At 43.6% G+C, this 72,089-nt stretch overlaps 3 protein-coding genes and 1 long non-coding RNA gene across 5 annotated transcripts in view; 3 read left to right on the top strand and 1 right to left on the bottom strand.

Annotated features, from left to right (window-relative positions):
* LOC135551758 (cilia- and flagella-associated protein 20) overlaps positions 1–2,734 on the bottom strand; it is a 5,407-nt gene extending 2,673 nt beyond the window's left edge. The window contains exons 1-4 of one of the 2 annotated variants that reach the window (XM_064982970.1): positions 2,222–2,734; positions 1,644–1,723; positions 1,452–1,563; positions 957–1,145 (exon numbers count right to left, since the gene is read on the bottom strand). In XM_064982970.1, coding sequence (XP_064839042.1) covers positions 957–1,145; positions 1,452–1,563; positions 1,644–1,723; positions 2,222–2,305 — 465 coding nt within the window. In that variant the 5' untranslated portion in view covers positions 2,306–2,734. The remainder of the gene's footprint in view (positions 1–956; positions 1,146–1,451; positions 1,564–1,643; positions 1,724–2,221) is intronic. The other variant, XM_064982969.1, reaches the window with a different exon arrangement.
* On the top strand, positions 1,663–15,501 carry LOC135551759 (uncharacterized). The gene is made up of 4 exons (XR_010457367.1): positions 1,663–1,751; positions 14,137–14,249; positions 14,384–14,701; positions 15,189–15,501. It is a non-coding gene; the product is annotated as an uncharacterized LOC135551759 (long non-coding RNA).
* A 20,747-nt stretch (positions 15,502–36,248) lies between these two features.
* LOC135553267 (sodium- and chloride-dependent betaine transporter-like) lies at positions 36,249–51,734 on the top strand. Its single transcript, XM_064985440.1, has 13 exons — positions 36,249–36,378; positions 36,507–36,641; positions 36,833–37,043; positions 37,195–37,327; positions 37,728–37,862; positions 38,432–38,535; positions 38,758–38,882; positions 48,201–48,313; positions 49,227–49,367; positions 49,534–49,630; positions 49,922–50,022; positions 51,300–51,470; positions 51,582–51,734. The coding sequence occupies exons 1-13, from the start codon at positions 36,249–36,251 to the stop codon at positions 51,732–51,734; spliced, it is 1,749 nt and encodes a 582-aa protein (XP_064841512.1).
* Positions 51,735–62,690: 10,956 nt separating this feature from the next.
* On the top strand, positions 62,691–63,824 carry LOC135551348 (G-protein coupled receptor 20). The gene is made up of 2 exons (XM_064982569.1): positions 62,691–63,641; positions 63,678–63,824. The coding sequence occupies exons 1-2, from the start codon at positions 62,691–62,693 to the stop codon at positions 63,822–63,824; spliced, it is 1,098 nt and encodes a 365-aa protein (XP_064838641.1).
* Positions 63,825–72,089: the final 8,265 nt, after the last annotated feature.

Genomic DNA, 72,089 nt, shown 5'->3' with positions numbered 1-72,089 from the left:
TATGATATCGTTTAGTACCTTGAACGTGGCTGAGGTGCACCCGTGACCAGCTCGGAAACCAGATTGCACAGCGGAGAAGGTACGGTGGGATTCGAAATGGTCAGTGATCTGTTTATTAACTTGGCTTTCGAAGACTTTAGAAAGGCAGGGCAGGATGGATACAGGTCTATAACAGTTTGGGTCTAGAGTGTCACCCCCTTTGAAGAGGGATGTGACCGCGGCAGCTTTCCAATCTTTATGGATCTCGGATGATACGAAAGAGAGGTTGAACAGACTGGTAATAGGAGTTGCAACAATGGTGGCGTATAATTTTAGAAAGAGGGTCCAGCTGATTTGTACGGGTCCAGGTTTTGCAGCTCTTTCAGAACATCTGCTATCTGGATTTGGGTGATAGAGAAGCTGGGGAGGCTTGGGCAAGTAGCTGCAGGGGTGCAGAGCTGTTGGCAGGGGTTGGGGTAGCCAGGAGGAAAGCATGGCCAACCGTAGAGGAATGCTTCTTGAAATTCTCGATTATCGTGGATTTATCAGTGGTGACAGTGTTACCTAGCCTCAGTGCAGTGGGCAGCTGGGAGGAGGTGCTCTTATTCTCCATGGACTTTACAGTGTCCCAAAACTGGAGTTAGAGCTACAAGATGCAAATTTCTGTTTGAAAAAGCTAGCCTTTACTTTACTGACTGGCTGTGTGTATATACTGCGTGTAAAATACAGGCAAGGTAATGCAATGTTCCATTTAATCTTATTCCAAACATATCCTAACTGATAGTTTCACGTAAGAGATAGCCTGGTCCCAGGTCTGCCAGTATTGTCTTGCCAACCCCTATGGTCACCGAACTTGGCATGCCAATGACCACAGTAGTTGGCAAGGCAGCACAAACAGACCTGTGACCAGGCTAGGTAAGAGATCTGTATAGTGTATCTTGGACCATGACCCTGGTCCATGAGCCTTTCTGACTGACCTGCACACGGAGTGTCTCAATGTAGTTGGTGCCGTAGGCCCGCCGTGTGAAGTCAGACAGGTTGAACTGGATCTGGTTCCAGCCATCGTCCAGCCTCATGGGCATGGTACAGATGAAGGGTTTTACCCGCGTGGTGCTCTGGTAGTTACTGGCCCGGAACCGCCTCCTCACATTCTTGTCATCCAACACCTGCGATTGGAAAGGGAGAGCTAAGCTCAGTCAAACTGATCACTTGTACCCTTTTCACACCACTGAGCCAAACCGAAGCGAGCTGTACTGGACTGGCCTGGTTACGCATCCACCATTGTAGCTGGAACCACACTGTAAAGAAGAATATGAATAGAATTTAAACGAGCCAGTGCAGTACGGATCAGCCATTATGGTGTCAATCAGGCATTGTTGTATAAAGAATTGCTTTACATGTTGTACATATTGTACAGCTTTCTTTGTATACATATGCAATGGATCTGATTGTTGACTTTGATGATAACCTACCTGGACTTCAAAGGTGAAATACTTCTTCAAGTTCTTGATGATCATAACCAAGAAAGGTAGTTTGATGCCAAGTGTCTTCTTTGGGTCTGCTGGACATGTGATGTAAGTTGTGCTGTTGAATTTGAAGAGAAACGGTTAGATGTGGTTGTCCGAGTAAGAGAAAACAGGCTAGTGAACATAGAACAAGCTTACCTGACATTTGTTCCCTCCACTTCAAGCACCAGCGACTGGATGTCATTGTCTGTAATCCGTTTTATGTGGCCGTTCCTGACCTATTGCACAAGCAACATTTTGAAATGGGTAAGCTAGCGTGTACTATTACTTAAGAAATGTGTTTTATTTAATGTGAACTCAGGAAGATTAGGCAAACTCTGATTAACTAATGGGTATCTAACCTAGCTAATAAACTGACGTTAGCTAGCTAACTAAAGGCCTGATTATGACAGTGGCATGATAACACAGTAGCCTTCAAATCGCAGTTAAAACAAAGCTTACAGCATGACATGCCCTAATGCTAGCTAGACACTGGACAGTTTATGAGGACAACAAATCAGCTAGCTACTAACTTTTAGTAACGTTAGTTAAATTCTAGATTTATACTGCATTTATACTGCATTTATACTGCGCAAACTGGTTATCTAGCTAGTTATATGGCTAAAGTTAGCTACTTGCTCTCTGGAGCTCACCACCATACCAAGCCCTGCAATAAAGCTAGCCTTGTCAAATTAGCAAGCAAATTCATGCGTAAGCTTGTGTAAATCGTTGCTTACCTTTTTATCCCATATCTGAAGAGGTTTGCTCCCAATGCTATACAATATAGATAGGAATCCACTTTGGAATGTGTTTTTAAACATTTTCTGTGCGTTTATAACGCAGTCTCATGCGCATGTGTTGTTACTTGTTGCTAACGTTACTTTAGTTCAGCTAATTGATTTAGCTTACGCTTCAACTCCCAAGTTCCGTGTGGCACACAATAATGGTGCTTCCTTCTGTCTCGCAAAACGCCCCAAAAGATACGCGTCTTCTATGAAAAGTACCTTCAGAAATGTTACTAAAGTAATTGCCGTCCGGCACCACCGTCTGTACCGGCAATATAAACCATGCACTTGTTCGCCTTTTACCCTTTTGTGTTGTTGAGTTGCTATAAAATGTCAGGCGGCCCCCTTATCACAGCGGACTTCATTGTTGACTCGTATCAGCTACCATGGAAACACAACGCTTTAGCGGGGCCAGAGACACTTTTGAGGAGATGGGAAACTCCATAGAGCCAGCTCGTAGTGAGGTGGGGTATACACCCCTTTCTGTGTTTGCAAAGATTGCCACATGAGGGCGATGCTCGCAAATTGGTGGCAGAATATGGGGGATTTCTTAGAAAGTCAGCAAAAAAGCCTCTATTTACATGTTGTTTATGCGTGCATTTCACACTACTTTTGGATTATTCTTGTACTTTCAGGCTTGTATGAATGTCCTGCTTAATATAATGTTTGTGTCATGGCAAATCAACTGCATTATACTTCAAAAACCTTTCAATCGGTACAATAGTTATTTGGCTAGCTTTTGTTACAGCCTATGTCAATGGGCTTTAGCATTCTATGCCAACAATTCCTGCATCCAAAATAGTTATTTTGCAAAGATAACAACTACATATAATCTTAGTGACTGTTCAAGCAATAATCAAAACATCATTGTAAAGGGTATGAGAACCCAAAAATATATATTTTGTTTAGAATTCATAAAAACGTAAATCTTGGCTATGTTGAATGGGCGCAGATAGCGATGGCTTTATTTCTGCAGCCAAGAGTCGTGCGCATCTGTACCTTAAGTCAATGTGTCGTGTCCTGGAAAGGGGTCTATAAATTCCTCCATCAATTGCACAATATAATTTTTATCTCCTCCTTTCTGTAATATCTCTGGCATGGCTGTCTGTCATAAGGGGTCTGCAACATTGTAACACAATGGGACTCTCTAAAAACATAACTGCAACAGTGTAGCACCGTTTAACTCCCACAATATTTTTTGCAACATCTGAATTACCTCTTCCGTTTCATCAAAGAGCTTATTGTGTTTTTGATTAGACATAAAATAAAACGAATTATTTATTTCAATCCCAGATAAAGGTTAAAATTGTTATAATAACACAAAACAAGATGAGGAGATTGAGCCCTATCAGGGCTCCATAATCATCATGTATAGCCAACAGAGCTCGTGATTTGGAGGGAAAAGTGTTTTGTTTTTTTTGGCAAACGACCGAATGCAAGGTAACAAAGCACAGGGGCAGGGTTGGAAAAGTTGAACTAGTGGTGCGGATTGTGGCGGTGGATATGCATCTTATTCTACCTTCTACAAAGACTGGTAAACTTGAAGCACAAATTATACAATCAGAATGCTACTTTCGGAATTACAGAGTTTATAGCCACGCGCAAATAATAAATAAATGATTTACAGTACCAGTCAAAAGTTTGGACACACCTACTCATTCAAGTGCTTTTCTTTATTTTACTATTTTCTACATTCATCATGAGAATGATGAAGAAACACAACACAGTGATGAAAATGACGAAGAAACACATCACAGAATAGAATGAGGAAGAAACACAACACAATGATGAAACAAAGAAAACAACACAATGATTTTGAGAATGATGAAGAAACACAACACCATGATGAGAATGACGGACGAAACACAACACAATGATGAGAATGAGGAAGAAACACAACACAATGATGAGAATGAGGAAGAAACACAACACAATGATGAGAATGATTAAGAAACACACAGCTGATGAGAATGATGAAGAAACACCACATGATGAGAAATCAAAACAACACAATGATGAGAATGATGAGAATGACGGATGAGAAACACAACACAATGATGAGAATGAGGAAGAAACACAACACAATGATGAGAATGAGGAAGAAACACAACACAATGATGAGAATGATGGAAGAAAAACAAAATGATGAGATTGAGGAAACAAACATTTGACATATATCCGATGCTAAACCTTTGGATACATTTTTTACACATTTTATTATTGTCGTGGAACAGGGACAGTACTAGGAACCTCCAAAATGTGTGATATAATCACTGAAACCTCCCTTATTACATGGATAACACACTGTCATACACTATAAAAGGCATTGTCATGTGTACAGCTGTTGTGTTCCAGGCAGTTCAAATCTATGAAATCTTGAGCATTGAAGTAGATTGAGACAAACTCAGTTGAATATCTGAAAATGCTCTAGGCCTATTGACAGTGGGAATTGTTCCTACATTGGGTAAAATGTGAAAGCTTGTTTAGGAAATTAGTCTTCCCTGCTCACGGCTTCCACATACAATACTGCTTTATATGACTCCATTTACTATTTTGAATTTATAATTGTCACATTCTGACCATAGTTTTTTTTGTGTTTTCTTTGTTTTAGTATTGGTCAGGAGGTGAGCTGAGTGGGCATTCTATGTTGTGTGTCTAGTTTTCCCATTTCTATGTCTGGCCTGACATGGTTCTCAATCAGAGGCAGGTGTTAGTCATTGTCTCTGATTGGGAACCATATTTAGGTAGCCTGTTTTGTGTTCGGTTTTGTGGGTGGGATGTCTTCTGTCTTTGTGTTGATGCACCAGATAGGACTGTTTCGGGTTTTCACAGTTGTTGTGTTGTAGTGTTTATTGTCTTTATTAAACACATTGAAAACTAACCACGCTGCGCTTTGGTTCGATCCTTCGTCCACAGAAGAAAGCCTTTACAATAATGTTTACTTTGTCCTGCCATGTAACTTTAAAAAAAGCATTATATTCACTTTTTCAAACAAGCCAGAATTGGGTTTTCTGTGTTTTACAGCCATTTACCCTTGGGTTCTCAATTAACTTTTTAATTGGTAGCGCTTTAGGCTATAGGAACCCCAGAAAAAAGTATCCTACCTTTGAAGCACATCTCCTTGGGAGATTATGAATTGGTTTGGCTCAACTCTTTGGGTCCTCTCCTCCATCCTCACTTCACCTCCTGTACAAAAAGGTGAAAGGTGATCAAGTTGAAGAGGAAGGGAGGAGAGCAAATGTGGAAACATATGCTTGTATGAAATGAGACACTCTTTCTTCACTATCACGTCATCAGGCAAATTAAGTTGACAGGGATGGAATCGCCAGATAAGTGTGTAAAATAGTAAAAAGGTCAATCAACATCTACAGGTGTTTTACTGTGTCCTCTTCATACAGAATAAGGCTTTCAATTGTTGGCCATTCATTGTGTTTAGCCTGAGGCCAGACTTAAGGGTTACTCAAGTGCTATACGAGGCTTCCAATGGCAGTAGCCATGACTCTTACCAGCCATAAGATATGATCAAAAGGGCTTTTTACAGACCTTTGCTGCTCAGATGGTTGATCAAGCAAGAAATAATTAGCTGTAGCTTTCCATATGAAACAATAGTGAATTCTGAATCATTATTGAGCTATAGTGTATGTATCATAGTCTCCATTGTAAGATCCCGGTCATGTTTCTATTTAGTATGAGCCCAAGTGTTGTCTTTTCTGATACATTTTCTCCCAGGATCAGTTAATTACATATTTTCATTGGATGTGTTATAGTTTATAATTGTGGGCTATTGTTTCTGTTATACCCTAATGTTACCACTTCAGCTCAAATCTACAATCCATGCAAACCCTTACTGACTTATGACATATGGTAGAACCTACTGGTGTGTAATTGCTCCTCTCCATGCATAAAATCCCCCAGGAGTTTGGATTTAAGCCTGTAGCTATTTATTTGTTTTCAGTGTATCCACATAAATTATTAATCTTTGGTAGTGGCAGGGTAGCCTAGTGGTTAGAGAGTTGGACTAGTAACCGGAAGGTTGCAAGTTCAAATCCCCGAGCTGACAAGTTAAAAATCTGTCGTTCTGCCCCTGAACAGGCAGTTAACCCACTGTTCCCAGGCCGTCATTGAAAATAAGAATTTGTTCTTAACTGACTTGCCTATTAAAATATATATATTCTGCTATTGGAATGCAGTAAATACTATCATTCTCATTTTGCATGTAGGCCTAGTGCTCAGCGCAGTAACGCTGGGCCAAAACATATACCACATTTCCTTTAGGACTGCAGGATAGCTTTTATGCACCTTACTTTCGTTCATTTTCCCTTTTAGAAATACGTATCTTGGCATATAATATCTTTGGCAATGTGGCCCCAAAAAGTTGATTGTCCAATATTTGGAAATTTGACACATCATTTATTTACCCATCTAGACATTTTGGTTACGTACAAAATGGCACCCTATTCCCTATATAGTGCACTAATTAGGAAATAAGTTACTATACATTATTGAGAATGCCTGTGATATGTGGTTGTATGTGATATGTGATATGTGGTTGTCCCACCTTGCTATCTTAAGATGAATGCATGAATGAATGCACTAACTAAGTCGCTCTGGATAAGAGCATCTGCTAAATGGCTAAAATGTCAATGTCAAGATGTTGAGTTTTAGATAAATAAATAACGAATCAAGTGGACAAATGTTATAGTCAGACGTATATCGGACATGGACTTTATTGGCTACATCACAAAACCCATTCCTGACCAAACCGTATCCCCCGTTCGGCCCTTTTCTCTTCGGTATAATAGCCCAAGTACCAGATGAATCTCCACATTGCTGCCCCCCGAGCCACCACATCCTTCGGTACCATCCACACACTGCTTAAATTCTCCAGCAAAGAGGCCTGGCTCGTACCAAGCAATGTAGGGTATCTGCCACATGATACCGCAGTGGGACGCACTCTTCTTCTCCCTCTCATCCATCACTTCTCACTTCATCTCATCTGTCAATCAAATGTATTGCTGTGTGGTCTTGAATGACTGCTATAACAGACTGTGCTGTATATGCAATGCACGGGCTATGTAACCATCAATCAATCAATCAAAATTATTTAGTTTGATGGAGGAGGGATAATGGTCTGGGGCTGTTTTTTTTTAATGGTTTGGCTAGGGCTCTTAGGTCTATTGAAGGGAAATCTTAACACTACAGCATACAATGACATTCTAGATGATTCTGTGCTTCCAACATTGTGCCAACAGTTTGGGGAAGCCCCTTTCCTGTTTCAGCATGACATTGCCCCTGTGCACAAAGCGAGGATCATACAGAAATGGCTGGTCGAGATCAGTGTGGAAGAACTTCACTGGCCTGCAGAGCCCTGACCTCAACCCCATCCCTGCAGCAATGTTCCAACATCTAGTGGAAAGCCTTCCCAGAAGAGTGGAGGCTGTTATAGCAGCAAAAGGAGGGTCCAATTCCACATTAATGCCCATGACTTTGGAATTAGATGTTTGACGAGCAGGTGTCCACATACTTTTTTGGTCATGTAGTGTGGTCATGTAGTATAGTAAAAGGTAGAGGAAAGATGGAGGAGAGAGTGTGCTGAAATAGCAGTGGGCCGGATTCCAACCCATGCTGCAGTGATATTTTCCGGAGGCAGCAGCTTCGAACGCCAGACCAGCCTAGGCCATTTGAACAAGTCAAGCGAATTCAAAAGTACATCGTCACAGAGTCTCAATACACTATACAAGAGGGAATAAACATCAACAACATCGCTCAGCATCTCATTATGAAAAGCAACAGCAACATCAACAGCTAATTTGTACACTGGCTAATTAAAAAATACCAGTTCTCCCTCCCTTCACGTTCTGACCTTAGTTATTTTTGTTATGTCTTTGTTTTAGTATGGTCAGGGCGTGAGTTGGGTGGGTTGTCTATGTTAGTTTTTCTATGAATTTGCTATTTCTGTGTTTGGCCTGGTATGGTTCTCAATCAGAGGCAGCTGTCAATCGTTGTCCCTGATTGAGAACCATATTTAGGTAGCCTGTTTTCTATTGTGTTTGGTGGGTGATTATTTTCTGTTTTCTGTTGTGTGTCTGCACCAGCCAGAACTGTTTTCTGTTGTGTGTCTGCACCAGCCAGAACTGTTGTCGGTCGTTTCTCTTTGGTATTTTTGTTATTTCCGTGTTCATTCTAATAAATATGAACATATACAACGCTGCACCTTGGTCCTCTTCTCCTTCATACGACGACCGTTACAAGTGGACGTCTCACTAGCTGATGTCACAGGAGGTGGCCGGGGTTCGTGGTAATGGCTGGAGCGGAATTACTGGAATGGTATCGAATACTTTCCATGTGTTTGATGCCATCACATATGTTCTGTTCCAGCCATTATTATGAGTTGTCCTCCGCTCAGCAGCCTCCACTGGTTGATGCACAGAAAAATCCAATCTCCTTCTCTTGCTGGGGGGGGGGTGTATTTAATGTATTTATAAAGCCCTTCTTACATCGGCTGATGTCACAAAGTGCTGTACAGAAACCCAGAGCCTAAAACCCCAGACAGCAAGCAATGCAGGTGTTGAAGCACAGTGGCTAGGAACGACTCCCTAGAAAGGCCAGAACTTAGGAAGAAACCTAGAGAGGAACCAGGCTATGAGGGGTGGCCAGTCCTCTTCTGGTTGTGCCGGGTGGAGATTATAACAGAACACGGCCAAGATGTTCAAATGTTCATAGATGACCAGCAATAACAAATGGCATCCTATTCCCTATAAAGTGCACTACTTTTGACCAGAGCCCTATGGTGCCATTTGGGACAGACACACTGACTTTCACAGTATATTATCTTTACCCTGAAGAGATTCTCTGGCTCTTGGCTGCGCTAGGTTGCAGATCACAGTCATTGTTTCCATCTCTTTGTGTCTGTGTCCAGGATGGCTGCATTCCACTGCTCCTAGCTGTCGAAGCCAGGCATGTTGGAATCGTTAAGGAGCTCCTTAGAACTCTAGCCGAGCCTCAGCTTAGGGCTCAGAAAACAGGAAGAGCCAACAAAGGTGTCTGGGGTTGCATGGGCCCAGCAAAGTGTTTGATTTATGAATAACAGCTATACTGTAGCATTATTAATAATATGTTATTGATACATAAAGTATGAGTTAGGGTTTTAAAATAACTTAATAGCTCTGGATAGGAAATCTGTGTAGTAACTAGTCAATTAATGGACAGTTACGTAAATCAAAAATGGTTGACAATTAATTTGATATTAAAGATGCACTCCAGGAACTTAAGCACAACATTAGTAACATATAGTATGAATTGGATTCATAATATATCATACAAATTGTACATTTCCCAAAAAATAAAAACATAGTAGGACGTAACATATCATACAAAATGGATAATGTAGTAGACAATTTCATGACATACTACACAAAAAAACAGAGACCACTTACGGCTCTTCAGCTCCACTTTCAAAACGACTGACTGAAATGATACAGTTTTTTTTTTTTTTACATTTATTTTACTAGGCAAGTCAGTTAAGAACAAATTCTTATTTACAATGACGGCCTAGGAACAGTGGGTTAACTGCCTGTTCAGGGGCAGAACACAGATTTTGTACCTTGTCAGCTAACACCAGGGATTTGAACTTCACAACCTTTCGGTTACAAGTCCAATGCTCTAACCAGTTTAGGCTACACTGCCACCCCAAATGATACAGTCAACACCAGTCTAGTATGTATAACATGTCACATAACACCAGTCTAGTATGTATAACATGTCACATAACACCAGTCTAGTATGTAGTGTATAATATTATGTCACATAACACCAGTCTAGTATGTATAACATGTCACATAACACCAGTCTGGTATGTATAACATGTCACATAACACCAGTCTAGTATGTAGTGTATAATATTATGTCACGTAACACCAGTCTAGTATGTATAACATGTCACATAACACCAGTGTAGTATGTATAACATGTCACATAACACCAGTCTAGTATGTATAACATGTCACATAACACCAGTCTAGTATGTATAACATGTCACATAACACCAGTCTAGTATGTATAACATGTCACATAACACCAGTCTGGTAAGTATAACATGTCACATAACACCAGTCTAGTATGTATAACATGTCACATAACACCAGTCTAGTATGTATAACATGTCACATAACACCAGTCTGGTATGTATAACATGTCACATAACACCAGTTTAGTATGTATAACATGTCACATAACACCAGTCTAGTATGTATAACATGTCACATAACACCAGTCTAGTATGTATAACATGTCACATAACACCAGTCTAGTATGTATAACATGTCACATAACACCAGTCTAGTATGTAGTGTATAATATTATGTCACGTAACACCAGTCTAGTATGTATAACATGTCACATAACACCAGTCTAGTATGTACTGTATAACATTATGTCACATAACACCAGTTTAGTATGTATAACATGTCACATAACACCAGTCTAGTATGTATAACATGTCACATAACACCAGTCTAGTGTGTATAACATGTCACATAACACCAGTCTAGTATGTATACAATGTCACATAACATGTTATTCCTTCCCTCCCTTCATGCTGTAGTGGCACTATGAAACTGCTCTCTGTGACAGATTGAACCATGACTCAGTAATAAAAACCGAAGTGCAATTACGTTTCCAATTGTTGCTAGCCACATAATAAGTCATGTTGAGAATTGGATAATAGGTGATCTGATCCCTTACAGAAAAACTGCCCCATTTTAAAGGAACATCTGTCTATCTCCCCAAACCATTTGTATTTTTAAGGTTTTTAATATCTTTTGTGTGTTTTTCAGTTTTTTATCAAATCTTGTTGGGGTGATTTCCTGGGCCATATGTCTAAGGGTTGTGTTGTGGGCTCCACCTCCAGGGGTTTACAGGCCTTTCTATTATCGTGGTTATGACGCGACGCACAATGATTGTAATATAATTATGTTCACTATTCAAATGTATTTTTTTTTACGCATTACATATGGCAGCAACATGCTGGCCTCGAAGGGAGGGCAAGAGTAGAGCTGGCTGTCCATTTCTCTTTGATTTGGAGGAGTATATATTGTTGTGGTGTCCACACTGCAAAATCTGATCTAAAAATACTGTATAAATAGCCTGGTCCAACATGTCTTTGTGCTTTTATTGGCAACTCATATATTCTTTGGCATGACAATGACCATAGAAGTTGGCAATACAGCACAACGAAATCTGGGACTAGGCTTCTAAATAGACACTATACAACAAAGTGGGGCTGTGCTTCCTGGGAGTGGAGATGTCGCTCTCCATGTCTGCTGCCGAAGGAAGGACCCGGAGATGGCCAGAGGCCTTATTGAGAACGGGACCACCGTAGACATCCAGAAAGGCAGAGTATTATTTCCCTTTGCAAACAGGAAGACTATCACAGGCGTGAGTAATCAAACCTGATCTGATTCTGCCTTGACCATAGCATTCTGTTCTGCACTGCATTACTTATAGGTGTCCACATACTTATAGGTGTCCACATATTCAAGGTCGGAACCATCCAGGGTGGTGATGCTCGTCGGGCATGCGGGTGCAGGCAGCGATCGGTTGAAAAGCATGCATTTGGTTTTACTAGCGTTTAAGAGCAGTTGGAGGCCACGGAAGGAGTGTTGTATGGCATTGAAGCTCGTTTGGAGGTTAGATAGCACAGTGTCCAAGGACGGGCCGGAAGTATATAGAATGGTGTCGTCTGCGTAGAGATGGATCAGGGAATCGCCCGCAGCAAGAGCAACATCATTGATATATACAGAGAAAAGAGTCGGCCCGAGAATTGAACCCTGTGGCACCCCCATAGAGACTGCCAGAGGACCGGACAGCTTGCCCTCCGATTTGACACACTGAACTCTGTCTGCAAAGTAATTGGTGAACCAGGCAAGGCAGTCATCCGAAAAACCGAGGCTACTGAGTCTGCCGATAAGAATATGGTGATTGACAGAGTCGAAAGCCTTGGCAAGGTCGATGAAGACGGCTGCACAGTACTGTCTTTTATCGATGGCGGTTATGATGTCGTTTAGTACCTTGAGTGTGGCTGAGGTGCACCGGTGACCGGCTCGGAAACCAGATTGCACAGCGGAGAAGGTACGGTGGGATTCGAGATGGTCAGTGACCTGTTTGTTGACTTGGATTTCGAAGACCTTAGATAGGCAGGGCAGGATGGATATAGGTCTGTAACACTTTGGGTCCAGGGTGTCTCCCCCTTTGAAGAGGGGGATGACTGCGGCAGCTTTCCAATCCTTGGGGATCTCAGACGATATGAAAGAGAGGTTGAACAGGCTGGTAATAGGGGTTGCGACAATGGCGGCGAATAGTTTCAGAAATAGAGGGTCCAGATTGTCAAGCCCAGCTGATTTGTACGGGTCCAGGTTTTGCAGCTCTTTCAGAACATCTGCTATCTGGATTTGGGTAAAGGAGAACCTGGAAGGGCTTGGGCGAGAAGCTGCGGTGGGGGCGGAGCTGTTGGCTGAGGTTGGAGTAGCCAGGCGGAAGGCATGGTTATGCGTGAGTACATTAAATAGTTATGCGTGAGTACTATTTCAGCCAATGTTACAATGCATGCACTGGAAGGTAGTTCATTAGGGTCACGTTGCAGAAGAAAATGGGGCAGAAATCTCAGAGACCAATTGGTAAACTCTGATTTACCACCCCAAGATATTCCTGAACAACGTCTATTTGCGCCCCTACGGGATGGAAATTACAAATGTAATGGCTGTGCTCAATGCAATGGCACTTATAAATGTAGATCCTTCAAACACCCCCAAACAGGGAAATCGATCCCAATAAAAGGTGTTATTACGTGCTCCACTAAGGCAGTTATTTATCTTATAACTTGTCCTTGTGGTAAAAATGATGTCGGTAAAACAAAGCGCGAATTAAAAGTACGTATCCCAGAGCATCATAGCACCATTAGGTGTAAAAACTTTACTTATCCAGTTGCGGCCCACTTCTTGGAGGCAGGCCACTCGATTTCGTCTCTGCGTTATATTGGCATTGAACATGTCACCCTCCCTAGGAGAGGGGGTGACCTTGATAATTTATTGTGAAAACGAGAGGCTGCCTGGATCTTTAATTTAAAGACCCTTGCTCCCTTCGGTCTCAACGTAGACTTTGATCTGAAGCCATTCTTGTGATTGTTGTGCCTTTGCCATTGTAATTGTTTGTAAACTTGTGTAGTCAAATTAATCTATGATCATATGCTATCCATTTGTTGTTTGTATGCTGTTCTTTGTATGACATTTTAATATTTGATTATTAACCAATTATATTAGGCCACTCTTGGCCATGATTACAGACACCTGTGTCTTTTGACACTATATAAACGAGTCATCCCGCAGTGTTTGTGATTATACCCTGATGAAGACAGCTTGGCTGTCGAAACGTTGGTAATTAAATGTTTGCATCTGAGCTCCTAGAGTGTGCGGCTCTCTTTTATTTTCAATCACCATTTTTACCAAAAGTCTAAGGGTTGGTAACAGGCTGATTGGTCGGCTTTTTGAGCCAGTAAAGGGTGTTTTACTATTCTTGGTAGAGGAATGACTTTAGCTTGCCTCCGGGCCTGAGGGCACACACTTTCTAGTAGGCTTAGATTGAAGACATGGCAAATATCACCACTTTAAAATCCACTGTATTGTACTGAAAAAAATAATGAGTTTACTCCTTAGATGTGTGCATATGATCCTTACTTTTAATTGAATGTATCCCCACCTATAATTGTTGTGTATATGGAGTCAAGGTGTTGTGTCATATGGAGGCAAGGTGAGACATGATGGTATAGTGGTATATTTGACATGATGGTAAGTAACATGCCTTTTGTAACACAGCAGTTAATGTAGGCCCAGGAGACCCCGATAAACATCACTGCCAGGGGGAAGGAGGAGGAAAGGTGGCTGAGATGCTGCCGAAGAGCGGGGCTGATGTCAACGCAGAGCACGAGGTTGGAGCTCTCCCTTCACTGAGTGGGCATATCAGAATCTGAAAGCAAGGCTGTTTGAGTGTGTTCCACATTAACTTTCAGCTTCTCCGTCTGTGTTTCTGCCTCTCTCTCTTTTCTCTCTCTCTTTCTGTCAGATTGGGGAGACAGCGATGCATGTTGCGGCTCACCATGGAGGACTGCAGATGATAAGAGCCCTGATAGAGGAGGGAAGTGACCTCACCAGGAGATATTAGGTAAAGTAGAACACTGCTTTACTGTGTCATACCAGTGTAACATTGACATATAATACACCACGTTTTGTGTGTGTGTGTGTGTGTGATAGGCTGGAGAGAACCCTCACCGTGTCGCTGTGCGACACTGTCACGCCCATGTGGTGGAGGAGATCCTCACCTATGTGTCCGAATGAGAGAAGCTGTGAGGAGGCCCAGTGCTGTGTGAGCCAGGGCAACAAGGTGAGAACATAAAGATGGACAGAAATCTAATCTTTGTGTCTGTGCCATTAGGTTGTCTGTGACAGCACAGGCAGCACCATTGAGGCTATCTCCATTTTAAAGTAGTAGTCAAGTGTTTTTTTATTTTGTATGTGAAAAAACATGAAGCTAATATTGGTGATTTACCACCACCTGCAGTGCTGGAGTCCTGAACCAAATCTTGTGGTATTCATGTATTGTGGCCACTAGATGGCGGCTATATACCCTAAAGCTATTTGCAACCATATGCAACCCAATTTGAAGAAGAACGCAATGCTCTGATGTATTGGCTGATCACTCCCAACCCATAGGAATCCCCACTTAGTTGACTACTTTAAAATGGGGGAAGCCCACAATGGCAATGTCCATGCTAAAACGTGTTATATCCATCTAGAGATCTCTATCTATCTCTATGGATGACAATGACAGACACATGATGATAATAATAATAATTTACGCCATTTCGCAGAGTCTTTTATCCAAGCGACTCACAGTCATCCGTGCCTACATTTTCATATTGGTGGTCCCGGCGGGAATCAAACCTACAATTCTGCCGTTGCAAGCGTCGTGCTGACAGCCACACGGGACCAGAGGATGGGATAGCGTTTCTATTATATAAATAGTACACTGATCGTTGTTCTATTATAGAAATGTTTTACCTACAAGGATTCCCTACCAACTTTTTTGTCATAGATCTTATGCCCCCATAGGATCCTTTTGTGACACTCTACCTATCCGTTCCCTATTATAGAAATGTCAGCATAAACTCATAAATAAAAAATAGTGTATTTCACATTCTATTTCCAGTTTGCATTTTACCTTTCTGTTTTCACATGCATGTCACTTTATTTCTTGGTTTTGGAGTGTCACGTCATCAAGACTGATCGAGTATGACGCAGAAATCACTGCAGTGACCAGAGTGGTACAGTACAAGGAACAGTCTGATATCTTGCGGGGGACAATGCTCATGATTTGTGTCTTTGTATTTGTGCGTCAACAATAAGTTTTTGTATTTTTTTAAAGGGATAGTTCCCTCAAATTCTTAAAGGGATACCTCGTTCAAAAAAGGATATTCTACTATGAACTTTGTTTGTTAGTCCAATGTTATTAAGATGCGTGTCAGCAGCCTAATTTTCAAGATAGAGCAGTTTAAGTACAGAGAGAAACTGTTCTGGGGTATGTTATTGGGCTGTCCAAGTACATGTATGTTATTGGGCTGTCCAAGTACATGTATGTTATTGGGCTGTCCAAGTACATGTATGTTATTGGCCTGTCCAAGTACATGTATGTTATTGGCCTGTCCAAGTACATGTATGTTATTGGCCTGTCCAAGTACATGTATGTTATTGGCCTGTCCAAGTACATGTATGTTATTGGGCTGTCCAAGTACATGTATGTTATTGGGCTGGGGTCACTTAGAAATGTCCTTGTTTTTGAAAGAAAAGCTATTTTTTTTGTCCATTAAAATAACATCAAATTGATCAGAAATATAGTGTAGACATTGTTAATGTTGTAAATGACTGAAATCAGTGGACAGCTGGACATGTGCAGCAGCCTGCTCCACCTCAGAACATACATCATAGTGAATCTGTTTCCCTGGCTGACTCTCTGGCTGTGCCTATTTCAACTGTCTGTGCTAAATAAACAAATGAAGGGAATATGATGGAGAACTCCGGATCTTTCCTGAAGGGAATGTGATGGAGAACTCCGGATCTTTCCTGAGGGGAATGTGATGGAGAACTCTGGATCTTTCCTGAGGGGAATGTGATGGAGAACTCCGGATCTTTCCTGAGGGGAATGTGATGGAGAACTCCGGATCTTTCCTGAAGGGAATGTGATGGAGAACTCCGGGTCTTTCCTGAAGGGAATGTGATGGAGAACTCCGGGTCTTTCCTGAAGGGAATGTGATGGAGAACTCCGGGTCTTTCCTGAAGGGAATGTGATGGAGAACTCCGGATCTTTCCTGAAGGGAATGTGATGGAGAACTCCGGGTCTTTCCTGAAGGGAATGTGATGGAGAACTCCGGGTCTTTCCTGAAGGGAATGTGATTTAGAACTCCGGATCTTTCCTGAAGGGAATGTGATGGAGAACTCCGGATCTTTCCTGAAGGGAATGTGATGGAGAACTCCGGATCTTTCCTGAAGGGAATGTGATGGAGAACTCCGGATCTTTCCTGAAGGGAATGTGATGGAGAACTCCGGATCTTTCCTGAAGGGAATGTGATGGAGAACTCCGGGTCTTTCCTGAAGGGAATGTGATGGAGAACTCCGGATCTTTCCTCTATAGTTGTAACTTCAACAATCTAATTTGCATACCAAGTCCTCTGTAAGCTCTTTGTGGTTTTACCTGTGCCTTTCCTATCAGCATGGCCAGATGGCATCAAACGATCATTAATGTATTCATTCATTCATTCATTCATTCATTTATCCATCCAGCCATTCATTAATTCATTGCCATTCATCCATCCATCCATCCACAAAGAGAAGGTGAGACTAGCCTGGAGATGGGAACGTTATGAGAAGAGGGGATGTTAATGAGGCGGCAGGTAGCCTGACGGGTAGGAGCTTTGGGCTAGTAACCGAAAGGTCCCCAAGCTGACCATGTAAAAATATGTCTGTCTGCCCCTGAGCAAGGCAGTTAACCCACTGACGAGGAATCCCCCTTTCCCTTTTGGGGACATACAGTAAAAGGACTAGCCTGGGGACATAATGTGGAGAGTTTTGGGAATGTCATGGGAGAGTTTTGGGAATGTCATGGGAGAGTTTTGGGAATGTCATTGGGAGAGTTTGGGAATGTCATGGGAGAGTTTGGGAATGTCATGGGAGAGTTTGGGAATGTCATGGGAGAGTTTGGGGATGTCATGGGAGAGTTTGGGGATGTCATGGGAGAGTTTGGGGATGTCATGGGGAGAGTTTGGGGATGTCATGGGGAGAGTTTGGGGATGTCATGGGGAGAGTTTGGGGATGTCATGGGGAGAGTTTGGGGATGTTATGGGGAGAGTTTGGGGATGTTATGGGGAGAGTTTGGGGATGTTATGGGGAGAGTTTGGGGATGTCATGGGGAGAGTTTGGGGATGTCATGGGGAGAGTTTGGGGATGTCATGGGGAGAGTTTGGGAATGTCATGGGGAGAGTTTGGGAATGTCATGGGGAGAGTTTGGGAATGTCATGGGGACAATAGAGAGAATACAGTATTCGGCACGGGTCAAAAAGTGATTGAGGTATTTTATGGTTCACGTGTTTATGCCCATATATGTACATCCTGTCCGGAAGTTCTCACGCTATCGAGTGAGTGTTTATGTAACCCGATAGCACATCTGTTTATGTTAAAGCCTGTGTTTACATTAAAGCTGTCAAGATGATTGATGTGTAGTGACATCGTTGAACTGTGGAATGGGTTTGAACATTTGAAAGAGTATGGCCAGTGTTGTAGTGAACTTATGGCCTGGCTGTTGTATATGAAACAGGGTATTCGTCAGTATAAGTAAAGAGGTGTGAACACTATGAGCGACAAGAAACCTTGAGAGATAAACCCCAGAAAACTAAAGAAGAAAGAAATAAAACATGGCTCCTATACCAATTGTGGGTATATTGTGTCCTTCCTGTCAAGAACACAATGACAACCATCGAAGCCATTCTTTGTGACGCCCCTGATTGTTTTAATGGAGTGCTGGATATGAGTAATGGCCATATGGGTTACGTTTTCCGACCAGACGATTCAACTGTGAATATTTTCACAAACAGCTGCCTCAGCACCCTTTAGCAACCAAAAACAGGGAGTTTTTCTCTTGCGTTGCGAACGAGAGAATGGCTTAAGATACGCCTTGCTCTATGTCAGATTGAACAGGCCCTGAGTGGGGCAACCCTCCTGGGGTACGCATTGGAAGAGGAAGTCTGCGGGTGAGATGATTTGAAAGCCATAAGAATCTCTTCAGTGGCATATAGTCCAGAATCCAATGTGACAATTTTAGGTTGTGCCGAATTCAATAGTTCAAATCCGTTAGTTCGTATGTATTTTCAAAAGCTGCACGGAGGTCAACTATTTAGTGCCTGTCTTTAGATTCTTTAGCTTCAGGTGGGGAGATTATCATAAAGTCCTTGACATGATGAAACAACTGAAAAATCTTTTCCAATATCGTGAACATTTCCATCGATGGGCTATTCTATCCTTAAGACCGAACCTGGGCCTAAAGGCAAGAAGGTTGATCTATCCAGGAAAAGAAAACATACGGAACCTGGATGGAGCGGGATATCGTGCGGGGAAGAGACAATGTCTGAATCGGTCACATCTTGAAGATGGTGATTTAGAGACCGATGGGAGTGTTGTTTGACCATAGAGCCTCCCCCTCGCACTTTTTCTCTAAAAAAGGAATAGTTCAGTAAAATAGTTCAATAAAAACGTGTTACAGGTATGCATTTTGGTACTAAAGATTTTAAAAAATTAATTTACATTGAAATAAATATCCAGTCAATGGATATTGTGATTGACTGTCACATTCAATCACAACATCCCAACAAAGAAGATGCCTATCCACCCCAGACCTTAAAGTTAATTCCATACAATATCTCAGGCAGGACACAGAGGCTGCTCTGAACAGACATAGACTCCTGCAATCCTTTACACATGGAGAATTCTGAAGGTGCGTTGCGATTGCAATCTAAAGAATGCTTTTTTATACCTAACTATGCATGTTAATGTGTATATATTTGGAAAGTTTTTTAATAAGGTATTATATACAAACATATATATATATATATATATATTGAATGAGAGGAGGGGTTATTGTTAAAAAATGTTTTTACATTTTTTATGTATTTATATGTTAAACGAGAATGGACTAGGGACCTATATAATAACCCCAAAATGTTATGTATAAAATCATATATATTATATTAGATTTTGTGTGTGTTATGTAGTTTGTGGGGAATTGTTAGATATTACATGTTAGATATTCCTGCACTGGAACTCTCTCTCTCTCTTTCTCTCTGTCTCTCTCACTCTCTCTCTCTCAATGTATAACATTTCACACAAATATTTAACAACGTTTCAATGTTTTGTATTGCAACGGGTATGAAAGACAATGACATCCAATGTTTAGAGAATTATTAATATAATGTGTTACATAGTGTGCATCTGTGATAACTTTATGTAATAGAGCCTCTCTCTTTCTCTCTCTTTCTCTCTCTCTCTCTGGCTATGAAAAAAGACATGACATTGACTCCTGAGTGTTGAACTTACCGCTTTTATAGCCACCCTGGTTATTGTATGACCCTGATTGTCATCTACGATCGTTGGAACGTCTTGATTAACAATAAGAGGCACATGTACTCTTAAATGTCCACTCATGGTTCCTCTCTAGTTTTAATCCTAGGTGTATGACTTCCAGGGAGTGTTTCCTAGATGCTGTGCTTCAGCATATGCATTGATGGGTCTTAGATACTTAGACTGGGTATCTGTAAAACACGTTGTAACAACTGCTGATGCAAAAAGGGCTTTTAAGAAATGCATTTGGTTGATTTACAGATTTGTATTATTATAAAAAAATATAACAATATTATTATTATTGGTATTATCATCTTTATTATTATGTTAGAGGTGAGACTTCCCCAGAAATGTCAACGTCTTGTGAAGTGCTCAAATCTGTACAGCAGCTCCAACTTACAAGAATGGGTTTACAAGGCAGTGATGAAAACAGTTTATATGAGCGCTAATTCAAACATACAATGATATATTTGATACAATTACCCATTCAAACCTGTTGTTACAAAATCACTTCTCATTGTGTTCATTTCAAGCTTTCACAAACCTAAAACAACTATCTAGTTAATGTTTCTCGGACTAACACACTGTTGATGTCACGCCCTGGTCATAGTTTACTTTGTATGTTTCTATGTTTTGGTTGGTCAGGGTGTGATCTGAGTGGGCATTCTATGTTGGATGTCTTGTTTGTCTATTTCTGTGTTTGGCCTGATATGGTTCTTAATCAGGGGCAGGTGTTAGTCATTGTCTCTGATTGGGAACCATATTTAGGTAGCCTGGGTTTCACTGTGTGTTTGTGGGTGATTGTTCCTGTCTCTGTGTTTTGCACCAGATAGGGCTGTTTAGGTTTTCGCACGTTTGTTATTTTGTTAGTTTATTTGTGTATAGTCTCTCTATTTAAATAAAATGAATCACAACCACGCTGCATTTTGGTCCGCTCCTCCTTCTACAGACGAAAGCCGTGACAGTTGAGTTTCCTGTTTAGTAAAGAACAGTCATTAAGACAAAACACAAAGAGTTGTAATATAATCTGTATAAATGTCATTCTATACTGAAAACAGGTACATTCTGAAACATTTTGTTGATGTGATATCTCTTAATTTAGGATAATACCGTTTATTTTTACTTTACTTAAATTGTATTATTAATGTTGTCTCATACCATGCTAATCCACTACCAAGCAATGCAAACAGATGTGGAATTAACCCCATGTGTGTCTTTTTGGAACAAGAATTGATCAAGAATGCTAATAGGCTTGATCAGATCCTCTTTCATATGTAGGCATCATATAATGCACAGCCACATGCAAATCCATAAACTCCATCAATAAAGCATTGAAAACCTTAACATGACTACTCAATGTCATTATTTTTGTCACCGTCCATCAATGGTTGAATTGTGTTATTGTTCTTTGTACCGAGCTTCCAATGGCTGGAGCCAATCAACGTGATAAATTTAAAAGACCCAAATAAAACATATGTGAAAAGATGTGGTCAAACTATTAAACTTTGCTGTTTTGTTTGTGTTACAACAAGCACGTCATCCTAACATTTGCCATAACTTATTAAGCTTTACATCCTGAATGTATATGGGCTCCCAAATATGCACCTGGGAACACATGGGAGGTGTGGGACCACATTGAGCCAAGAACATAATGTCTATATTGTAATTAAAATCATTGACCCATAAGAGAGCATATGACCAAAACGAAGCATGACCCATATAGAATTAAATCAACATTATTCTTAATGAGAAATATAATCTAATAAACACATGTTTGCATAATGAAAGACATGGAAACTGTCTCCAACAATGTATTTAGCTATGTATACAACTTTGATATTGGCAGTAAGGTCATTGAGACTAACAATATACATTGTGGGAGGTGTAGGGATAAATATAGTGAAGGATCATGAATGTTAAAGATGTGTTCACAGTAGGGATTCTGAAAGAGGGGGATTAGAACCCCAAAGTAACAGGATTCTGAAAGAGGGGGATTAGAACCCCAAAGTAACAGGATTCTGAAAGAGGGGGATTAGAACCCCAAAGTAACAGGATTCTGAAAAAGGGGGATTAGAACCTCAAAGGAACAGGATTCTGAAAGAGGGGGATTAGAACCCCAAAGTAACAGGATTCTGAAAGAGGGGGATTAGAACCTCAAAGTAACACGATTCTGAAAGAGGGTGATTAAGAACCCCAAAGTAACAGGATTCTGAAAGAGGGGGATTAGAACCCCAAAGTAACAGGATTCTGAAAGAGGGGGATTAGAACCCCAAAGTAACAGGATTCTGAAAGAGGGGGATTAGAACCCCAAAGTAACAGGATTCTGAAAGAGGGGGATTAGAACCCCAAAGTAACAGGATTCTGAAAGAGGGGGATTAGAACCCCAAAGTAACAGGATTCTGAAAGAGAGGGATTAGAACCCCAAAGTAACAGTGGTAAGAACAATCATAAAGGTAATTTCAGATTCAGGTTTAGGGGGGTAATAACTTTATGGAAACCACTATTCACACTATGTGGATTATAAACATGTACAGACATAGAGAACCATCACATCAAGGTGTAACAGGGATGAATGGCTATTCAATGTACAAAAGTTGTCTTCTGTAACAAGCAATACGTATTAAATATGTTTACATACATCCATGACTGAATGGTTTCACTAACCCCTTTAAAGGTTTTGTAAGTAAGTTGTAACAGGCCTCATTCAATAGTCTCAATTATCCTATGGTGTATATAACATGACGATACATTGGCTATTTTAGTATTCCTTTTTTATTTTTTATTTACATGTTTGTAATCCGAAAGATTACATTTAGAGAGGAGGGAAATATTATTCATGTTAAACTGTAAAGAACAAGAACCTCGTTCTGACAATAAACAAGAAGCTTTAAACGAGGATGTCAAGACAGATCCGTACTGTAGTACTACACTATTACACTGTTATGTACTACTAATGTACTAGTATCTAGGATGTTAAGGAATATCTATAGGGGGGAACATGTACATGATATAACACATTGCCCACAGCATCTAAGGCTGCATACACTGACACTGACATTGCATTATGTTATGTGACAATAGCATAAATACGTGTAAACCATACAAATGCACATTGTTTACCCTAAACAGATGCATCATATGTTCAAACCCATTCCACAGTTCAACAAGGTCACAACACATCAATCACCTTGACAGCTTTAATGTAAACACATGCTTTACCCTAAACAGATGCATCAAATGTTCAAACCCATTCCACAGTGCAATGATGTCACTACAAAACAATCACCTTGACAGCTTTAATGTGACAGGCTTTAACATAAACAGATGCACTATCGGGTTACATAAACACTCACTCGATAGCGTGAGAACTTCCGGACAGGATGTACATATATGGGCATAACCACGTGACCCATAAAATACCTCATCAATCACTTTTTGACCCGTGCCGAATACTGTATTCTCTCTGACAATAATAAAAACTATGCCAGATCACACACTAATTACATTGACACACGACAACCTAAGCCGCCAAAGCAGGCTGTCTGGGCATGGTGTAACGGTGGGTGAGTGATGGGTGTGGAGTCAGGCACAGAGAGCAAAAGTAAACAGGAAAAACGCTTTAATGTCCTCTACAACGTAACAGGTCCAAACATGGGTGAAGCCCTAAACACAGGTGCAAACAAACCCAAAACCTAGTTACAAAACCTGGACAGCGAAAACCCAAAAGACAACGATACACCACAAACGTAACAATAACAACAAGCCCCCACAAACAACCAGCAGGCTAAACAAACTTAAATAACACCCATCCCAAAACCCCAACAAGGAACAGGTGAAAACAATTAGACAAAAACCAACTAAAAGGAAAAAGGGATCGGTGGCAGCTAGTAGACCGGCGACGACGACCGCCGAACGCCACCCGAACAGGAAGGGGAGCCACCTTCGGTGGTATTCGTGACACATGGTGCGATTCCTGGTGGAGTGGGGCCAGTGTAGAGGGGGGGGACGACGCCTCGCAGATTTGTGAAATGTAGGGTGAGGGAGAGCTTAGTATGCTTCTCTCTGTGTGGAGTAAAGTTGGTGTAGTGTTTTTTCCCCCTCTGGTTGCACGTGACATGCTGGTAGAAATGAGTTAAAACAGATTTAATTTTGCCTGCATTAAAGTACCCGGCCACTAGGAGCGCCGCTTCTGGATGAGCATTTTGTTGTTTGCTTATGGCCTTATACAGCTCATTGAGTGCGGTCTTAGTGGCAGTATCGGTTTGTGGTGGTAAATAGACGGCTACGAATAATATAGATGAAAACCCTCTTGGGAGATAATGTGGTCTACAGCTTATCATGAGGTCATCTACCTCAGGCGTGCAATACCTCGTGACTTCTTTAATATTAGACATTGTGCACCAGCTGTTATTGACAAATAGACAAACAAACAAACACACCCCTCGTCTTACCAGGCATAGCTGTTCTGTCCTGCCGATGCACGGAAATCCCAGCCAACTGTATATTATCTATGTCGTCGTTCAGCCATGACAAATATATTACAGTTTTTTATGTCCTATTGATAGGATAGAACGGAGATGATTCAGTTTATTTCTAGTGATTGCACGTTGGCCAATAGAACGGATGCTAGAGGCGGGTTACCCTCTTGTCGACGAATTCTCACAAGGCACCCCGATCTCCGCACCATGTATTTCCATCTTCATGCGAGTGACGGGGTTTGGGCCTGTTCTCGGGGATGCAGTATATCCTTCTCGTCGGACTCATTCAAGAGAAAATCTGAGTAATCGCTGTTCTGATATCCAGAAGCTCTTTTCAGTCATAAGAGACGGTAGCAGCAACATTATGTACAAAATAAATGTGGGATAAAAATGAGAAAATAGAACAGTTGGTTAGGAACCGGTAAAACGACAGCCATCCCCTCCGGCGCCATTATCCAATGGGTCGCGAATGAAACAACCTGGTTCAATTTGGGTCCCGAGGCAGAATCAGTTGAGAACTAGTGTATAAACCAGTTGAGAACCACTCTACTCGTGTTTAAACCAGTTGAGATTTGATGGAGCCAGAGGTGATGGCTGCCATCTTATCGGCTCTTAACCAAGCTATTTTGTTAGTTTTTTTGCCTTGTTCGTAACTTGTTTTGTATATAATGTTGCTGCTACCGTCTCTTATGACCGAAAAGAGCTTCCTGACATCAGAACTGCGATTACTCACCTCAGATTAGACAAAGAGTTTTTCTTCAATGAGTCGGACGGGAGGAATATACTACAGACACCCGACCAGGCCCAGATCTCCATCCTTCACTGGAGAAGGAAAAGGAGATTTTGCGAAAAGAAATCTGGGTGCCTTGTGAGGATCAGGAGATGAGTGGCTAATCTGCCTTTGCCTTCTGTCCTGCTAGCTAACGTTCAATCTTTAGAAAATAAATGGGATGAACTGAAAGCATGTATATCCTACAAACGGGACATTAAAAACTGTAATATCCTTGTCAGGACCCGGTTACGAACCTGGGTCTCCGGAGTGAGAAACAGTCACTTAACCAACTGAGCCACGAATAGTCAGCAGAACCCAGAAGATGAGGCAGACACAGCAGTACTTAAGACGGTGTATTTAATAAAGTAAAAAGGAGAAGTCCTTCAATACAAAAATGGCAAATCCAAAAGGTGGTAGGAATAGCACAAAAAAAACCTCAAGAGATACTCAAAAACAAAAACAGAATTCCACAAGAGCATCCACCGGAATCGACAAGAATACACAGAACACTAGGGCTGGGTGCTAACATACAAACACAGAGCACAGAACTGAGGGAAACTAAGGGTTTAAATACAATCAGGGTAAACGAGGCACAGGTGCAAATAATAATGGGGAACAAGGGAAAAAACATAAGGTCAAAAAGCACAATGGGGGCATCTAGTGACCAAAACCCGGAACAACCCTGGCCAAATCCTGACAGAATCCCCCCCCTAGGAACGGCTCCTGACGTTCCTACCAGCTCTCTCAGGATGGAGGGCCCTGAACTGACGAATGAGGTCAGGGTCCAGGATGTCTTTGGCAGGAACCCAGGAGCGCTCCTCGGGACCGTAGCCTTCCCAGTCCACCAGATACTGCCAGGACCGCTGCACCCGGCGGGAATCCAGTATCCGATGGACGGTATAAGCCGGCTGGCCTCCAATTACACGAGGCGGAGGGGGAGGTCTGTCTGCCGGGACAAGGGGACAAAATAACAACAGGTTTTAACAATGAAATGTGAAATGTGGGATTAATCTTAAGGGATCTGGGTAAGTGTAGGCGATAAGAAACTGGGTTAACTCTCCTGGCAACCTTGAAGGGACCGATGTATTTTTGGGACAGCTTGCGAGACTCCACCCGTAGAGGTAAGTCTCTTGTGGAGAGCCAGACTCTCTGGCCGGGCGCAGGGTAGGCCCGGGACGGCGACGTCTGTTGGCTTGTTGTTGGTACCTCTGTGAGGAACGCATAAGATTAAGACGGGTCTTCCTCCACATAAGCCGACAGCGTCTGACGAACTTCAAGGCTGAAGGCACTCTGACTTCTGCCTCCTGGTCCGGGAACAATGGAGGAGCATAGCCAAACTGACACTCGTGCGGGGACATACCAGTGGAGGAGGAGCGCAAGGTGTTGTGCGCGTATTCGGCCCAAACAATAAAGGATGACCATGTGGACGGGTTGTCACGAGTCATACATCGGAGGGTGGTTTCCAGTTCTTGATTCATCCTCTCTGTTTGGCCGTTGGACTCCGGATGGTACCCTGAAGATAGACTGGCAGAAGCCCCCATGAGTTGGCAGAAGGACTTCCAAAACCTTGAGGCGAACTGGGGACCTCTGTCAGAAACCATATCTTGAGGAATGCCGAAGACTCGGAACACATGATTAATTACCAACTCAGCCGTTTCCTTGGCAGAAGGTAACTTAGTCAGAGGAACGAACCTGGCCGCCTTTGAAAACCTGTCGATTATGACTAGGATAGTAGTATTGCCATGGGATGGAGGAAGTCCAGTAATAAAGTCCAATGAGATATGGGACCAGGGTCTGTGGGGAACAGGTAAAGGGTGAAGGAGTCCTTGAGGGCGGAGGTGAGAAGATTTGCCCTGGCAGCACACGGGACAGGCATTGACGAAAGTGGCAACGTCTTCTCTTATGGTAGGCCACCAGAACTTACGCTGGATGAACTCCAAGGTGCGACCTACGCCCGGATGACAGGTGAGGTGAGAGGAGTGCCCCCACAGAAGGACCTGAGTCCTCACTGCCTTGGGGACAAACAACCGATTGGCAGGACCTCCTTTCGGGTCCGGTTCGCTAGCTTGAGCACGTCTCACGGTATCCTCAACTTGCCACGAGATCGGAGCCACAATCTTAGCAGCAGGAAGGACAGGCATGTCCGTGTCATCTCGAATGGCAGGAGCGTAGACTCGGGACAGGGCATCCGGTTTGAGATTCTTCGACCCGGGCCGATAGGTGAGGATAAACTGGAATCGATTGAAGAAAAGAGACCATCTAGCTTGTCTAGAGTTAAACCGCTTCGCCTGCTGGATATACTCCAGATTTTTGTGGTCCGTAAGCACTTGAAACGGGTGAGAAGCCCCCTCGAGCCAGTGTCTCCATTCCTTCAATGCCATCTTAACCGCTAGGAGTTCACGATCCCCACATCGTAGTTCCTCTCAGTCGGGGTAAGCCGGTGTGAGAAGAAAGCGCACGGATGAAGCTTCTTGTCTTCACCCCTCTGAGACAGGACAGCTCCAACACCAACCTCTGATGCGTCTACCTCCACCACAAATGGTTCATCCGTAGTCGGTAGTATCAGGATGGGAGCAGAGAGAACGCACTGCTTGAGTCCTTGGAAGGCCGTCTCAGCTTCTCTTCCCCACAAAAACCTTGCATTGCCACCCTTGGTTAAAGCTGAGAGAGGGGCTGCCACCAAGCTGAAGTTCTTGATGAACTTGCGGTAAAAGTTTGTGAAGCCCAGGAAACGCTGAACTTCCTTAACGGATTTGGGGGTAGGCCAATCCGCTACCGCCCTACCTTCCTGGGGTCCATTTGGACTCGACCGGGTTCCACTACAAATCCCAGGAATTGTACTCGGGATGAATGGAATTCACATTTTTCCGGCTTAACGTACAGATGGCTGTCCAGGAGGCGTTTGAGTACTTGTCTGACATGCTTAGTGTGTTCTTGAAGGGAGCTCGAAAAGATGAGGATGTCATCCAAGTAAACGAACACAAATATGTTAAGCATATCCCTAAGCACATTGTTTATGAGCGCTTGGAACACCGCTGGGGCGTTGGTCAGGCCGAAGGGCATCACCAAGTATTCATAGTGACCAGTAGGCGTGTTGAAAGCGGTCTTCCACTCGTCACCAGGTCTGATCCGCACAAGATGGTATGCGTTCCGCAGGTCAAGCTTAGTGAAAACAACTGCTTCCTGGAGCAGCTCGAAGGCTGTGGCCATAAGGGGTAGCGGGTAACGGTTACGGACGGTTATGGCATTGAGTCCCCGGTAGTCGATGCAAGGACGTAATCCACCGTCTTTCTTGGCCACAAAGAAAAACCCTGCTCCCGCCGGGAGGTGGATGGACGCATGAGGCCTGCTTCCAGAGCGTCCTTGATGTAGGTATCCATAGCAGCTCGTTCGGGTGGAGATAGGGAAAAGATCCGACCCCTGGGGGAGCAAGTGCCCGGAAACAGGTCGATGGGGCAATCGTAAGGTCTATGGGGTGGTAGCATGGTGGCCCTCTGTTTGCTAAACACCAGTTTGAGGTCATGGTAACACTCGGGAACTCGGGTCAGGTCGATGGATTCTAAAGACTCGGGAGTAGAACTCGGGGAATTCTGGAAAATACAAGTAGCTTGGCACGTAGGACCCCACTGCTTGATAGTGCCCACAGACCAGTCGATGTGAGGGTTATGGCTGTGAAGCCAGGGGTATCCAAGGACGAGAGGGAACTCGGAACAGGAGATCAAATGAAAGTTCATCAATTCCTGGTGTTGTGAAACTGAAAGTCGCAAGGAGGTAGTGACATGAGTGACAAGTCCAGATCCCAAAGGGCTTCCATCCAATGTAGTGACCCTCATGGGTTCACTTAGAGGTTCAGAGGGAACGCCATTCTCCTTCGCCCAGACACCATCCATGAAGTTACCTGCGGCTCCAGAGTCTACCAAGGCTTGAAGGTGAAGCTTGTGGTTGTCCCAGGAGAGGGTGACTGGAATGAGCAGACAGGAGTTGGACGGATGGGAGGAGGTTATGTTTCCCGTTACAGTTCCCCCGGTCTGTACGGGACAGAGCGTTTCCCTGGAGCCCGGGACACGTGGAACGGAAATGGCCCGGTTTGCCGCAATATAGACAGCGTCGCTCCCTCATCCGGCGGTCTCTCTCAGCCTGGGAGATGCGTCCAATCTGCATGGGTTCCGATGGAGCCAGCGAGGATAAAGGTGGGGACTCGGAGCTGGGACTGATAGGGGCTAGAGGTCCACGGTTGAGTTCTCTCTCTCTCAGACGCTGGTCAATGCGTGAGGCCAACTTGATCAGGGACTCGAGATTGTCCGGTGGTTCCCGAGTGGCCAGTTCATCTTGGATAGTGTCGGAAAGGCCTTTCAGAAAGCACACCGTGAGCGCCTCGTTGTTCCAGCCACTTGCTGCTGCCACCGTGCGGAACTGGATGGCATAGTCCGTCACGCTGCGCCAACCTTGGTGGAGAGTCAGGAGCTGTTTGGCTGAGTCAGAACCACTGCTTGGGCCTTGAAACACTCGTTTGAATTCCTCAGCAAAGGCAGAGTAGCTGGCACAGCAGGAACTATGGGCATCCCACACAGCAGTAGCCCAGGCCAGGGCTTTTTCCGACAGCAGGGTGATGATATAAGCGATCTTAGACCGGTCGGTGGGAAACGACGAGGATTGTAGCTCAAAGGAGAGAGAACATTGGGTGAGAAACCCTTTACAAGCACTTGGATCACCTGAGAACCGTTGGGGAGGTGGAAGACGAGGTTCAGCCAGGGGGTTAACTGCCATGGGTACGTGAATCTGAGGTACTGGGACGGGAACTGTTGCCGGGGTAAGACGATCAGATATTTGCTTAATGGAAGTCAGCATCTCCGACAGAAGATGAGAATGTCTAGCCATTAAGGCCTCTTGCTGAACCAGGGAGGCTTCGTGGCGTTGGACAGTCTCCTGGTGGTGGGACAGCATGGCAAAAAGGTCCTGGGAACTGGCTGCCTCTGGGTTCATTTTTTGGCTCTGTGTTTCTGTCAGGACCCGGTTACGAACCTGGGTCTCCGGAGTGAGAAACAGTCACTTAACCAACTGAGCCACGAATAGTCAGCAGAACCCAGAAGATGAGGCAGACACAGCAGTACTTAAGACGGTGTATTTAATAAAGTAAAAAGGAGAAGTCCTTCAATACAAAAATGGCAAATCCAAAAGGTGGTAGGAATAGCACAAAAAAAAAACTCAAGAGATACTCAAAAACAAAAACAGAATTCCACAAGAGCATCCACCGGAATCGACAAGAATACACAGAACACTAGGGCTGGGTGCTAACATACAAACACAGAGCACAGAACTGAGGGAAACTAAGGGTTTAAATACAATCAGGGGAAACGAGGCACAGGTGCAAATAATAATGGGGAACAAGGGAAAAAACATAAGGTCAAAAAGCACAATGGGGGCATCTAGTGACCAAAACCCAGAACAACCCTGGCCAAATCCTGACAATCCTGTGTTTCACTGAGTCGTGGCTGAACGACAACATTAAGAACACACAGCTGGCAGGTTATACACCTTATTGGCATGATAAAGTGTATTACCAGCAGCTTCTGGTAAGACACGAGGAGGGGGGCCTATGCATATATGTAAACAACAGCGGGTGCATGATATTTAAGGAAGTGTCAAGGTTTTGCTTGTCTCTGGTGGAGCATCTCATGAGCATGATACCTAGAGATTTTTCATCTGTATTTTTTGTAGCTGTCTACATATCCCACAGACCGATGCTGGCAGTAAGACTGAACTCAATGAGATGTCTACCGCCATAAGCAAACAGGAAAACGCTCATCCAGAGGTCGGCGCCCCTAGTGGCCGGGGACATTAATGCAAGGAAAATTAAATCTTTACTCCACACACAGAGACGGGTACAAAGCTCTCCCTCACCCTCCATTTGGCAAATCTGACCATAATTCTATTCTCCTGATTCCTGCTTACAAGCACAAATTAAAGCAGGAAGCACCAGTGACTCGGTCAATAAAAAAGTGGTCAGATGAAGCAGATGCTAAGCTACAGGACTGTTTTGTTAGCACAGACTGGAATATGTTCCGGGATTCTTCCGATGGCTTTGATGAGTACACCACATCAGTCACTGGCTTCCTCAATAAGTGCATCGAGGACGTCATCCCCACAGTGACCGTACATATTTACCCAAACCAGAAGCCATGGATGCCACAGGCAACATCCGCACTGAGCTAAAGGATAGAGCTTCCGCATTCAAGGAGCGGGACTCTAACCCGGAAGCTTATAAGAAATCCCGCTATGCCCTCTGACGAACCATCAAACAAGCAATGCGTCAATACAGGAATACAATTGAATCGTACGACACCAGCTCTGACGCTCGTAGGATGTGGCAGGGCCTGCAAACTATTACAGACTACAAAGGGAAGCACAGCCGAGAGTTGCAGTGACATGAGCCCACCAAACGAGCTAAATAACTTCTATGCCCGCTTTGAGGCAAGAAACACTGAAACATGCATGAGAGCATCAGCTGTTCTGGACGACTGTGTGATCACGCTCTCCGCAGCCAATGTGAGTAAGACCTTTCAACAGGTCATCATTCACAAGGCCGCAGGGCCAGATTGATTACCAGGACATGTACTCCGAGCATGCGCTGACCAACTGGCAAGTGTCTTCACTGACATTTTCAACCTCTCTCTGTCTGAGTCTGTAATACCAACATGTTTCAAGCAGTCTACCATTGTCCCTGTGCCCAAGAATACTAAGGTAACCTGCCTAAATGACTACCGACCTGTAGCACTCATGTCGGTAGCCATGAAGTGTTTTTCGAAAAGCTGGTTATGGCTCACATTAACACCGTTATCCCAGAAGACCTAGACCCACTCCAATTTGCATTCCGCACCAGTTGAGAACATCTGGTCTAGTTTATAAACCAGTTGAGAACCACTGGTCTAGTGCATAAACCAGTTGAGAAATACTTGTCTAGTGTATAAACCAGTTGAGAACTACTTGTCTAGTGTATAAACCAGTTGAGAACTACTTGTCTAGTGTATAAACCAGTTGAGAACCACTGGTCTAGTGTATAAACCAGTTGAGAACTACTGGTCTAGTGTATAAACCAGTTGAGAACTACTGGTCTAGTGTATAAACCAGTTGAGAACCACTGGTATAGTGTATAAACCAAGGCACTGTCATAAACATTATGGCTATGAAACAGGACTGTAAACATTATGGCTATGAAACAGGACTGTAAACATTATGGCTATGAAACAGGACTGTAAACATTATGGCTATAAAACAGGACAGTAAACATTATGGCCATGAAACATGACTGTAAACATTATGGCTATGAAACAGGACTGTAAACATTATGGCTATGAAACAGGACTGTAAACATTATGGCCATGAAACAGGACTGTAAACATTATGGCTATGAAACAGGAATGTAAACATTATGGCTATGAAACAGGACTGTAAACATTATGGCTATGAAACAGGACTGTAAACATTATGGCCATGATACAGGACTGTAAACATTATGGCTATGAAACAGGACTGTAAACATTATGGCTATGAAACAGGACTGTAAACATTATGGCTATGAAACAGGACTGTAAACATTATGGCTATGAAACAGGACTGTAAACATTATGGCCATGAAACAGGACTGTAAACATTATGGCTATGAAACAGGACTGTAAACATTATGGCCATGAAACAGGACTGTAAACATTATGGCCATGAAACAGAACTGTAAACATTATGGCTATGAAACAGGACTGTAAACATTATGGCTATGAAACTGGACAATAAACATTATGGCTATGAAACAGGACTGTAAACATTATGGCCATGAAACAGGACTGTAAACATTATGGCCATGAAACAGAACTGTAAACATTATGGCTATGAAACAGGACTGTAAACATTATGGCCATGAAACAGGACTGTAAACATTATGGCTATGAAACAGGACTGTAAACATTATGGCTATGAAACAGGACTGTAAACATTATGGCCATGAAACAGGACTGTAAACATTATGGCTATGAAACTGGAGAGTAAACATTATGGCTATGAAACAGGACTGTAAACATTATGGCTATGAAACAGGACTGTAAACATTATGGCCATGAAACAGGACTGTAAACATTATGGCTATGAAACAGGACTGTAAACATTATGGCTATGAAACAGGACTGTAAACATTATGGCTATGAAACAGGACTGTAAACAGTATGGCTATGAAACAGGACTGTAAACATTATGGCCATGAAACAGGACTGTAAACATTATGGCTATGAAACAGGACTGTAAACATTATGGCCATGAAACAGGACTGTAAACATCATGGCTATGAAACTGAACAGTAAACATTATGGCTATGAAACAGGACTGTAAACATTATGGCCATGGAACAGGACTGTAAACATTATGGCTATGAAACAGGACTGTAAACATTATGGCTATGAAACAGGACTGTAAACATTATGGCCATGAAACAGGACTGTAAACATTATGGCTATGAAACAGGACTGTAAACATTATGGCTATGAAACAGGACTGTAAACATTATGGCTATGAAACAGGACTGTAAACATGATGGCTATGAAACAGGACTGTAAACATTATGGCTATGAAACAGGACTGTAAACAGTATGGCTATGAAACAGGACTGTAAACATTATGGCTATGAAACAGGACTGTAAACATTATGGCTATGAAACAGGACTGTAAACATTATGGCTATGAAACAGGACTGTAAACTTTATGGCTATGAAACAGGACTGTAAACGTTATGGCTATGAAACAGGATTGTAAACATTATGGCTATGAAACAGGATTGTAAACATTATGGCTATGAAACAGGACTGTAAACATTATGGCTATGAAACAGGACTGTAAACATTATGGCTATGAAACAGGACTGTAAACATTATGGCCATGAAACAGGACTGTAAACAGTATGGCTATGAAACAGGACTGTAAACATTATGGCTATGAAACAGGACTGTAAACATTATGGCTATGAAACAGAACTGTAAACATTATGGCTATGAAACAGGACTGTAAACATGATGGCTATGAAACAGGACTGTAAACATTATGGCTATGAAACTGGACTGTAAACAGTATGGCCATGAAACAGGACTGTAAACATTATGGCTATGAAACAGGACTGTAAACATTATGGCTATGAAACAGGAGTGTAAACATTATGGCCATGAAACAGGACTGTAAACATTATGGCTATGAAACAGGACTGTAAACATTATGGCTATGAAACAGGACTGTAAACATTATGGCTATGAAACAGGACTGTAAACATGATGGCTATGAAACAGGACTGTAAACATTATGGCTATGAAACTGGACTGTAAACAGTATGGCCATGAAACAGGACTGTAAACATTATGGCTATGAAACAGGACTGTAAACATTATGGCTATGAAACAGGAGTGTAAACATTATGGCCATGAAACAGGACTGTAAACATTATGGCTATGAAACAGGACTGTAAACATTATGGCTATGAAACAGGACTGTAAACATTATGGCTATGAAACAGGACTGTAAACATTATGGCTATGAAACAGGACTGTAAACATTATGGCTATGAAACAGGACTGTAAACATTATGGCTATGAAACAGGACTGTAAACATTATGGCTATGAAACAGGACTGTAAACATTATGGCTATGAAACAGGACTGTAAACATTATGGCTATGAAACAGGACTGTAAACAGTATGGCTATGAAACAGGACTGTAAACATTATGGCTATGAAACAGGACTGTAAACAGTATGGCTATGAAACAGGACTGTAAACATTATGGCTATGAAACAGGACTGTAAACATTATGGCTATGAAACAGGACTGTAAACAGTATGGCTATGAAACAGGACTGTAAACAGTATGGCTATGAAACAGGACTGTAAACAGTATGGCTATGAAACAGGACTGTAAACAGTATGGCTATGAAGGGGACCTTCCTCTCTTTATTCTATTAAACTAAACTTTGCAGCCACCGTTGCTTCTTTCATTAATAACGGCAGAGAAACGGGGGAAACCCTTCGCTTCTCTCATTCTCTATGATTAACCACCAGGATGTTGTTTTTACCTGGTCAGACCAGGACGAGTACAGGCTGTCCGGGGAGTGAGACGGATGATTTTGAAGCACGTAGCATTTAATAAGTCACTGTCAATAGGACTCTGCTTAATGTAACGCCAGACAGAAAGCCAAAAGAGGGGAGAAATAACCCAGTTTGCAATCCAAATGGTTCCCTATTTCCTTTATAATCCACTACTTTTGACCAGGGCCCATAGGGTCATAGTTGAAAATAGTGCACTACATAGGGAATAGTGTGCCATTTGGAACGGAGATCAGGATTCTCATCTTTCATCTCTCTAAGTGCCTTGCAGTACTAAGTGTCTGAATCTCGTCATATTGTATTGGTGATATTTTTGTATTACCTAAACCTTAATCAGGTTTAAAGTCTGTAATGTACGGTATATTCTAATGACGTACGTTGTTGAGAAGACTAAGCCCTTGAGCTTGTAATGTTTATAGAGATTCTAATTCATATATCCATGTAGTATGTGTTTTCACTCCAGTTTGTTTTAGCCGGTTTACACATTTGCATAGAAGGTAGACAAACTCCTTGGGTCAGTCTAGTTGGAGTGTAAACAGTCTGTTAAACTTGAACTTACAGTCTGTCCCAACACAAACACAAGGCATGACTTAGAGCATGTAGTCATGAGGCAACTTCAAAACTTTGTGACAACATCAAAATCAGAATCAATCTATGAATTCCCATTATAGACATGGCCACATTTGTATTTTCTAGTCGCCAGTTAATCTTCTGTAAATCATTCATTTTTTTTGTTATCATTTTTTTTTTCGCAGAAAATGGAAGACATCCCTCTCCGCTTTCCAACACATTTTCCTGTAAATCATACATTTTTGGCGAAAGATGAAAATATTATAAATCTGTGGAGAGGAGTCTCTGTTGGTTGTTGGGGTCAAACCTTTCTCAGACGATGGACAGACTACCAAAAGAACGAGAGACATGGGCCAATCGTGCAGAGTTCATCCTTTCTTCAGTAGGCTATGCAGTCGGAATTGGAAATGTGTGGCGCTTTCCATACGTCTGCTTCAGCGATGGCGGAGGTAAGTTCATGGAAGATTATGGAGTACAACATTACCCTGGGAGCTCTTATAATAGGTTTAATACACTATTATTAGATGAAATGTTTTACCATTGATTTCTCCATATAATTACCATCTCCTCTAATCAGGTGCATTCCTCATTCCCTATCTCACCATGATGTGTCTGTGTGCCATCCCGCTGGTGTTCATGGAGTTTACAGTGGGGCAGTACACAAAAAGAGGACCTGTTGAAGCATTCATCGACATCTGTCCTCTAATGAAAGGTGGGATAACTTTTGCCACAAAAAAAGGGAAGATCTTTCATTACAGGATATAATTGACCAGTATTATGAAGTCAGTTGTATATCAAGAGAGACCACAAGCAACAGAATACTAGAGCCTGTATCATTCTTTATTTTATTTGACCTTTAACCTATGCTATGTTTATTCCATGTTTGTTGTTGTTGATCTCCAGGTGTGGGTGTGGCCATGGTGATGCTGTCCTTCATCGTGGCCTCCTACAACAACACAGTCCTGACCTGGGTTCTGTACTACCTCTTCCACTCCTTCACAGCCCCGTTGCCATGGCAGCTCTGTAATGCCACCTGGAACATTCCAGAGAACTGTTCCAGCTTCATGGAAAACACCACCACACACCTACAGTCCGCCACTAAACAATTCTTTGAGTAGGTTTTACATTACAGTAACATTTTAACCGTTCTTATTCAATGTCACTTCAAGCTGTGATGTTGGTTTAACCAAATTCACAACACACTAGTTGTTTTTAATTCACCAAGAATGTAGCATCATTACACTTAAATACTGTCGTGTATTTAGCCATAGGCTCCTGGAAATCACTGAGGGGATTGAGACTGTGGGCCACCTGCGATGGGAGCTGGTTGGAATTCTCCTGCTGATCTGGGTCATCCTATTCTTCTGTGTCTTCAAGGGGATCAGATCCACTGGCAAAGTTGTCCATCCCTCCTGACCATTGTTACATTGGATACCCAACAGAGCACTTCATGAAAGTGATTCTGCTCTACTAATGATGAGTGTCGGGGAGAACTGTTGTGGTGTGACACTCGAATCACTCCACACACTCAACATGTGTGTGTGTGTGTGTGTGTGTGTGTGTGTGTGTGTGTGTGTGTGTGTGTGTGTGTGTGTGTGTGTGCGTGCGCGTGCATGTGCGTGTGTGTGTGTGCGTGTGTGTGTGTGTGTGTGTGTGTGTGCGTGCGCGTGCGTGCGCGTGCACGTGCGTGTGCGTGTGTGTGTGTGTGTGCGCACGCGCGTGCGTGCGCGTGTATGTGTGTGTGTGTGTGCGCGTGTGTGTGTGTGCGCGTGTGTGTGTGTGTGTGTACCATCCACAGGTGGTGTACTTCACAGCACTGTTTCCATATGTGGTCCTTCTGGCTCTTCTGTTCAACAATGTCCGACTACCAGGAGCCCTGGATGGCATTCTGTTCTTCCTGACACCCAAATGGAACAAACTGGGAGAGATACACGTGAGTGGGTCAAAGCACTCATAAACTTTGACTTGACTTCGACTTGAAGAAGTGACTTCGACTTGAAGAAGTGACTTCGACTTGAAGAAGTGACTTCGACTTGAAGAAGTGATCTTATTCATGAATTAATGACATAGACACGTTGTTATACTCATTGTGATGGTCTTGGTTAGGTTCCCCTACACTGATTTTCTTAGTCAGTTTGCAGGTCTTGCTCCCATAAAATAATGACTTTGTCAGTCTATAACACTGTACCTACCCATGTTTGAGCCATTATGTGAGAAGTGTTAGATGACAGTTTGACCTCAGGAATGCCCGCTCATTGTTTCATGTTTCCAGGCAGTGGTGTTTTTATTTGTCTAGAGAAAACAATGTTTAACCAGCTCCTGTTGTAAAAAAGTAACTGTCAAGCGTTTGCTTTTGTATACTGTTGTTACAACTAGCTCCTGGGGCACTGCACTGGGGCTGGCCCATTGCTTCCCATGTGTGTGTGTCTCAGGGGACATAAGCATAAAGACAAATGTCCATTCTCTGCAAGTTAATGGACAATAAGGTAATCTTTTTCACAGGTATGGATTGATGCTACTGCTCAGATCTTCTACTCAATAGGCATTGGATTTGGCTGCTTACTGTCTATGGCCAGCCACAACAAGGTCAACAATAACATCCTCAGGTAGTCTATAGAAAGCTTTTGTGTTTGCTTACGTGTGACATTTTGCACATTGCACTGCCATTGCTAACAAACACACAGATATACAGTATTTGGCCCCATACAAACTGACTGCCTCCTGGTGTGGTGCTCGTGTTGCACTTCTACAGAACTATGGATTTCATCTGAATGAAATACTTCATAATCGTAAACAATGAACTCATCATTATCTTTTGTGTGCGGCAGGGATGCAATGATTGTCACTTTGGCGAACTCTGCCACCAGTATTTTTGCTGGCTTCGTCATGTTCTCTGGCATCGGCTACATGGCACATGTGCGCCACCTCCAAGTGGAGCAACTGGCTGTTGAAGGTACTGTTCAGGAGGACTTAGCTCTGGTCCAGGGCGTTACTGGCTGTTGGAGGTACTGTTCAGGAGGACTTAGCTCTGGTCCAGGGTGTTACTGACTGTTGGAGGTACTGTTCAGGAGGACTTAGCTCTGGTCCAGGGTGTTACTGACTGTTGGAGGTAATGTTCAGGAGGACTTAGCTCTGGTCCAGGGTGTTACTGACTGTTGGAGGTAATGTTCAGGAGGACTTAGCTCTGGTCCACTGCATTACATGTGGTTTGCTGATTCTGAGCATTTTTCAACAGGCATCTTTTTCAGGTTTTAATGTCATGTACACAAGTACAGGGAAATGCCTTGCTTGCTAGCTCTAATCCCAACAATGCAGTAATCAATGTCAATGTATTACTAAAAAGAACAAAAACACAGGAGAAATAAGAAGAACACGAGAAAGTAAGAAGCTATATACAGAGTCAGTTCTAATACCATATTTACAATGTGTAGGGATACTGGAGTGATAGAGGGATATAGGATATATGATTAACAGAGTAGCAGCAACATCTCATCTATGATGAATGCATGTGAGTGTGTGTGTGTGTGCATTCGTGTAGAGTCCATTTTAATGTGTGTGCATGATATGTGTGAGCAAATTTAGTGTGTGTGTGTGTGTGTGTGTGTGTGTGTGTGTGTGTGTGTGTGTGTGTGTGTGTGTGTGTGTGTGTGTGTGTGTGTGTGTGTGTGTGTGTGTGTGTGTGTGTGTGTGTGTGTGTGTGTGTGTGTGTGTGTGTGTGTGTGTGTGTGTGTGTGTTGGAGAGTCAGTGTGCGTGAGTGTCCTGTGAGTGTGCATAGAGACAGCGCAAGAATAAATATTAAACCAGAGGGTCAACTCAGATAGTCTGTGTAGTCGTTTTGTTAGCTATTTATTTAGCAGTGTTATGGCTTGGGGATAGAAGCTGTTCAGAGGCCCGTTGATGTCAGACTTGATGCAACGGTAACACTTGTTGTGCAGAAGTACAGAGAATGGCCTATGGCTTGGGTGGCTGGAGTCTTTAATCATTTTACGGACCTTCCTTTCACACCGCCTGATATACAAGACCTGGATGGCAGGGAGCTGGGCGGTCTGCACCACCCTCTGTAGCGCCATGCGATTGAGAGCGGTGCAGATGCCATACCAAGCAGTGATTCAGCCAGTCAAGGTGCTCTCAATGGTGCAGCTGTAGAAATGTTTGAGGATTTGAGGGCCCATGCCAAACATTTTCAACCTCCTGAGGGGTAAGAGGCGCTGTCGCACCCTTTTTACGACTGTCCAACTGTGTGTGGACCATGTTAAATCCCTAGTAAATCCCTAGGGCTCTCGACCCGCTCCACTGCAGCCTCGTCTATGTAGATGGGGGCGTGCTCGCCCCCTCATTCCCGGTAGTCCATGATCAGCTCCTTGGTCTTACTGAGGTTGAAGGAGAGGTCGTTATCCTGGCAGTGTGGTGTGGTGCCGCCTTGTAGGCTGTCTCATTGTTGGTGATCAGGCCTACCACCGGCGTGTCGTCAGCAAACTTGATGATGGTGTTGGAGTCGTGCATGGCCACGCAGTCGTGGGTGAACAGGGATTACAGGTGGGGGCTGAGGTGATGTTGCCTACCCTCACACACCTAGGGGTCGGCCTGTCAGGAAGTCTAGGATCCAGTTGCAGAGGGGGGTGTTTAGTCCCAGGGCCCTAAACCTGGTGACGAGCTTGGAGGGGACAATGGTGTTGAACGCTGAGCTGTAATCAATGAACAGTATTCTCACATAGGTATTCCTCTTATCTAGGTGGGTGAGGGCAGTGTGGAGTGCAATTGAGTTTGCATCGTCTATGTATCTGTTGGGTTGGTATGCAAATTGGAGTGGGTCTAGGATGTGGGTCTAGGGTGTGTGTCATAACCAGTCTTTCAAAGCACTTCATGATTACAGATGTGACTGCTACAGGGCGGTAATCGTTGTGGAATGAATCCTTACATGCTGACCACACCGCTTGTGTTGCGTGCCCAAGAGTTGCAAAATAAATGTACACATACTTGTTATTCAAATGTTGCACCCACACTACTTGTGCACGCCAATGACCAACTGCGTTGCCAAGCACAAAAATAGAAGTCAGTTCTATTTGTGACGCTGAACGCTATGCAAGTCCTGTCTCTCCCATCTCCTCATTGGTTTATAGAAGCAGATACCCACATGCCATCTCTCATTGGTTATACCCACATTGGTGATTGAAAGACGAACTGAGTTCGTCGGTCGTCGTGGTAATACTATGAAAGTTAGATGCTAATCACCATATAAAGTCCAAAGAAGAAAAAGCCTGGAAGGAGGAGAGATGACTAGAAACGATTCGGTTGACCATTTTATGTGTGGGATTAATTGTCGGATTAGAGGACCTTGTGCATTTCAGGTAAAATAACAAATCAACGTTTATATCACAGGAAAAATGATCTAGCAACAGCAAGCAAGCTAGCTAAATTGCCTTAAATGTTTAATGATTTTCGACCTGTCCCCAAATTAATATAATTGGTTCAGAGTTTGTTTTGATATTTCAACCTGCGTGTCGTGATCATGTTTGGTGTGGGGGGACAAAATCTATTTGGCCACGATGGCACACGGGCGTGTCCAGTTTGGGTACGGTGTTAGAGTTCTTAGGAACAGGAATGATGGTGGTCAGTTAAAGACATGTGAGGATTACAGACTGGAACAAGGAGAGGTTGAAAAGGACAGTGAATATGCCTGGAATACTGGAATACCATCTGCCCCCACGGCCTTGCGAGTGTTTACCTGATTAAAGACCTTACTCACGTCGGCCTCAGAGACAGATCACCCAGTCCTCTGGATTGGTGGGGGCCCTCACACCCGGCACGGTGTTGTTATTGTTGAAGCGTGCATAAAATGTATTGAGTTCATCTGGTAGAGAGGCATCGTTGGGCAGATCATGGCTGGGTCTTCCTTTGTAATCCGTAATGGACTGTCGCCCCTGCCACATGTGGTGGGAGTCGGAGCCTGTGTAGTATGATTCTCCCTTATTCCTATATTGTCCTTTTGCTTGTTTTGTTGAAGAATGCTCAGCATCAGCAATCTTCACATAACACCCTTGACCAGAGCAAATTTTTTAAATATTTTATTTTACTAGGCAAATCAGTTAATAACAAATTCTTATTTTCAATGACGTCCTAGGAACAGTGGGTTAACTGCCTGTTCAGGGGCAGAATGACAGATTTGTACCCTGTCAGCTCGGGGATATGAACTTGCAACCTTTCAGTTACTGGTCCAACAATCTAACCACTAGGCTACCATGCCGCCCCTAAACTGGGGTTATGTACAGATTGTGAAAACTGAATGTAGTTGCTAAAGAGAACTTATCCCACTTTAAATGAACAACAAATTATACTGAATTATCACAAAGTATTCCTTGATGTAATCCAATAGAAATAGTATCTAGAAAATGAAATTTAGTGAAGTAAATGTGGTGTGTTGCTAGTCTGAAGTAAATGTGGTGTGTCGCTAGTCTGAAGTAAATGTGGTGTTTTGCTAGTCTGAAGTAAATGTGGTGTGTTGCTAGTCTGCTTGCTAGTCCGAAGTAGATGTGGTGTGCTTGTTAGTCTGAAGTAAATGTGGTGTGCTTGCTAGTCTGCTTGCTAGTCTGAGGTAAATGTGGTGTGCTTGCTAGTCTGCTTGTTAGTCTGCAGTAAATGTGATGTGTTTGCTAGTCTGCTTGTTAGTCTGAAGTAAATGTGGTGTGCCTGCTAGTCTGAAGTAAATGTGGTGTGCTTGCTAGTCTGCTTGTTAGTCTGAAGTAAATGTGGTGTGCTTGCTAGTCTGCTTGCTAGTCTGAAGTAAATGTGGTGTGCTTGCTAGTCTGCTTGTTAGTCTGAAGTAAATGTGGTGTGCTTGCTAGTCTGCTTGCTAGTCTGAAGTAAATGTGGTGTGTTACTAGTCTGCTTGTTAGTCTGAAGTAAATGTGGTGTGCCTGCTAGTCTGAAGTAAATGTGGTGTGCTTGCTAGTCTGCTTGTTAGTCTGAAGTAAATGTGGTGTGCTTGCTAGTCTGCTTGTTAGTCTGAAGTAAATGTGGTGTGCCTGCTCGTCTTGAAGTAAATATGGGGTGGTTGGTAGTCTTGAAGTATTTCTGGTTTTGAAATAGTAACAGTAGTGGTAGATACAGGGGTAGTAATGGTAGTAATAGGGTTTTCCCCATTCCAGTTTATGGCCATTGAAATGCATTGGGATTTAGGCAAATATGTTTGGAGTGTAAAAAGGTATGTGGTATTACATGTGTTTTTGAAGCACCAGTGTCAGCCCGCACGTTTTAAAGTTGTTTGGTGTTGGTAGCTTTAACGGTTCAAGAGCATTGGACAAAAAGTATAAATTGTATAAAAAAAGCTGAATACAAGCAACCTATTCCAGGCCGGTCTGCACATTTTAAAGATTGAATGATGTTTCGAGCTTCAACGGTGGGAAGACTAATTACGACTGGAACCTTTCCCATTCAAGTCTTTACGGCCATTGAAATTCATTGGAATTGATGAAAACGTGGTTGTAGGGTGAAAAGTATTAGTAGTATTTAGGGGTTGTAACCAGTTCAGGGAACAGAACAGAAAACCAGAAAATAACAACATTTTTCAATGAACAGAATCAAAAGCGTGAACACATCTGATCTATACTGTTCTGGAAACAGAACTGTTATCTTAAAAGCGTGAGAACTGGTTAAAACTTTAATTTACGCTCTGAGAATTTTTTGCTGTTGTACATCAGAGCCATCCCTCTGTCAATCAGAAACTTCTTCCAGTGTCTTCATGCCAGCTGAAAATCTTTGACAGAATTTTATTTTGCTGGCCGGAACAGTTGAACGGAACAAACAAATAACAGTTCTATTCATAATGAAACGATTGGAAAATAATGTAATTTTTTTATAGCAAACTGCAGACGTTCAGCCTGGACGTTTCAAAGTTGTTTTGGTGTTGGTAGCTTTTATAGGTTTGGGCCTAAAGGTGGCAGCAGAGGGCAAATAATAATAATAAGAATGAGCAGGTTCTAAAGTACATCTAATAAACAGTCAAATCAAATCACATTTTAATTGTCACATGCGCCAAATACAACAAGTGTAGACTTTACAGTGAAATGCTTACTTACGAGTCCTTTCCCAACAATGCAGTTAAAAAGGAAGAAAATTAACAAATAGATAAAAATGAAATAATTACACAATAAAATAACATAAACGAGACTATATACAAGGAGTACTGGAAATGGCTGATTTTTAATGGAATATCTACATAGGCGTACAGAGGCCCATTATCAGCAACCATCACTCCTGTGTTCCAATGGCACGTTGTGTTAGCTAATCCAAGTTTATCATTTTAAAAGGCTAATTGATCATTAGAAAACCCTTTTGCAATTATGTTAACACAGCTGAAAACTTTTGTGCTGATTAAAGAAGCAATAAAATCGGACTTCTTTAGACTAGTTGAGTATCTGGAGCACTAGCATTTGTAGGTTCGATTACAGGCTCAAAATGGCCAGAAACAAAGACCTTTCTTCTGAAACCCACCAGTCTATTCTTGATCTGAGAAATGAAGGCTATTACATGAAGAAATTGCCAAGAAACAGAATGGTAAAAGTACATTAGTGTGTCTAGTTGGAGAAACAGACACCTTACAAGTCCTCAACTGGCAGCTTCATTAAATAGTACCCGCAAAACACCAGTCTCAATGTCAACAACGAAGAGGCAAATCCGGGATGTTGGCCTTCTAGGCAGAGTTCCTCTGTCCAGTGTCTGTGTTCTTTTGACCATCTTAATATTTTATTTTTATTGGCTAATCTGAGATATGGCTTTTTCTTTGCAACTCTGTCTAGAAGACCAGCATCATGGAGTTGCCTCTTCACTGTGCTTTTCTTTCAAAAACAAGGTCATTTCTAAGTGACCCTAAACTTTTGAACGGTAGTGTACATGTAGGTAGAGTTATTGAAGTGACTATGCATAGATAATAACAGAGAGTAGCAGCGATGTAAAATAATGTGGGGGGAGGCAGTGCAAATTGTCTGGGTAGCCATTTGATTAGATGTTCAGGAGTCTACTGGCTTGGGGGTAGAAGCTGTTTAGAAGCCTCTTGGAACTAGAGTTGGCGCTGTGAGGTATCAGAGTGAACAGTCTATGACTAGGGTGGCTGGAATCTTTTTAGGGCCTTCCTCTAACACCACCTGGTAGACAGGTCCTGGATGGCAGGAGGCTTGGCCCCAGTGATGTATTGGGCCGTACGCACTACCCTCCACAGTGCCTTGCGGTCGTAGGCCGAGCAGTTGTCATAACAGACAGTGATGCAACCGGTCGGGATGCTCTCAAAGGTGCAGCTGTAGAACCTTTTGAGGATCTGAGGACCCATGCCAGATCTTTTCAGTCTCCTGCGGGGGAATATGTTTTGTTGTGCCCTCTTCATGACTGTCATGGTGTGTTTGGACCATGTTAGTTTGTTGGTGATGTGGACAGCAAGGAACTTGAAGCTCTCAACCTGCTCCATTGCAGCTCCGTCGATGAAAATGGGGGCATGCTCAGGCCTCCTTTTCCTGTAGTCCACAATCATCTCCTTTGTCTTCATCATGTTGAGGGAGAGGTTGTTGTCCTGGCTCCACACAGCCAGGTCTCTGACCTCCTCCCTATAGGCTGTCTCGTCGTTGTCGGTGATCAGGCCTACCACTGTTGTGTCGTCAGTGTACTTTAATGATCGTGTTGGAGTCGTGCCTGGCCGTGCAGTCATGAGTGAACAGGGAGTACAGGAGGGGGCTGAACACACACCCCTGAGGCGCCCCTGTGTTGAGGATCAGCATGGCGGATGTGTTGTTACTTACCCTTACCACCTAGGGGCGGCCCGTCAGGAAGTCCAGGATCCAGTTGCAGAGGGAGGTGTACAGTCCCAAGGTCCTTAGCTTATTGATGAGCTTTGAGGGCACTATGATGTTGAAAGCTGAGCTGTAGTCAAATTGGAGTGGGTGTAGGATTTCTGGGGTAATGGTGTTGATGTGAGCCATGACCACCCTTTCAAAGCACTTCATGGCTACAGACGTGAGTGCTACGGGTCGGTAGTCATTTAGATGGGTTACCTTAGTGTTCTTGGGCACAGCACAGGGTCTGCTTAAAACATGTTGGTATTATTGGAAAGGGAGAGGTTGAAAATGTCAGTGAAGGCACTTGCCAGTTGGTCAGCGCATGCTCGGAGTACACGTCCTGGTAATCTATCTTGCCCTCCGGCCTTGTGAATGTTGACCTGTTACAAGGTCTTACTCACATCGGCTGCGGAGAGCGTGATCACACAGTCGTCCAGAACAGCTGGTGCTCTCATGCATGTTTTAGTGTTATTTGCCTCGAAGTGAGCATAGAAGTAGTTTAGCTCATCTGGTAGGCTTGTGTCACTGGGCAGCTCTCGGCTGTGTCTCCGTTTGTAGTCTGTGATGGTTTGCAAGCCCTGCCACATCCGCCGAGTGTCAGAGCAGGTGTAGTATGATTTGCTCTTAGTCCTGTATTGACACTTTACCTGTTTGATGGTTCATCGGAGGGCATAGCAGGATTTCTTATAAGCTTCCGGGTTAGAGTCCCGCTCCTTGAAAGTGGCAGCTTTAGCGTTTAGCTCGATGTGGATGTTGCCTGTAATCCATGGCTTCTGGTTGGGGTATGTACGTACGGTCACTGTGGGGACAACGTCATTGATGCACTTATTGATGAAGCCAATGACTGATGTGGTGTACTCATCAATGCCATAGGATGAATCCCAGACATATTCCAGTCTGTGATAGCAAAACAGTCCTGTAGCTTAGCATCTGCTTCATCTGACCACTTTTTTATTGACCGAGTCACTGGTGCTTCCTGTTTTATTTGTGCTTGTCGGCAGGAATCAGGAGGATATAATTATGGTCAGAATAGTCCAATGGAGAGTGAGGGAGAGCTTTGTACATGTCTCTGTGTGTGGAGTAAAGCTGGTCTATAGTTTTGCACATTTAACATGCTGATAGACATTTGGTAAAACAGATTTAAGTTTCCCTGCATTAAAGTCCCCGGCCACTAGGAGCGCCGCCTCTGGATGAGCATTTCCTGTTTGCTTATGGCAGAATACAGCTCATTGAGTGCGGTCTTAGTGCCAGCATCGGACTGTGTGGTATGAAGACAGCTCCGAAAAATACATTTGCAAACTCTCTCGGTAAATTGTGTGGTCTACAGCTTATCATGAGATACTCTACCTCAGGCGAACAAAACCTTGAGACTTTAGACCTTAGATATCATGCACCAGCTATTATTTACAAAAATACATTGTCCGCCGCCCCTTGTCTTACCAGATGCCGCTGTTCTATCCTGTCGACACATCGCATAACCAGCCAGCTGTATGTTGATAATGTCATCGTTCAGCCACGACTCCGTGAAGAACAAGATATTACCGTTTTTAATGTCCCGTTGGTAGTTTAATCTTCCTCGTAGGTCGTCGATTTTATTTTCCAATGATTGCACGTTAGGTCATAAGAGACGATAGCAGCAACATTATCTTCAAAATAAGTTTCAAAAATAAGTTACAAAAAAAGGCAAAAATATGAACATAAGAACACGATCAGTTAGGAGCACGTAGAATATCAGCCATCTTCTCCGGCGCCGTCTTCAATAATTGGGTTTGGTTAGGTGATTGATTGAAATACTATGTACATGTATGTGAGGTGTGAAAAGCAGAACGTCTGGGTAGCCATTTAATGAACAGTTTAGCAGTCTTATGACTTTGGGTTGGAAGCTGTTCAGGAGCCTTTTGGACCCAGACCTGGCGCTCCGGTACTGCTTGCCATGCAGTAGCAGAGAGAACAGACTGTGACTTGAGTGGCAAATTGACCATTTTTAGAGCCTTCCTCTGACACTGCTGGGCAGAGAGGTCCTGGATGGCAGGAAGCTTGGCCCCAGTGATGGGCCGTATGTACTACCCTCTGTAGAGCCTTTACGGTCGGATGCTGAGAAGTTGCCATACCAGGCGGTGATGCAGCCAGTCAAGATGTAGTGTGAAGGAATTTAATGATGCAACTGCCATACCTGGTCTAGAATGTGTTCTTGCCTGAACTGTCACACTATTACTGGAAACACATGTACAGAACATGTCATGGTCATAGACACAGTGACACTATGTTGTGTATTGTGTGTGTGTGTGTGTCTGTGTGTGTGTGTGTGTGTGTGTGTGTGTGTGTGTGTGTGTGTGTGTGTGTGTGTGTGTGTGTGTGTGTGTGTGTGTGTGTGTGTGTGTGTGTGTGTGTGTGTGTGTGTGTGTGTGTGTGTGTGTGTGTGTGTGTGTGTGTGTGTGTGTTTATCCAGGACCTGGTTTGGCATTTGTAGTTTACCCAGAGATCTTCAGCACCATGCCTGTCTCTCAGCTCTGGGCCTGCCTCTTCTTCCTCATGCTGATGTGTCTCGGCCTGGATAGTCAGGTTTGGTAGCACAGAAACACACTGAGCACACACCCACACACATGCACACTCGTACACTTACACGCACATAGTTTAATGTTTAATCTGTATAGTTTAATGTGTGTTTTGTCTTTATAGTTTAATGTGTGTTTTGTCTTTATAGAATGTGTGTTTTGTCTGTATATTTTGTGTGTTTTGTCTGTATAGTTTAATGTGTGGTTTGTCTGTATAGTTGAATGTGTTTTGTCTCTATAGTTGAATGTGTGTTTTGTCTGTATAGTTTGTGTGTTTTGTCTGTATAGTTTAATGTGTGTTTTGTCTTTATAGTTTAATGTGTGTTTTGTCTTTATAGAATGTGTGTTTTGTCTGTATAGTTTGTGTGTTTTGTCTGTGTCGTTTAATGTGTGTTTTGTCTGTATAGTTTGTGTGTTTTTTCTGTATAGTATAATGTGTGTTTTGTCTTTATAGTTTAATGTGTGCTTTGTGTTTATAGAATGTGTGTTTGTCTTTATAGTTTGTGTGTTTTGTCTGTACCGTTTAATGCTTGTTTTGTCTGTATAGTTTGTGTTTTGTCTGTATCGTTTGTGTGTTTTGTCTTTATATTTTTTAATGTGTGTTTTGTCTGTATAGTTTGCATGTTTTGTCTGTATAGTTTAATGTGTGTTTTTTCTGTGTAGTTTAATGTATTTTGTCTGTATAGTTGAATGTGTGTTTTGTCTGTACAGTTTAATGTGTGTTTTGTCTGTATAGTTTGTGTTTTGTCTGTATAGTTTGTGTGTTTTGTCTTTATATTTTTTAATGTGTGTTTTGTCTGTATAGTTTAATGTGTTTTGTCTGTATAGTTTGTGTATTTTGTCTGTATAGTTTGTGTGTTTTGTCTGTGTAGTTTAATGTGTTTTGTCTGTATAGTTGAACGTGTGTTTTGTCTGTATAGTTTGCCCTTGTGGAGGTCATGGGAACTTTCGTTATGGACAGCTTTGGCCCAAAGATTCTCCTCATGCTGAACTATAAAGAGCTGGTGACCCTATTACTCTGCTTCTTGACCTTCCTGCTTGGCCTTCCCTGCATTACTCAGGTGTGTGAGTGTGCTTGTATTTCTGTTTAAGTGTGTGTGTATGTGTGTATGTGTGTGCATGTGTGTGTGCATGCGTGTGTGTATCTGGTTTCAAGAGGTGTAACCTTGGTGCCATTATCCTTTTCAAACCAATAACCTATGTGCCCTTGGGTCTTGGTATTTACAGGGCGGGGTCTACATCTTCCAGCTGTTAGACTATTCTGTTGGCATAACACTGATGCTCACTTCTTTATTTGAAGTCGTTGCTCTAAGCTGGATATTTGGTAAGTGCTCCAATGCGAGCTTATATGGTGCTCTTTTCCCCAATGAATGTATATGTTTGCTTCATCTGACCCTGAATAATAATGACCTGAAGTATGTATGACATTATTCATAAATTTTTCTCTCCAAAACAAGGCCTCTTGCTTCCAAAGAAGATTTGTGAAGTATTTTCTGAACATGTCCCCAATGGAAACGCCATGTGACCTTTCTTTTCAAAGATTGATTTCATATACAACAAGTATATATCATTCTGATCATTGCTTAAATGCTTTACACTTCCTGCTGATTTGTAGGAGTATGGCGGCTCTCCATCATGGTGAAAAGGATTCTGGGAAAGCCTCCAAACATCTTCTTTAAGGCCTGCTGGTTGGTGGTCTCTCCACTGTTGATCGTGGTGAGTCTACTTGAAGATCCTCATTCATGCACTAACCCAGTGCAGTGGGTGACCTGGCCCTTATCCCAGGGAGGTCGTTCAAGTTTGATGTCGAAATCTGACATCTGTCCATGTCCTGAAGAAGTCGGGAAATGCCATGAAAACCGAACATTAGGGACAACAGTGAGCGCTAATAACATCTAGTAGGCTTGGGTTGTGGAAGGGGGTGGCAGGTGGTCGTAATCCCATGACTCTGGATCAGAAGGTTGTGTGTTCGATCTCATTTGTGGACACTGGTTTAATGTTGTTTTGTTTTAACTCTATCTCAAACCTTAACACTTACCTTAACCATTCAGAATGAGTGCCTAAACTTAACCCTTAACTTTGAAGTTTGACTATGGAAAACATAGATTATCCAGGGCAGCTGGTTGAGAGAATGCCAAGAGTGTGCAAAGCTGTCATCAAGGCAAAGTGTGGCTACCTTGAAGAATCTCAAATATAAAATTAATTTTGATTTAACACTTTTTTGGTTACTACATGATTGCATATGTTATTTCATAGTTTTGATGTCTTCACTATTATTCTAGAATAGAGAAAAGAAAAAGCTCCAAAACTATTGACCGCTAGTGTATATAATGTTTATATTGGGGTATATATTTATTTTACTAGACATGTCAGTTAAGAACAAATTCTTATTTTCAATGATGGCCTAGGAACAGTGGGTTAACTGCCTTGTTCAGGGCCAGAATGACAGATTTTTACCTTGTCAGCTTAGGGATTTGATCTCGCAACCTTTCAGCTACTAGTTCAATGCTCTGACCACTAGGCTACCTGCCGATTAGAAATGATGCAGACAATTACATTGATAGATTGCATAATATATCTGCAATATTAAAGCTGGTCTACCCTCTAAATAAATACATACAAATCAGGCTGCATTGTGTTGCGGGTTTAAATGCGTTTCCCGGTCATATATTTGACCTTTTACAGTGGACTTTTCTTTGGGAGTAAGATATTTGTTTAACAAAAACGTATGTATTCAACCGTAGCTATTTTTCACGTAGCCAGAAGATCCTTGCTAACAGCTGCACCAGGGTCGGACAGGCTGTCTAGATTAAGACACCGGATCCAAATATGACTAGGAAAACGTACCTCAATCCAGGGATGAAAAACCGAATCCGTGGTGTCTTAATATACACAGGAATGCCTGTCCAACCCTACTGCAGCTGTAAGGCTATGATTATTTATTTTTTTACCTTGAAAGGTAAACTCTTTTCCCAACCAATTTCTACCTGCAGGCCATATTGGTCACTGCCATGGTCCAGCACAAACCACTTCTTTACGAGAAGACATATCTCTACCCAGCATGGGCTGAAGGTGTCGCATGGATCATCATCTTTCTGTCCGTTGGCTGGATCCCTCTTGGAGCCATGCATGAGCTTCTTGGAAGGAAAGGCACTTGCTTAGCGGTAAGGTTTGTATGTAAATGCACATTAATCCATTATATGGATGGATGAATGGATGGATGGATGATGTGTTGATGGGCAGATATATGAATGTATTACTCTCCCCTGGTGTAGAGGCTGAAGGCGTCGGTGACTCCCAGGATCACCCTGGAGGAGGTCTGTAATGTGCCTGTCAATGAATACCAACACCAGGACCATGTTAAGTCTCTGTACAGCCTCTCTGAGGTCAGTCCTCTACGTGAAGAGAAAGACCGTGGGGACATGTAGGCTCCTGTGTGACCCATCTGCTAGAGCACGGGGTTTGCAATGACATGGTCATGGCTACGATTCCAGCTGGGCCATTCTATGTCTATATGCTCACAATGTCCATTGAATATGCATCTGAAAAGCACAACACTTAATAAAGGAATGTGACTCTGTCAATATTTTATTTTGGTGCTGTTTTCTTTTGTTTACTTTCGGTACGCCACTGGAAGGTACAAAGGTGCTGTAGTCCAGACTATAGCCGCCTGAAAGGGCACGTTAAAGCTTTACTTCAGGATCTGCTATGTACATCCTAATATACCCCGTTTCCAAGACACTTTGGGTAAAGAGAGTTGAAATATGCCTGCCGTTCTGTGCTTTGTCACTGTGACAAGTGTTTAGGCTTGTTTTTAGCCCATGGACCCTGACAGGATAGTGCCGGTCCATCGCAAAGCTCTCAAAGTACAGTAATACTGCTAGAGGTGTTGTTACAATAGCTTTTAATGAGACAATGGTGCAAACATTGTCTACATTATATAGACCTTTGTTTATTTGAAATAGATTGTATTTATTCATCTTGACGTATAGACTGGCTTAGATGGTGGTCTACTTCCTGAGTGCTCAGCACCAGGTGGTGTTTATACCATGCTGGTCATTTCTTTTTTACGAGTTGCATTTTCACACAAAATTAAAATGAAACATTCTGTCAGACTTTTGCCCTTAAAAGGGTACTTTCTTGATTCTACCGTTATTAATTCAACTAATTGTCTCGCAAAACTAACAATCACCTCATAAAAATCCACTATTAGGTAGAAATGGGGAGAGAGTGAGTCCATGAATGCAGGGTCGGCAGCACTCGGAGGCCAGGTGCCAGTGCAGTGTGAGAGGGAGGTTTATGAAGACATAAACAGAGCAGGACAATAGACCACCCTGGAGCCAGCCTCAAACAAACTTCATGTGCCCCCTGTGTCAAGTCAGTGTGGTGGAACATGCTAATCTCCTGTTTTAAAAACACTGGCCCCATGATGGACCGGTGTGGCAATAACATATAAGCTGATGAGAATGGGGGGGACAGAGAGAGAAATTGAAGGGTTTGCTGATGATCTGGTACTTCTGTCCCCAACCAAGGAGGGCCTACAGCAGCATCTAGATCTTCTGCACAGACTCTGTCAAACCTAGGCCCTGACAGTAAATCTCAGTAATACAAAAATAATGGTTTTCCAAGAAAGGTCCAGTTGCCAGGACTACAAATACAAATTCCATCTAGACACCGTTGCCCTAGACCACACAAACAACTATACATACCTCGGCCTAAACATGAACACCACAGTTAACTTCCACAAAGCTGTGAACAATCTGAGAGACAAGGCAAGAAGGGCCTTATACACCATAAAAAGGAATATCATTCGACATCCCCAAAAATATTTGAATCAATTATAGAACCCATTGCCTTTTATGGTTGTGAGGTCTGGGGTCCACTCACAAATCAATAATTCATCAAATGGGACAAACACCAAATTGAGACTATGCATACAGAATTCTGAAAAAAATATCCTCAGTGTACAATGTAAACACTAAATAATGCACAGGAAGTGATTCCCAAACCTTCCATAACAAAGCCATCACCTACAGAGAGATGAACTTGGAGAAGAGTCCCCTAAGCAAGCTGGTCCTGGGGCTCAAACACACCCCACAGAGCCCCAGGACAGCAACACAATTAGACCCAACCAAATCATGAGAGAACAAAAATATCATTACTTGACACATTAGAAAGAATTTACTAACAAAATGAGACAACTGGAATGCTATTTGGCCCTAAACATAGAGTACACAGTTGCAGAATACCTGACCACTGTGACTGACCCAAAATTAAGGAAAGCTTTGACTATGTACACTCAGTGAGCATAGCCCTGCTATTGAGAGAGGCCGCCGTAGGCAGACTGGCTATGTGCACACTGCCCACAAAATGAGTTGGAAACTGAGCTGCACTTCCTAACCTCCTATCAATTATATGACCAAATTAGAGACACATACAGTATTTCTCCCAGATTACACAGACCCACAAAGAATTCGAAAACAAATCCAATTTTGATAAACTCTCATATCTACTGGGTGAAATACCACAGTGTGCCATCACAGCAGCAAGATTTGTGACCTACTCCCAGTGGAGGAAAAGGAAAATATCTAGACACTTTATATTGGTCCTCAGAGAGACCTACCTGTATGTTGGTGTATTTGCCAGAATGAGATAAAAGAAAGCTTACATCTTATTCTATTCAGAAATCAACGAGTACTGACAGTATAATGATTAGTCAACAACTGGGATTTCACCTCAACTCTTCAGAGAGGTATTTGTTCAACTGAATGACCAGGGCCATTTTGATGTAATTGAACTGAATCTGTCAGTGTAGAGGTGTGGTGATTGGTCAAGTCCCAGGTTTAAACCAGCCATGTACTGCACTATACACCATGTCCGCTGTACTTAACCTGGATGCCATCAGTGTGCTGTATATCCATCTGCCTGGTTGGTTAATGTACAGTGAGGTTGAAATCTGTATTCGTCACTCTGGAGCACCAAGGCATTCTGCCAAGTTACTAAAATAATACCATTCCCTCAGTCCACTTGATAAATTAGAAAACAGAACCGTTTACAGAACAAGTGGAGCAAATTAAGAGTAATATATTTTTTGGAACCAGACCAAGACTAGTGCTCGTCTTAATAGTAACCTCAGTATCCTAACGGAAACCTTCTATCTATTTCTGTGTTATAAGAGGAAAGTAGGCTATAGACTGGAAACATCTACACTCCATCCAGTCTACATCTACACTCTCCTCAGTCTACATCTATACTCCATCCTGTCTACATCATCACTCCATCCAGTCTACATCATCACTCCATCCAGTCTACATCTACACTCTCCTCAGTCTACGTCATCACTCCATCCTGTCTACATCATCACTCCATCCTGTCTACATCTATACTCCATCCTGTCTACATCAGCACTCCATCCTGTCTACATCTATACTCCATCCTGTCTACATCAGCACTCCATCCAGTCTACATCATCACTCCATCCTGTCTACATCAGCACTCCATCCTGTCTACATCATCACTCCATCCAGTCTACATCTACACTCTCCTCAGTCTACGTCATCACTCCATCCTGTCTACATCATCACTCCATCCTGTCTACATCATCACTCCATCCTGTCTACATCATCACTCCATCCAGTCTACATCATCACTCCATCCTGTCTACATCATCAATCCATCCTGTCTACATCTATACTCCATCCAGTCTACATCAGCACTCCATCCTGTCTACATCATCACTCCATCCAGTCTACATCAGCACTCCATCCTGTCTACATCATCACTCCATCCAGTCTACATCATCACTCCATCCAGTCTACATCAGCACTCCATCCTGTCTACATCATCACTCCATCCTGTCTACATCAGCACTCCATCCTGTCTACATCATCACTCCATCCAGTCTACATCAGCACTCCATCCTGTCTACATCATCACTCCATCCTGTCTACATCATCAATCCATCCTGTCTACATCTATACTCCATCCTGTCTACATCAGCACTCCATCTTGTCTACATCATCAATCCATCCTGTCTACATCATCACTCCATCCAGTCTACATCTATACTCCATCCAGTCTACATCATCACTCCATCCTGTCTACATCATCACTCCATCCTGTCTACATCATCACTCCATCCTGTCTACATCATCAATCCATCCTGTCTACATCATCACTCCATCCAGTCTACATCAGCACTCCATCCTGTCTACATCAGCACTCCATCCAGTCTACATCATCACTCCATCCAGTCTACATTTACACATCAGTCTACATCATCACTCCATCCAGTCTACATCATCACTCTATCCAGTCTACATCATCACTCCATCCAGTCTACATTTACACATCAGTCTACATCATCACTCCATCCAGTCTACATCATCACTCTATCCAGTCTACATCATCACTCCATCCAGTCTACATCATCACTCTATCCTGTCTACATCATCACTCCATCCAGTCTACATCAGCACTCCATCCAGTCTACATCATCACTCCATCCAGTCTACATCAGCACTCCATCCTGTCTACATCATCACTCCATCCTGTCTACATCATCACTCCATCATGTCTACATCATCACTCCATCCTGTCTACATCATCACTCCTTCCTGTCTACATCATCACTCCATCCTGTCTACATCATCACTCCATCCAGTCTACATTTACACATCAGTCTACATCATCACTCCATCCTTCTACATCATCACTCCATCCTGTCTACATCATCACTCCATCTTGTCTACATCATCACTCCATCCAGTCTACATCATCACTCCATCCTGTCTACATCAGCACTCCACCCTGTCTACATAATCACTCCATCTTGTCTACATCATCACTCCATCCTGTCTACAGCAGCACTCTCCTCAGTCTACATCATCACTCCATCCAGTCTACATCAGCACTCCATCCTGTCTACATCATCACTCCATCCTGTCTACATCAGCACTCCATCCTGTCTACATCATCACTCCATCCTGTCTACATCATCATTCCATCCTGTCTACATCATCACTCCATCCTGTCTACATCATCACTCCATCCTGTCTACATCATCACTCCATCCTGTCTACATCATCACTCCATCCTGTCTACATCATCACTCCCTCCTGTCTACATCATCACTCCATCCTGTCTACATCATCACTCCATCCTGTCTACATCATCACTCCATCCTGTCTACATCATCACTCCATCCAGTCTACATCATCACTCCATCCTTTCTACATCATCACTCCATCCTGTCTACATCAGCACTCCATCCTGTCTACATCATCACTCCATCCTGTCTACATCATCACTCCATCCTGTCTACATCATCACTCCATCCTGTCTACATCATCACTCCATCCTGTCTACATCATCACTCCATCCTGTCTACATCAGCACTTTTGTGAAACCGTCATAACTCCAGACAGTTTCACAATATCAGCTCAATCTCATGTAATATTATTTAGCATTTTTATAGCGAACAAACGACTACTCCCATAGTATCTTCCCCTATACAGCCATGCAATCCACCACCCTCTATATGTTCTCGTTTGCTGACACTTGCTATCCTTCTGTCTAGGCTTGGTATGTGAACTGTTGAGCAAGATTATGTGCTTAGACTCCTGTCATTACATAGACAGGCCCTCGTTGAGTCAGAAACCCCAGCAAAGACAGCTAGCCACTGTGAGCTAAACAATGCTTTTCCACTTGAAGTACCTTCCTCTTCACACACCATGATGGCATCTCTTGAGGCCCATTTGAAATGCTCAAAATATCTTTGTGGTTACCTTTAGTTCCAGGCACTAATATCCACTTATCCATGTATTTATTTCATGGCCTATACTAATGTCTACTTCATTTACTGTATTCAATCATTTTATTTACACAAACACTTTTGTCCAGGAGCAGCAGAGCCCCTAATCCTTGGGGCCGTGACGTCACAGCTGAAGGAAACTTGGGAGGTTCTTCCTCCTTTAGTGTCCTAACCCAGGGGGAAATGGGATTAGTACCGCCGGGGGACTCCACTGCAGTGATGGAGTAGAGTGGAAAGGGAGAGAGGCCCAAGGCAGGAGTACACTGACTGAGAGTCTGAGAGACTGGACACTGGGAGACTGCCTAGTGAAATCTAACATACTGGGAGATATGAAGATGCACCTTGAACGATTTAAAGGATGTAGAGAGACTTTCAGAGATTGATTGATTCTGAGAGAGAGAGAGAGACATTGAGACAGGAAAATCTCAAACCCAAGGATAATCCAAGCCTCTAAAGGAGATGGTTTGTTACAGGGAATGGACATAAAATGATTTTCAATCCTAAAATAATTTTGACATGGTGTGCTGTGGTGTGAAATACTCCCTCTCAGCTCAACAATGGAGTGAGAAGATACATTATATAGATATCTCCTATAATAAGACCTCTGAGTACCCAGGACATACTTTAGAAAGAGTCCAAGGTGACAGAGGCTACACGGGTCTCCGGACTCTGATTGGCTAAATGAACTGGCTATAGCGAAGATCTACATCCACCCACTCTTGACAGGTTATCACGTGATTCTATCCTTGAAACAGGTAAGTTTGGAGGAGTTTTCTGTTGGCTGAAGTTGATGATGTTATTTTGATACACTTTGAATGTGACTAATGAATACATTGTGGAGATGTAGTGATATAGGTGCATCGGAATGTAAAAAAATATTCTCAGAATGGAGAATGCTCTGAAAAAATTCTGTCTTAGCAAGAGAGAGAGAGAGATAGAGAGAGAGTGAGACAGACGAGCATAATGAGATAACTCTCTCACAACAGATTGGCTACCTGCACTTGACATTTCTAGAAAGGCTTAGTCCACTGAATACTAGTTCATTCATTGTCGTACTGAACACTTACTCCCCAGACCACACAGAGGTGCACTGCGTCTTAACAAGTGGTTAAGTTGTTAAGAACAAGTTGTTCTTTTGGGCGATGGTTTGTGCGACACAAGGTTTTTGGTAAGGGTTGAGTACATTTTGTGAACTGCCATCGAAGTACGACGCTCTCTCTGAGCTCCGTATTCGTCACTGACAGCTATCTGGAAGTTCTATCTGGAAGTTCTATCTGGAAGTTCTATCTGGAAGTTCTATCTGGAAGTTCTATCTGGAAGTTCCGTCCTAACTCTTTTATATAAGAGTGTACTTTTGAAAGGTTTAAGTGTATCGTGCTTCCAAGTTTATGGAAAACGAATGTAGGCATTAGGATAGAATATTTCAATGAAGCGTTACTAATAATACACGTGGGAGTGTGAGAGCAGACTATTAGGATTAGGATTTGTGTTAAAGCCAATGGAAACTATGGAGCACTTGAACTGACTCAAGTGTCAGATATATTGGTATATTCATGTAACTAAAATAAGTATCATGTTGTAGAACATAGTGATATGTTTGTTAATGCAGTTATACGTCACACCTCGCCACATCACACCTCACCGTTTTTACACATGCACAGCAGTGTCTCAAATACAGTATCAGCTAACATGAACACCACGGGACGTCTGATCAGGGTATTGAAGAGGTCAGAACTAGCTATGGCCCAGGACATCTGATCAGGGTACTGAAGAGGTCAGAACTAGCTATGGCCCAGGACATCTGATCAGGGTACTGAAGAGGTCAGAACTAGCTATGGCCCAGGACATCTGATCAAGGTACTGAAGAGGTCAGAACTAGCTATGGCCCAGTATGTCAGATCAGGGTACTGAAGAGGTCAGAACTAGCTATGGCCCAGGGCGTATGATCAGGGTACTGAAGAGGTCAGAACTAGCTATGGCCCAGGACGTCTGATCAGGGTACTGAAGAGGTCAGAACTAGCTATGGCCCAGGACATCTGATCAGGGTACTGAAGAGGTCAGAACTAGCTATGGCCCAGGACGTATGATCAGGGTACTGAAGAGGTCAGAACTAGCTATGGCCCAGGATGTATGATCAGGGTACTGAAGAGGTCAGAACTAGCTATGGCCCAGGACATCTGATCAGGGTACTGAAGAGGTCAGAACTAGCTATGGCCCAGGACGTATGATCAGGGTACTGAAGAGGTCAGAACTAGCTATGGCCCAGGATGTATGATCAGGGTACTGAAGAGGTCAGAACTAGCTATGGCCCAGTATGTCAGATCAGGGTACTGAAGAGGTCAGAACTAGCTATGGTCCAGGACATCTGATCAGGGTACTGAAGAGGTCAGAACTAGCTATGGCCCAGGATGTATGATCAGGGTACTGAAGAGGTCAGAACTAGCTATGGCCCAGGATGTCTGATCAGGGTACTGAAGAGGTCAGAACTAGCTATGGCCCAGGACGTATGATCAGGGTACTGAAGAGGTCAGAACTAGCTATGGCCCAGGATGTCTGATCAGGGTACTGAAGAGGTCAGAACTAGCTATGGTCCAGGACATCTGATCAGGGTACTGAAGAGGTCAGAACTAGCTATGGCCCAGGATGTATGATCAGGGTACTGAAGAGGTCAGAACTAGCTATGGCCCAGGATGTCTGATCAGGGTACTGAAGAGGTCAGAACTAGCTATGGCCCAGGATGTCTGATCAGGGTACTGAAGAGGTCAGAACTAGCTATGGCCCAGGATGTATGATCAGGGTACTGAAGAGGACAGAACTAGCTATGGCCCAGGATGTATGATCAGGGTACTGAAGAGGTCAGAACTAGCTATGGCCCAGGACATCTGATCAGGGTACTGAAGAGGTCAGAACTAGCTATGGCCCAGGATGTATGATCAAGGTACTGAAGAGGTCAGAACTAGCTATGGCCCAGGATGTATGATCAGGGTACTGAAGAGGACAGAACTTGCTTGGCCCAGGATGTCTGATCAGGGTATTGAAGAGGCCAGAACTAGCTATGGCCCAGGGTGTCTGATCAAGGTACTGAAGAGGCCAGAACTAGCTATGGCCCAGGGTGTCTGATCAGGGTACTGAAGAGGACAGAACTAGCTATGGCCCAGGATGTATGATCAGGGTACTGAAGAGGTCAGAACTAGCTATGGCCCAGGACATCTGATCAGGGTACTGAAGAGGTCAGAACTAGCTATGGCCCAGGGTGTCTGATCAAGGTACTGAAGAGGTCAGAACTAGCTATGGCCCAGGATGTATGATCAGGGTACTGAAGAGGTCAGAACTAGCTATGGCCCAGGACATCTGATCAGGGTACTGAAGAGGTCAGAACTAGCTATGGCCCAGGATGTCTGATCAGGGTACTGAAGAGGTCAGAACTAGCTATGGCCCAGGATGTATGATCAAGGTACTGAAGAGGTCAGAACTAGCTATGGCCCAGGATGTATGATCAGGGTACTGAAGAGGTCAGAACTAGCTATGGCCCAGGATGTATGATCAAGGTACTGAAGAGGTCAGAACTAGCTATGGCCCAGGATGTATGATCAGGGTACTGAAGAGGTCAGAACTAGCTATGGCCCAGGATGTATGATCAGGGTACTGAAGAGGTCAGAACTAGCTATGGCCCAGGATGTCTGATCAGGGTATTGAAGAGGCCAGAACTAGCTATGGCCCAGGATGTATGATCAGGGTACTGAAGAGGACAGAACTAGCTATGGCCCAGGATGTATGATCAGGGTATTGAAGAGGCCAGAACTAGCTATGGCCCAGGGTGTCTGATCAAGGTACTGAAGAGGTCAGAACTAGCTATGGCCCAGGATGTCTGATCAGGGTACTGAAGAGGTCAGAACTAGCTATGGCCCAGGGCGTATTATCAGGGTACTGAAGAGGTCAGAACTAGCTATGGCCCAGGACATCTGATCAGGGTACTGAAGAGGTCAGAACTAGCTATGGCCCAGGACATCTGATCGGGGTACTGCAGAGGTCAGAACTAGCTATGGCCCAGGACATCTGATCAGGGTACTGAAGAGGTCAGAACTAGCTATGGCCCAGAACGTCTGATCAGGGTACTGAAGAGGTCAGAACTAGCTATGGCCCAGGATGTCTGATCAGGGTACTGAAGAGGTCAGAACTAGCTATGGCCCAGGATGTCTGATCAGGGTACTGAAGAGGTCAGAACTAGCTATGGCCCAGGACGTCTGATCGGGGTACTGAAGAGGTCAGAACTAGCTATGGCCCAGGATGTCTAATCAGGGTACTGAAGAGGTCAGAACTAGCTATGGCCCAGGACATCTGATCAGGGTACTGAAGAGGTCAGAACTAGCTATGGCCCAGGATGTCTGATCAGGGTACTGAAGAGGTCAGAACTAGCTATGGCCCAGAAAATCTGATCAGGGTACTGAAGAGGTCAGAACTAGCTATGGCCCAGGACGTCTGATCGGGGTACTGAAGAGGTCAGAACTAGCTATGGCCCAGGACGTATGATCAGGGTACTGAAGAGGTCAGAACTAGCTATGGCACAGGATGTCTGATCAGGGTACTGAAGAGGTCAGAACTAGCTATGGCCCAGGATGTCAGATCAGGGTACTGAAGAGGTCAGAACTAGCTATAGCCCAGGACATCTGATCAGGGTACTGAAGAGGTCAGAACTAGCTATGGCCCAGAATGTCTGATCAAGGTACTGAAGAGGTCAGAACTAGCTATGGCCCAGGATGTATGATCAGGGTACTGAAGAGGTCAGAACTAGCTATGGCCCAGGACATCTGATCAGGGTACTGAAGAGGTCAGAACTAGCTATAGCCCAGAACATCTGATCAGGGTACTGAAGAGGTCAGAACTAGCTATGGCCCAGGACATCTGATCAGGGTACTGAAGAGGTCAGAACTAGCTATGGCCCAGGACATCTGATCAGGGTACTGAAGAGATTCTCTATCCTAAAAAAGTCTATTAACTGCACACAATCTGTCATAAAAAATGACTAACAAAAACCCTAGTATTATTACATACTGTATAACATTAGACTAGTGTTGACCGCTTTTCATTCAGATGCTACATTAGTTCATTTAGTGTGTTTATCTACAGTGTGTGATGAGGGACACACTACCCTCACTCTGCATCACCACCATGTATGCTGACTCGCTAGGCCTAATCCCCTGTTCCTGCCCAGATTTACAAAGTCTACACAGCCCGTTCATGTATGGCCAAGATAAAGAAACGTGTGATGCTCTCACATTCTTCCAGTGTGTATCTAAGGGAGGAAATAGCTCTGGTCATTTCCTCCCAGGACCTTATTTTCACTATGAAAGCAGATATTTAACGGTGCAGAAATATCCCTGTTGAGCATACCATGGAGGGTACAGTCAAATTGTTGTGGTCTAAGGGCAATTTTCTGTTCTAGTGATTACAGTTCTAAAGAGCATATTACTTGTACTCACTGAGAAACTCAATGTTGTTCGTATTATACTGTCATATGATGACAATACTGTATTACTGTTTTTCAGAAGCAGTCCATCACTGCCTCGCAGCAATGGAGATTCTCATATCCTTGGTGGTCAATGCAACACCTGAATACATAAACAGTACTTCCAACCCCCAGTGGGGGGTGCCCTACCTGAAGAAACTAGCCCACCTGGACGAGGGCCTGTACCAGGAGTTCTACGGCCTGTGGGTGACACTGATGGTGGTCAACACCCTGATGTTCGTGGTGGGTGTGGTCCTTAACAGCCTGGCCCTCTACATCTTCTGCCTGCCCTCCCAGATTTCCTCCGCCCCTGTGGTCTATACCATCAACCTGGCGGTGGCTGACCTGTTGGTGGCGCTCTCGCTCCCTGCCCGTATTGCCCTCTACCACAGCGGTGGAGGGTGTCTGGCCTGCTCCTACGTTCACACGTTCAGCTACTTCGTCAACATGTACTGCAGCATCCTCTTCCTCACCAGTATCTGCGTGGACCGCTATATAGCCGTGGTGTGGGCCGGGGCCGGGCGCCGCTGGAGGAGCCCTGGGGTGGCTAAGGGAGTCAGTGTGGGGATCTGGCTCCTCGCCGTGGTGGTCACCTACTCCTTCCAGACCACGGAACTGGAGATCAAGGCCACGTCATGCTGCCGACTCACCGCCCTCTTTGCCCTGTCCTTCCTGGAGTTCCTGCTCCCCCTGGTGGTCATCGTGACATTCACACTCAGGGTGGCATGCGCCCTGACCGACCCCAGGCTGATGCCTCAGAGCCAGGGCCGGAGGGCCAGAGCAGTCAGGCTCCTGGTGGCTGTCTTGGTTGTCTTCTCCATCTGCTTCATGCCCTTCCACGTGCGCCAGGCGTTGGTGTATTTCCGGATGGGGGGTGACAGAGCACAGCAGGTGTTGGCGTACCATGCCACTGTGACCCTCAGCAGCCTCAACAGCTGCCTGGACCCAGTAGTCTATTGCTTGGTGACGGACAGCTTCCGCTCGGCCATGCGCCGGGCCTGCAGGAAGAGGCCAGGGGCAGGGACAGGGGCGGAGGTGGAGGCGGAGGTGGAGGCGGAGGCAGAGAGGACCAGTGGAGGGGACGTTGCCAGTGGACTAAGGAGTTCAAAAGGATCAGGGACAGCCATGGCTATCGCTCACAGTGTGGCCACACTGACTCTCACCCCCTGCACCCTGCAACAGAGGGAGATGTCTGCATAGAGAGAGGAGAAGAGTGACAGAGGGAGATGTCTGCATAGAGAGAGGAGGAGAGTGACAGAGGGAGATGTCTGCATGGAGAGAGGAGAAGAGTGACAGAGGGAGATGTCTGCATAGAGAGAGGAGAAGAGTGACAGAGGGAGATGTCTGCATAGAGAGAGGAGAAGAGTGACAGAGAGAGATGTCTGCATGGAGAGAGGAGAAGAGTGACAGAGGGAGATGTCTGCATGGAGAGAGGAGAAGAGTGACTCAGGGAGATGTCTGCATGGAGAGAGGAGAAGAGTGACAGAGGGAGATGTCTGCATAGAGAGAGGAGAAGAGTGACTCAGGGAGATGTCTGCATAGAGAGAGGAGAAGAGTGACAGAGAGAGATGTCTGCATAGAGAGAGGAGAAGAGTGACAGAGGGAGATGTCTGCATGGAAAGAGGAGAAGAGTGACAGAGGGAGATGTCTGCATAGAGAGAGGAGAAGAGTGACAGAGGGAGATGTCTGCATAGAGAGAGGAGAAGAGTGACAGAGAGAGATGTCTGCATGGAGAGAGGAGAAGAGTGACAGAGGGAGATGTCTGCATAGAGAGAGGAGAAGAGTGACAGAGGGAGATGTCTGCATGGAGAGAGGAGAAGAGTGACAGAGGGAGATGTCTGCATAGAGAGAGGAGAAGAGTGACAGAGGGAGATGTCTGCATAGAGAGAGGAGAAGAGTGACAGAGAGAGATGTCTGCATGGAGAGAGGAGAAGAGTGACAGAGGGAGATGTCTGCATAGAGAGAGGAGAAGAGTGACAGAGCGAGATGTCTGCATAGAGAGAGGAGAAGAGTGACAGAGAGAGATGTCTGCATAGAGAGAGGAGAAGAGTGACCGAGGGAGATGTCTGCATAGAGAGAGGAGAAGAGTGACAGAGGGAGATGTCTGCATAGAGAGAGGAGAAGAGTGACAGAGGGAGATGTCTGCATAGAGAGAGGAGAAGAGTGACAGAGAGAGATGTCTGCATGGAGAGAGGAGAAGAGTGACAGAGGGAGATGTCTGCATAGAGAGAGGAGAAGAGTGACAGAGAGAGATGTCTGCATAGAGAGAGGAGAAGAGTGACCGAGGGAGATGTCTGCATGGAGAGAGGAGAAGAGTGACTCAGGGAGATGTCTGCATAGAGAGAGGAGAAGAGTGACCGAGGGAGATGTCTGCATAGAGAGAGGAGAAGAGTGACAGAGAGAGATGTCTGCATGGAGAGAGGAGAAGAGTGACAGAGGGAGATGTCTGCATAGAGAGAGGAGAAGAGTGACAGAGAGAGATGTCTGCATAGAGAGAGGAGAAGAGTGACAGAGGGAGATGTCTGCATAGAGAGAGGAGAAGAGTGACAGAGGGAAAGAGGAAAATGAAGGGAATTGGAATGAGAGAGGGTGTTGCTAATATAGTGGGTTTTGTGACTAAGGCACAGGCCATTGATAAGACTGCATTGGGACGTTATATCTCTTGAGCTTTTGAAAGCCAACAGAATATACATTCTGTACAGAATTTGCATCCTGGTGTTTGCATTCTGAAGACTCATACAATAATATGCAGTGATAATGAACCTGGAGAAAATATGTGATTGATTTTAATCAGTAAAATGCAGTCTCACTGTAATGGAAAAGTAGCAGAAAAGCGTAAGCTGTTTATTTCAATTGACTGTCAATGTTATGTTTTTACATTGAGATTTTTCATATCACTTCTGTAACATCTGGAAACACCACCATATATACATCATTTGAAAAAAAAAAGTACAACTATTATCGGATCATGATGTCACCAGTTGCACAAAGGGTGAATGGTCCTTACAAGTGCATGTCCATCACAAACTGGCTTTGTTTATTGCTCCTCCACTTGATTTAATGGACAAATTGGCTCACTTGTTTATCTCACTGCACTGACTCCAGTGGCTTTCAATTTTCTCCTTGAATAACATCTCTCTTAAAGCTACAGTATAGGATTTGTAAAAAACAGCACCAAACATGTTGAGGCTAAACAGTTTGTTTACAAGCAAGCTTACATTTTGTGGTTTTGGTAGGGTGTTGAATTGAAGCTTGTGATGTGTAGTTTATATTCTTCAAGAATCAATGGTTATGTCATTCATTTAAATATATAAAAATGGATGTACCATTCCCAGATTGCCCCTTTAACTGTCACTGAGTCAGAAAATGTCATGTGGTATTCTAAAGGTAAACACTTTCACGATTTGTTTGGGACATTTCTCCATTTAGGGGGAGATGCTGTAGACCAGTGCTTTTAAATTCCTGGTCCTGGGGACAAAGGGGTGCACATTTTTGGTTTTGCCTTAGCACTACACAGCTGATTCAGATTATCAACCTATCATCAAACTTTGATGATTTGAGTCAGGTTAAAACAAAAATGTGCACTCCTTTGGGTCCCCAGGACCTGGATTGAGAACCACTGCTGTAGGCCACCAGATTCACTCACTGTGTTCATTATTATTTGGCCACAAGGAGGTAGCATGAGACTTGGATGTTTTCATTTGAATGCGACTGAGAATAACCTCCTGTGACATATCTGCATTTGAACCTTTCTAGTAAGCATCGCTGTTTCATTCCTGGAAAACATACTTCCACATACTCTATATGTCATTTTCCAAACTCCTACAATGCCTTCCTGTAAAGTTATGCCTGTTACATTCCCATCATGCTCTACTATTGGGAGCAAACAGACTCATAACCTCCTGCCGTTTCATTCAGTCTGTGTCAGCTGGTCAGGCTTGTATTTGTGACATTCTTCCACAGGATGTGAACAAGGCTCAGTCTGGGCTTTGGCATTGTTCACACCTAGGTCCTACAGCATGAGTTTCGCCCTCCCTCACCTGGCTGTGGCCCGTGGCCAGTGATTTGGCTGAGATGACTGTGGGCCAGGTGGTTTGGCTAGGGTGACTGGGGGCCTGACACAAAGGCCTAGACAGCAGATTTGGGGTCAATTCAAATTGAATTCAATTTAAGGTCACTCAATTCGGGCAGTGATTTGAGTAAAATAAAAAATAAAAACCTTTGAATAAAATAGCCTCTCCTTTTCCATTTATTGAGAAGTCAGTTAATACATAGATTTCCTTTTAGAATTATTGGGATTTCAGTTTACTTCCTAAATAGACTGACTTGCATTCAAATTGACCCCAAACCTGCTAGACAGAGGAACAAACAAAGAGGAGGGGAACCTGAAAATGCCAGGCGCAGAATTTTCCACCGCACTCTCTGAGGTTGAGCATGTTAAGAGAACAAATCGTCTGCTGTGAGTTGATTCAGCGTCTTTTATGGAAAGTGATGAAACTGTTTTTCCCCACAGGCTACAACAAGATCCAGTCTTATCAACAGCTGTGATTCTCGCTGTGGTTTTAGAGGTGAAAGGTGAAAGACGTTTCGTCTGATATTCAACTGTTATTTACCTGTTATACATTTCTTTGAAGCTTACTAGACATATTGACACATTCATAACAGAAGAGGTTAGGACAGGCCTTCTGTTGTGGACGATGTTACCTCAAGCTTGGAAGGACAGAATGAAGGATAGTGTATCTCTAAATCAAATAGGACAGGTCTCTGACCTGTCATTAGGGTTCAGACTTGCATGTACAGTGTTATTTAAACCTGACATGTACTGATGGGAAGGTATCCTATTTGGAAGAATGCTATTGAGCGATCGCTTCTCCAAAGTCAACCTTGACTACAGGTCAAAGTTATTGTATACTAATGTGTAGATCAACACACACTATGGCTGTGTAGTGATGACCTTTCATGTCATGAGACATACTGTGTTTATAATGTGACCTGTGTGTGACCCTGCATGGCGATTGTGCTCTGTTTATTCAGACTGGTATCTCTTTCTCTCCCTAAGGAGTGTACAGCTACGGCTCACCAACATGACCTTGATGACTTGATGGGTCACTCAACAGGTTGTGCTGTCACTGTGCTAATACAACAATCTACGACATGTTCACATGGTGGCTGGCGGAGGGCGACTAGAAAGCTGCGGGGATTATTACTCAGCTGTTAGTATTGGACTCACATAAAAGATAGCTAACAGTATTAACTGCAGGCTATGCTGTGCAGGTGCTCTACAGTATATTGAAGTGCTACTTGCATTATGACACTGTAGTAGTAATCTCAGTTGGACATATCAATTCATCTTTGATATGAACTGACCCTCCAGATGACTCTTTGCAACATATCTTATTTATGGGTATAGCCCATGCCTGACTCCTCGCAATCCATCATCGTAAATAAGTCTGCCTTGTTCTATTCATTGGAACTATAGCCACTGTGACAACGATTCAGGTCAGGGACATTCATCCCTGAATGTTTTCTATGACGTATGACCTAAACACTGCGTTATTATATAAACACAACATGCAAAGTTGCCTGCAAATGTTTCATGAGATGAAATAAAAGATCCCCGAAATGTTCCATACACACAAAAAGCTTGTTTCTCTCCTACTTTTTGCACAAATTTGTTAACATCCCTGTTAGTGAGCATTTCTCCACCCACCTGACAGGTTTGGCATATCAAGGAGCTGATTAAACAGCATGATGTCACGCCCTGGCCATAGAGAGGCTTTTATTCTCTATTTTGGTTAGGCCAGGGTGTGACTAGGGTGGGCATTCTAGTTTCTTTATTTCCATGTTTTCTGTTTCTATGTTTTGGCCCGGTATGGTTCTCAATCAGGGACAGCTGTCTATCGTTGTCTCTGACTGGGAATCATACTTAGGCAGCCTGTTTTTCCACCTTAGTGGTGGGTAGTTGTCTGTGTTAGTGGCCTGTATAGCCCTAGTCAGCTTCACGTTCGTTTTTGTTGTTTCTTGTTTTGTTGGCGACATAACATTAAAAGCAAATGTACGCTCACCACGCTGCACCTTGATCCGATCATATCCAAGACGACCTCCAAGACAATGCCACACGTCTCAAGTTTTGAGGGAGCATGTAATTGGCATGCGGACTGCAGGAATGTCCACCAGTGTTGCCAGAGAATTTAATGTTAATTTCTCTACCATAAGCCTAATCCAACATCGTTGTAGAGAATTTGGCAGTACGTCCAACCAGCCTGACAACTGCAGACCACGTGTAACCATGCCAGCTCAGGACCTCCATATCCGGCTTTTTCACCTGCTGTGAGGAGTGCATCCTGGAGGCAGAGAAGTCAGGCGCAGGTGAGCAAAGACTGTGTTACAATGGCGCAGTTTAATCATAAAAATCACCATGAACAAAAATAATATATACAATGGGACAAACCCCTTCACACGCCAGACATAACGTGCACATACACTTACAATAAACAATTCCGGACAAGGGGGAAACAGAGGGTTAATTACACAACATGTAATTATGGAATTGGAACCAGGTGTGTGGAAAGACAAGACAAAACAAATGGAAAATGAAAGGTGGATTGGCAATGGCTAGAAGGCTGGCGACGATGATCGCCAAACGCTGCCCGAACAAGGAGAGGGACTGACTTCGGTGGAAGTCGGTACAGTACCCCCCCTTGACGCGTGGCTCCAGCAGCGCGCCGACACCGGCCTCGGGGACGACCCGGAGGGCGAGGCACAGCGCGATCGTGACGAAGACGGTGGAACTCCTGCAGCATTGAAGGGTCCAACACGTCCTCGACCGGAACCCAGCATCTTTCCTCCGGATCGTACCCCTCCCACTCCACAAGATACTGAAGGCCCCTCGCCCGACGCCTCAAATCCAGTATGGAGTGAACGGAGTATGCCGGGGCCCCCTCGATGTCCAGAGGGGGAGGTAGAACCTCCCGCACCTCAGACTCCTGGAGCAGGCCAGCCACCACCGGCCTGAGGAGAGACACATGGAACGAGGGGTTAATATGGTAATCGGGTGGAAGCTGTAACCTATAACAAACCTCGTTCACTCTCCTCAGGACTTTAAATGGCCCACAAACCGTGGACCCAGCTTTCCGGCAGGACAGGCGGAGGGGCAGGTGTGAACACTGGGGCCTCATTGCGTTGGCGATCTGCATTCTCCTTTTGGCGCAGCACGGCCCGCTGAAGGTGAACACGGACAGCTTCCCATGTCTCCTCTGCGCACCTGAACCAGTCGTCCACCACAGGAACCTCAGTCTGACTCTGATGCCAAGGCGCCAGAACTGGCTGGTACCCCAGTACGCATTGGAAGGGAGAGAGGTTAGTGGAGGAGTGGCGAAGCGAGTTCTGCTCCATCTCTACCCAGGGCACGAACGCCGCCCACTCCCCCGGCCGCTCCTGGCAATAGGACCACAGAAACCTGCCCACATGCTGGATTACTCTCTCTACGTGCCCATTACTTTCAGAGTGAAACCCTGAAGTAAGACTGCTCGAGACACCTAGAAGTTCCATAAACGCCTTCCAAACCCTAGACATGAACTGGGGACCTTGATCAGACACTATATCCTATATCCCACGAAGCATCGTTACCCATCGCTCCACAAAAGCCGCGGCCCTTGCAGAGCAAGGGGAACTACTACTTCAAGGTCTTAGAGCAAGTGACGTCACGGATTGAAACGCTATTTAGCGCGCACCACCGCTAACTATGCTAGCCGTTTCACATCCGTTACACAACCACCCCGCCATGAAACAGTGGGGTTATAACAAACTAACCAGGGTAGGCCTAGCACCACAGGAAACACAGGAGAGTAAATAAGGAAGAGACTAATTCTCTCCTTGTGACCCCCCTGCGTCACCATGCCCAGAGGAGCGGTGGCCACCCTAATCAACCCTGACCCTAATGGTCGACTATCTAAGGCGTGAACGGGGAAGGGCAGTAAAGGGCAGTAACTCAGTAAAAACGTTTTAGTTGTTGCATGTTGTGTTAATGTTTTTGTCCAGTGTCGATCTGAAAGGTTATGAAATGAAATTAAGCTGAATAATTATTGATGAGACCTGGCCAGGGTTTGAACATCAGGAATAAGATACCTTAATAGAAAATGACTCAAGTAAAAGTGAAAATCACCCAGTAGAGTACTACTTAAGTAAGTCTAAAAAGTAAGTCTAAAAGCATTTGGTTTTAAATATACTTAAGTATCAAAAGTAAGTGTACTGAGAAAATATACTTAAGTATCAGAAGTAAAAGTATAAATAATTTCAAATTCCTTATATTAAGCAAACCAGACAACACCATTTATTTATTTATTTTATTTACAGATGGGGTATGCTCCAACACTCAGACATAATTTACAAACAAAGCATGTACAGTGGGGAGAACAAGTATTTGATACACTTCCGATTTTGCAGGTTTTCCGACTTACAAAGCATGTAGAGGTCTGTAATTTTTATTATAGGTACACTTCAACTGTGAGAGACAGAATCTAAAACAAAAATCCAGAAAATCACATTGTAGGATTTTTAAGTAATTAATTTGCATTTTATTGCATGACATAAGTATTTGATCACCTACCAACCAGTAAGAATTCCGTCTCTCACAGACATGTTAGTTTTTCTTTAAGAAGCCCTCCTGTTCTCCACTCATTACTTGTATTAACTGCACCTGTTTGAACTCGTTACCTGTATAAAAGACACCTGTCAACACACTCAATCAAAGAGCCTCCAACCTCTCCACAATGGCCAAGACCAGAGAGCTGTGTAAGGACATCAGGGCTAAATTGTAGACCTGCACAAGGCTGGGATGGCCTACAGGACAATAAGCAAGCAGCTTGGTGAGAAGGCAACAACTGTTGGCGCAATTATTAGAAAATTAAAGAAGTTCAAGATGACGGTCAATCAGCCTCGGTCTGGGGCTCCATGCAAGACCTCACCTTGTGGGGCATCAATGATCATGAGGAAGGTGAAGGATCAGCCCAGAACTACACGGCAGGACCTGGTCAATGACCTGAAGAGAGCTGGGACCACAGTCTCAAAGAAAACCATTAGTAACACACTACGCCGTCATGGATTAAAATCCTGCAGCGCATGCAAGGTCCCCCTGCTCAAACCAGCGCATGTCCAGGCCCGTCTGAAGTTTGCCAATGACCATCTGGATGATCCAGAGGAGGAATGGGAGAAGGTTATGTGGTCTGATGAGACAAAAATAGAGCTTTTTGGTCTAAACTCCACTCGCCGTGTTTGGAGGAAGAAGAAGGATGAGTACAACCCCATCGTATTGACGGGAGGATGGATTGGGCCATGTATCGTGAGATCTTGGCCAACAACCTCCTTCCCTCAGTAAGAGTATTGAAGATGGGTTGTGGCTGGGTCTTCCAGAATGACAACGAATATGTTCCGGGATTCATCCAATGGCATTAAGGAGTATACCAC

Source organism: Oncorhynchus masou, chromosome 13, assembly GCF_036934945.1.
Source record: "Oncorhynchus masou masou isolate Uvic2021 chromosome 13, UVic_Omas_1.1, whole genome shotgun sequence".
NCBI lineage: Eukaryota > Metazoa > Chordata > Actinopteri > Salmoniformes > Salmonidae > Oncorhynchus > Oncorhynchus masou.
Note: the sequence above shows the minus strand (reverse complement) of the source record. Positions and strands in the feature narration are given on the sequence as shown.

What these genes read in the sequence shown, in the direction of transcription:
- LOC135553267 (XM_064985440.1), top strand. Translation starts at nt 36,249, where the DNA reads ATGGACAGACTACCAAAAGAACGAGAGACATGGGCCAATCGTGCAGAG. An exon ending in CATCTGTCCTCTAATGAAAG is followed by an intron (nt 36,642 to 36,832) that starts GTGGGATAACTT and finishes GTTGATCTCCAG; the next exon opens with GTGTGGGTGTGGCCATGGTG. An exon ending in GCCACTAAACAATTCTTTGA is followed by an intron (nt 37,044 to 37,194) that starts GTAGGTTTTACA and finishes TCGTGTATTTAG; the next exon opens with CCATAGGCTCCTGGAAATCA.
- LOC135551348 (XM_064982569.1), top strand. Translation starts at nt 62,691, where the DNA reads ATGGAGATTCTCATATCCTTGGTGGTCAATGCAACACCTGAATACATA. An exon ending in CCTGCAGGAAGAGGCCAGGG is followed by an intron (nt 63,642 to 63,677) that starts GCAGGGACAGGG and finishes GCGGAGGTGGAG; the next exon opens with GCGGAGGCAGAGAGGACCAG.